This window comes from Stylophora pistillata, chromosome 1, assembly GCF_964205215.1.
Source record: "Stylophora pistillata chromosome 1, jaStyPist1.2, whole genome shotgun sequence".
Taxonomy (NCBI): Eukaryota; Metazoa; Cnidaria; class Anthozoa; order Scleractinia; family Pocilloporidae; genus Stylophora; species Stylophora pistillata.
In genome coordinates, this window is record NC_142519.1 from 10,909,985 (window position 1) to 10,981,058 (window position 71,074).

The 71,074-nt window shown below is 38.9% G+C and overlaps 6 protein-coding genes and 3 pseudogenes across 9 annotated transcripts in view; 4 read left to right on the forward strand and 5 right to left on the reverse strand.

The window, feature by feature from the left end:
• LOC111322011 (phospholipase D1) overlaps positions 1–24,108 on the reverse strand; it is a 27,576-nt gene extending 3,468 nt beyond the window's left edge. The window contains exons 1-25 of one of the 4 annotated variants that reach the window (XR_015992483.1): positions 23,946–24,108; positions 20,971–21,211; positions 20,109–20,283; positions 18,020–18,379; positions 15,568–15,663; positions 15,016–15,054; positions 14,202–14,315; positions 12,609–12,647; positions 11,217–11,327; positions 10,912–10,995; positions 10,216–10,297; positions 9,606–9,716; positions 8,707–8,806; positions 7,955–8,046; positions 7,658–7,859; positions 6,869–6,987; positions 6,227–6,340; positions 5,516–5,623; positions 5,140–5,228; positions 4,291–4,346; positions 3,519–3,626; positions 2,981–3,048; positions 2,827–2,896; positions 2,273–2,346; positions 787–860 (exon numbers count right to left, since the gene is read on the reverse strand). Coding sequence is in view for 3 of the 4 variants with exons in the window: in XM_088736074.1 (XP_088592200.1) it covers positions 787–860; positions 2,273–2,346; positions 2,827–2,896; positions 2,981–3,048; positions 3,519–3,626; positions 4,291–4,346; positions 5,140–5,228; positions 5,516–5,623; positions 6,227–6,340; positions 6,869–6,987; positions 7,658–7,859; positions 7,955–8,046; positions 8,707–8,806; positions 9,606–9,716; positions 10,216–10,297; positions 10,912–10,995; positions 11,217–11,327; positions 12,609–12,647; positions 14,202–14,315; positions 15,016–15,054; positions 15,568–15,663; positions 18,020–18,379; positions 20,109–20,283; positions 20,971–21,106 (2,621 nt within the window). In the remaining variant the exon portion in view is untranslated. The remainder of the gene's footprint in view (positions 1–786; positions 861–2,272; positions 2,347–2,826; positions 2,897–2,980; positions 3,049–3,518; positions 3,627–4,290; positions 4,347–5,139; positions 5,229–5,515; positions 5,624–6,226; positions 6,341–6,868; positions 6,988–7,657; positions 7,860–7,954; positions 8,047–8,706; positions 8,807–9,605; positions 9,717–10,215; positions 10,298–10,911; positions 10,996–11,216; positions 11,328–12,608; positions 12,648–14,201; positions 14,316–15,015; positions 15,055–15,567; positions 15,664–18,019; positions 18,380–20,108; positions 20,284–20,970; positions 21,212–23,945) is intronic. The other 3 variants (XM_088736074.1, XM_088736082.1, XM_022925043.2) reach the window with 3 other exon arrangements.
• LOC148741193 (uncharacterized) lies at positions 21,605–22,791 on the forward strand (annotated as a pseudogene).
• A 1,033-nt stretch (positions 24,109–25,141) lies between the features above and the next one.
• LOC148741194 (uncharacterized) lies at positions 25,142–30,920 on the reverse strand. Its single transcript, XM_088736073.1, has 2 exons — positions 30,588–30,920; positions 25,142–29,578 (listed from the first exon to the last, which is right to left on the reverse strand). The coding sequence occupies exons 1-2, from the start codon at positions 30,667–30,669 to the stop codon at positions 25,779–25,781; spliced, it is 3,882 nt and encodes a 1,293-aa protein (XP_088592199.1). The 5' UTR covers positions 30,670–30,920; the 3' UTR covers positions 25,142–25,778.
• Positions 30,921–32,092: 1,172 nt separating this feature from the next.
• Positions 32,093–33,952, reverse strand: LOC148741195 (uncharacterized; annotated as a pseudogene).
• Positions 33,953–39,328: 5,376 nt separating this feature from the next.
• On the forward strand, positions 39,329–43,866 carry LOC148741196 (uncharacterized; annotated as a pseudogene).
• Positions 43,867–47,048: 3,182 nt separating this feature from the next.
• Positions 47,049–58,842, forward strand: LOC148741197 (uncharacterized). The gene is made up of 2 exons (XM_088736289.1): positions 47,049–49,324; positions 58,704–58,842. The coding sequence occupies exon 1, from the start codon at positions 47,117–47,119 to the stop codon at positions 48,017–48,019; it is 903 nt and encodes a 300-aa protein (XP_088592415.1). The 5' UTR covers positions 47,049–47,116; the 3' UTR covers positions 48,020–49,324; positions 58,704–58,842.
• Positions 49,841–51,970, reverse strand: LOC111322072 (uncharacterized). The gene has a single exon (XM_022925112.2). It carries the CDS (start codon positions 51,308–51,310, stop codon positions 50,120–50,122), a length of 1,191 nt encoding a protein of 396 aa, XP_022780847.2. The 5' UTR covers positions 51,311–51,970; the 3' UTR covers positions 49,841–50,119.
• Positions 53,580–58,981, reverse strand: LOC111321944 (uncharacterized). The gene is made up of 4 exons (XM_022924963.2): positions 58,842–58,981; positions 56,677–56,760; positions 54,285–54,385; positions 53,580–53,943 (listed from the first exon to the last, which is right to left on the reverse strand). Exons 1-4 carry the CDS (start codon positions 58,909–58,911, stop codon positions 53,746–53,748), a joined length of 453 nt encoding a protein of 150 aa, XP_022780698.1. The 5' UTR covers positions 58,912–58,981; the 3' UTR covers positions 53,580–53,745.
• A 10,606-nt stretch (positions 58,982–69,587) lies between these two features.
• Positions 69,588–71,074, forward strand: part of LOC148741198 (GFP-like fluorescent chromoprotein amFP486) — a 3,439-nt gene continuing 1,952 nt past the window's right edge. The window contains exons 1-2 of the mRNA XM_088736326.1: positions 69,588–69,738; positions 71,012–71,074. The exon at positions 71,012–71,074 is cut by the window's right edge and continues 35 nt beyond it. Of these exons, the coding sequence (XP_088592452.1) occupies positions 69,721–69,738; positions 71,012–71,074 (81 nt within the window). The 5' untranslated portion in view covers positions 69,588–69,720. The remainder of the gene's footprint in view (positions 69,739–71,011) is intronic.

The following is a 71,074-nucleotide window of genomic DNA, read 5'->3' on the forward strand; positions in this document are numbered from 1 at the left end:
GGCCTGTACGGGATTCGAACCACTGACCTCTGCGATACTAGTGCAGCGCTCTACCAATTGAGCTAACAAGCCAACTGGGAGCAGGCCGTTAAGTTGATTCGTAATAAACCCGTGATGATAAACTACTGTAACTAACTAACGGTTAAGTTGATTCGTAATAAACCCGTGATGATAGACTACTGTAACTAACTAACGGTTGAGTTGATTCGTAATAAACCCGTGATGATAGACTACTGTAACTAACTAACGGTTGAGTTGATTCATAATAAACCCGTGATGATAGACTACTGTAACTAACTAACGGTTGAGTTGATTCGTAATAAACCCGTGATGATAGACTACTGTAACTAACTAACGGTTGAGTTGATTCGTAATAAACCCGTGATGATAGACTACTGTAACTAACTAACGGTTGAGTTGATTCATAATAAACCCGTGATGATAGACTACTGTAACTAACTAACGGTTTTACTGTTCAGATGAAGAAACTGCATGAATGGCTGTAATGGTAAAAGTCTTTTTTCCCGAGTTCCCAATTACGATAACTATTCTTCACTCATTTTATTCTATGATAGATATGAAAATTTGCAATCAATTTTTCATTCTGATCGTCCAAATGATAGGAGTCGCGAAAGGACTGCTGTCGCCAACGTCTACGGATGCATCGACAACATCAGTGGAAATCATCTTCAAAGTGAAAATCGGAAATACATTAAAGCCAGTAACTCAAAGTTGGTCGGATTCTCTGCTCTCTTTTAGGAAATATATATGATTTATCAGGATCACCTGAAGAGTCTCGATCTCAAGTTGAACGCAAACTTGCCAGCTAGGTATTCCTTGCCATCCATCACGGACGTAACCTGAAAAGCAAATCGCAAAAAGGGAATGCCGACAATATCACAAATTTCTTCCATTATGCTTACTCCCACGTCATTGGTAAAAGTGTCGTCAGTGCACGTTGAACAATCGAAAAATTATTTTTCAGATCTTTGTGTATAGGATGCGGCCATTAAGAGAGTGCATTAATAATGGTAATTGAACTGAGTGGAGTGCAATTTGGGCTGAAATTATACGCGTGATTTCAAAATCGAACGTGCGCGCAACGCGAGTTCGATTTGAAATCACAAGTATGATTTCAGAACAAAATTGCACGACACGAGGTTCAATTACCACTTTATTACATCCATTTTGAAATCGCCCAAATACGGGACTTGGGCAATTCAAATATTTTATTGATGCAGTACGAAGCCAGGTTTTAAATAAAAAGTAAAACTAGAAATGCTTTTACATCTTATTTTGTATACAAAACAGAATGACTTTGACGTCATGTGTCAAAAACTCAGTCAAGTGTAAAATGATGCGATTTAGAGGAAAAAATGGTGCGATTCGTGAATAAATCGCACCAATTAGAGCCAATCAGATTACAGGGACCACCAAAGATTTCAAAATGGATGTAATAAGCCCACAAATTGTTAACCCTTTCACTACCAGAAGTGACTAGAGAGGAAGTCCTCCTTACAACATCAATACACTCACAGGCACAAAGGTGACGAGACTGAGAAAGAGGAGTATCTCCTAAGGGATAATTGTTCAATCAAAGAACTAATCCAAATTCCAATTCGATCTGGAAACAGTGGACAAGAAGAGCCATCCAGTGGAAGTCCATTGCTAAATTATTATTTATTCATTAATCTAGTGGAGGCGCGGTGGTTTCATGGTTAGTGCGCTCGACTCCGGATCGAGTGCTCCGAGTTCGAGCCCCGGCCGGGACATTGTGTTGTGTTCTTAGGCAAGACACTCTTCACCCAGGTGTTTAAATGAGTACTAGCAAAATTAATGCTGGGGGATAACCCTGCGATGGACTGGCATCCCATCAAGGGGGGAGTAGAAATACTCCTAGTCGCTTCATGCTACAGAAACCGGAGTTAAGCACCGGCTCGTAAACTGACTTTACCTTTTTTTATTTATTTATTTACTAAGTCCCGGAACTAAAATCATAAGTAATATCTGGGAACAAGGAGGAGAATTAATATGAAGGGTGAGGGTTCGTATTGGAACAAATTCCTTTGTTATTACCTGGATGTTAGTCAGTCTTGCATATTCAGAAACAACATGTTTTTCTTTTTCGTTTTGTATGATCATTTTTGAGATTACGTGAGTGAAATATTTAGCCAAAATTCAGTCATAATATCCAGTCGTTGGTGGTTCGGAATGATTTTATAAACGGCAAGGGCTCTATTTACTCAATCACAGTTGCGAAAAAGTGGCTTACAAACTCCTTGTCCTTTATGATAGAGGCTATTTCTGAATCTCTCTTTCCCAGCATGCTGCGGTCATTGATGTTTGCTACAAACGAAAAGAGTGCAGAAGTGTCAAAGATTAACACAGATGCATAAAGCAAGAGAAAGTGACCGGAAATAAAACCCTCTGAATATATGACGAGTTGAGTACTGAAAAAATTAGCCTTGGTGTCTGTTTTCGAAAAAATTAGACAGTGAAGCGGGGGGGGGGGGGGGGGGGAAAGACAACTTGATAAAAAAAAAATCATCTCAAAAGTGTTGTCTTCGTTCCTACAAAGTTCATTCATGGTTGGAGTAAGGTTAAGACACAAACAAGGAATAATTAGTCACAAAGGAACACTTGGGATTTACAAAGTCAAAATGAAAACAGAACGTGGTTTCTATACGCAAGATTTAAGAAAGAAAAAAGGACGAATACTCAGATAGTCAACTTCAGCCTTTTTTTTTCAGTTGTATGATTACAACCACGCATCCTTTTTTTTCAGTTGTATGATTACAACCACGCATCCCAACCGTGTTAACATACCTGAGCCAATAATCACTGTGCTGTCATCCACAATCATCATCTTGCTATGCACATACAGGAGCTGTGTAACCTGCAAAAAACGGCCGACTAGTAAACAAGAAATTCGAAGATAAAATGGGATGTGCTCAACTGAATCAACTTTGTATTCACTTACGGGTTTTCCATGCATTTCTGAGTGAGTTCTCAGACCATAAAATGATATGAATTTGGAAGGATCACCGACTAAAAAGGAGGAAGGATAAGAACCATAACTACAACTGAATGCCTTCAGCCAAACACAATGAAACTTAACCGCCTCCCGGTTAGCTCAATGAATAGAGCGCTGGACTGTTGTGCGGGAGGTCGAGGGTTCGAGCCCCGGCCGGACCAACACTCAGGGTCTTAAAATAATTGAGAAGAATTTGCTGCCTTTCTATAACATCAAGAAATGGTTAGATATTCTAGTCTTCTCGGATAGGGACGAATAAATGGAGGTCCCGTCTCCTGCAGGGTTGGGGTAGGAGACGTTAATTTCCCACACACGAGATTACTGTGTGATGGATGTCCTCCACTGGGGTGGGATGGGTGGGATATTGGGCGCACTTAATTTGGAGCCTCGCTCTGTTGTGCGACCCTCACCATACTCTGGTGAAAGTGATTAAATAAACAAAATAGATTCTAAGGAGTATAGGCATGCAAAAACAAGTTTATACCAAGCTCTGTTAATCTTTGCAAGAGAGAATGCGATCCACGACAAATTGACCTGTAGTTCCAGTGAGTAATGGCGCCAATCGATCGACCAGTGGGTGTACCAATCTCCCCTGACAAAGAGAAAAACAACGAATGGAACAACAAGTAAGACTGCATGCCACCAGAATCTTACTTCCCCATTACTCCCCATTATTCCTGATTTGCGGTTAGGGTAATAATAGTTTTAGCGTGTACTTCATATAAATAACCCATAGTGTAATTACCCCGTTTTTGGCGCCAGAATGTTGTCCCAGGGAATCTGGAGACCAATTACCCTCCTTTTATTGAAACAGCACGCGACGAATTCAATACTTCTATAACGGTCAACCGAAGACGTCGAAGGAACACATAGAGATGTATGGATTCCCCCACGAATTGTAGGTAACATTTTCGTTACAACTTCAGCTCTCAAATGTCATTTCATATTTAGAACCATTAATCTATTTGTTTTGCAGTTTGAATGCTTCCTTTATCAACCAGTCCAGAAATAAATGGGTCTCTATACATCAGTGACCTTCCCACTTTAGTAACGCTTCACACCGTAAGCGCGAATCAATTCCACATATAAAACATGCGTTCCTTTCAGTTTCGTAGTTGGCTTCAGCTAAATCGGGATAAATTGAAAAACACTTTTTTGAGGGGAAATATATAGCGTAACCCTTTTAGCTGGGGGTTAAAAATTTCTGACAAAAATCGGCGACTCAGTAAGCTGGTTATGTTCTCTTACACTCTTACCTTCAAAGGCTGGTAGGAGTGGCATAACGACTATAACTTTGAAATTTTCACCCTCTCTGTTGAAAACGAGAAAAGTGTGATCCGCGATACTGACAGTCAGAACATATTTAAAACCATGTAAATTCAATCATTTACTTTGAGAATGATCGCTAATAATGGGGGAAACATTCTCAGCTTCTTTTGGCGCATCAATTAAATTAAACCATCACTCGCATGTCACTAAATTGGTTTATTTTTTGCGTAACGCAGACAAATTATCCGTGTTACGCGTGACCTTCGTATGCTGCTTCCCCGTGTTCTCCCAACATCCCGCACGGCTTTATCAAGTTACAGAGCTCGGAAAAAACGTCCTCTATTGCTTAATTAAAACAGATCAATAGATTGGCAGTTGCTAGTTACCTATTACAGATTACATGAAATCCTTGGGAGCTTTTGAGACTTCTCTCTTAAGGAGATGGGGGTCGTATACGAAGCTTAGATTTGACTAATTTTCAAAGAAAATATTCCACCGAATAGCATCACATGATCTACAGCAGTACAACAAAATAACAAAGTGAATAAAGATCTCTTACAAGCCTTATCAGAAGCATTTTGCTTTTGCCATCTCTAGGAAATAATTACCATGACAACATTAAAGAAAATGCATTAAGGGAAAAGCAAAACAGAGCAGAACAACTTTAACATTGTTGCAGTTTTTTCTCTTTTGCAAGAATGGAATGTCCTATGGGTATCACACGGCGGGAAAGGCGACGCCCAGTGTCCACTTTCATACTACAATGCTCAGACTTTATCGATCCCTTTAAGAATCAAATAGGCTTAGTGCTAAAGAAAAGAAAATATTCATCAAACCTGTGTGCTCTCTCTATTCTCCACAAAAGGTTCTGTCCAATCTCATTCTTGACATTGTCGATGAAAAGAGAAGTGATAAAGAATTGGTTCTGAAGACAAAAAGCAAAATAAAGGTTCCTTTTTAGTAGTTGTCTACTTCCATCAACATTTATTGTTACATTAGGATAACACATTCTAACTGACCAATAGAAAACTCATCTCGAATTCTTTTTAACCCGAAAACATTCACTGTCTAATCGAATGCTTTTTAATAGTGGGAAAAAAAAACCAACACACTTCTTTCAGGACAGAAGTACTTTTCAGATTTAATGTTTAATTTTTCAATATCATAGTCTCTGAACCAACCCTGTAATTCATCTCTGAGTTTTTTTATTACCTCGATGTAAACGAAATGTTGAGATGCTTCGATAGCCTTTATGTATGCCTCATGAATAGAGTTTTCTGGAGGAACACCACCTGACCACGAACAGAGGGAACGGAGTATCTAATAAAAATCAATATTTGTTGGTAGAAACACTTTCATTTCGCCCCCACCAACTCTGCCCATACACTCTAGGGCGCAGACTTAAGCAATCAGCTCGCCGAATAACCGGGGCAGACTGACTGACCGACAGACTGACCGACGGACCGACTGACTGACTGACTGACTAACGGATTGAATGACTGAACCGACTGAATGACTGATTCGCTGACTGAACGATTGACTGACTGAAGAATGAATGACTGACTGACTGACTAACTGACTAAAGACGGAATGACTGACTGACCGACTGACTGCCTGACTCTGCCTGACTGGAGATTGAATGACTGACTGACTGACTAACTGACTAAAGACGGAATTACTGACTGACCGACTGACTGCCTGACTAGAGACTGAATGACCGACTGACTGACCGACTGACTAGCTGATTTATAGATTGAATCAGAGTTTTCTCATGTCTTGTTTACTGGGGAAGGAGTAAAAAGGTCTGAAAAGCCAGACAGACAGCCTACTTTCTTTCATCCAATACGACCACATCCTTAAGCATTAATAGGAAATGATGAACTTTTCTTGAAAATGGAGAAAAGAAAGAAGTATTCTACTCACTTGGCAATCCACCACGTTATAGTCTTCTAATGCCGCTGGCTTTTCATTAGCAAGTTTGGTGTACGACTTTGGGAGAAGGTAAGGAATGTCATGATACATTTTAACCTTTTCGAGCTGGAAAGGAAGAAAAGATACATACATTTACAACGTCTGTGCTCATATGTACATCACTTGTGAATAACAGAACAGACTAGGGGGCAGTAAACTCCTCTGTGTTGTTGATAACAGCAGCTAAGAGGCTGAGATGCCCACAATCAACGTAATGAGGGAATATCCCCATTCGGTCTGGCTGTGTTTGTATTTCTTTCCATCTGGCCATTATTTTTAGGCTCAGAACCAGAAAAATACAGGAGTCGATTCTTCTAACAGACAAACATTAAAAAGAATGACACCGTCTATTCAACTTTCTGTGTGCGGTCCAAAGTTCAACTCCTTCACTCTGTTACTCAATAGGACTTGCTTTTCTGTAGTCCGGGGTTCCACTCTCCCACTGCGCGAGATACAATTAGTTTACCGCCCACCAGTTGGAATTTTCAACATTTTCCCTTAGAATTAACTTATTTTGGGGTCCAGTTAGCACAAAGGTGCTAAATCCTTGGAAGCTTAATAAACAATTTTGATCTTCAATCTTCTTATCATCACCTTGGTAACATTCCATCTCAGAATAAAATGCCGAGCGATGTCTCTTGCGGGAACACCAAACACGCGCATGCCCACATCATGCCAGGGCATCCGAGGAACACGGCCTCTGTCAACGGAATCTAAAACAAACCGATACGACAACAAAAAGGCTTACGATAAAGTATCGAATCAGTACAGAGGAGAGTCATTTGCTAGAATCCTGTTATACTGATTCCTATTTCAAAACGAAAAAAAAAAATGATGCAAAGTGCGATAAAACTTCCCCATACAGCATATTTACATTACGAAAGTTTACAGAAGGGCGGCACAACAGCTGTTTGATCAACAGCAACGACACGTAAGCGCAAAAATTCCAAACTGAGCACTAAACAGAGCGCTTGGAGTTCGAGTGATTCTTGTCAAACCAGTACCAAAGCGATCACAACAGCCGATCAAAACAAAGTTAAATATTACTAAGAGTCAACGAGAGCTCAGAAAAAGAACATGTCGAGCCAGAGTCTAGTCAAACCAGTACCAAAGCGATCACAACAGCCGATCAAAACAAAGTTAAATATTACTAAGAGTCAATGAGAGCTCAGAAAAAGAACATGTCGAGCCAGAGTCTAGTCAAACCAGTACCAAAGCGATCACAACAGCCGATCAAAACAAAGTTAAATATTACTAAGAGTCAATGGGAGCTCAGAAAAAGAACATGTCGAGCCAGAGTCTAGTCAAACCAGTACCAAAGCAATCAAAGATGCCAAACAAACTACTGACAGCCACTGAACACAGCTTTTAGATACAGCATACCGTCATATGGTCTGTGGACGTCAAAAAAATCTCTGGTGATTGGATTCGAGTAATCCTTTCCCAGCCAAAGTTTGTTTCCTCCTGATGTTCCGGGTTCTACCTCCACTGTGACTTTGTCGGTGAAGTCAGAACATCTCGGCACGTCAAACCCCTCCATTGTTCCTTCTACAATCAGAGCGCCAATTTTTCTGATCTCTTGTTCCTGTTGGCAAAAAAAAACAAAACAAACAATACCACACATGAAACGCCTTTAGATGCTTGCTAACGAGTTCATGAATGAAAAAGAGACGAGGTTACCGTTTTGTTTATTGTTGGAGGCCGAACCGCAGATCCAAAGTCGGTCAGACGGTGCAAATAATTGTCCCAGCGACCAAAACAAAGGTCGAGACCTAAAAACACAACCAACTGAGTTAACTATTTCGAAATTGCTGTTTCAGCAAATCGATGTCATTATCTTAGCAGCTGCGCACCCACCCGTCCCTAACCCAATAACAGTCAACTGATAACAAGTTAGGGTTAAGGTTGGGTTAGGGGAGGGGTGGGTGCAAAGTTGCTCAGATACTGACACTGAGCAACTATGCACCCACCCCTCCCTAACCCAACAACAGTCAACTGATAACAAGTTAGGGTTGAGGTTGGTTTAAGGGAGGGGTGGGTGGAAAGTTGTTCAGATACTAGCACTGATGCGTTAAATATTGTCAATAATAAAACTGGTCTAAGGTGAAACTCAGCACCAGGTCTCTACAGCTCGGATGTTGAACATCCGATGTTGAAGATTAGAATCTTAATCCCGGAGAAAAATCGTTTCTTGATTCCATGATCGTGAAAAAAAAAAAATCACAATCATTATTTTGTCCTATTCACTTTCCAAAACCACCAAGTGCAATATGGTAATTGACAAACACTTATTGGCAGGCTATTTTGAGTTGTCAATTTCCACTTTATAGTAATCGCTAATAAAGACTATCAGCGCCAATAAATTTTTTTTAAAGAGCGTCTGACAGTCATTAGCTGTTTTACGTATTACATTGACGCAAGGTTCCAGTTACCTCCAATAAAGGCCACCTTCTGGTCAATAGCCACCAATTTTTCATGGTGAGCCCAGTAGATTACACCTTTCCCTGGGAGGTGGTCTGGGTGCCGCAGAACCTGAATCAGAGACAATCAGTAAGAATAGCTCGCTTTCCATCAACATGTTCCTTAAATAAGATGCAACCTCTGATTTTTCTTCCTACGCCAACATGGCATAAGATGATAATAATAATAATGATAATAAATATGATTCTAGTGATAACAATGATAACAGTAATCCTATTAATAAGATCGTAACAAATGGTAGCCTCTGAACTTTGAATATCTAGGTCTAATTCTCAATTTAATGCACTTACACGTCAGAACTGAATGGCTACCGAAATAAAAAGTTATCTCAAGGAAAAATAATGCTCTTGGTAAGAAAGATTATTTTCCAAATAAGGGCTTAGTCTCCAGCCGAAGGTGCGGGCTCGCTGGTCACGTTCTGGAAATTGTTGGTTAATGCAACGCTTAGTGTCTAGGAAACGAGAAACTGAGTAAAATGTTCAGTCATTAATTTGATTTGCAACGTAGCACATACCGTCCACAAGCCATGTATCTTATCTGGTAAGTAAACTCCTGGTTAATAAAAGCTTTATGAATTATCAGTTGAAAATTTGGAAAAATTGTTTTATTGAGGTGCTGACAGGAGTTTCCTGTGTATCTAAATATTGAGCGAGTTTCAGTTTTCAACGGCGATTTGGAAGAACGGTCCATTCTACTAAACGAAAGTGAACAAAATTATGCGATGCATTCGTCAGTCCATTTTAAACTGTTTTTCGTATCCCAAGGCGTCCACAAATTTATAATGTCAACAAACAATATTCTTTCAACAACGATATGAATGGTTTTACAAGTGAATAACTAACGAATCTACCTTGATGTTTGGGTGTAAAGCCATAAGAGTAGTTTTAGTGTACGCACTGTTCAGCGTTAGAGCCAGCTCAACTTCTTTGTAGATTAAAACATAAACTTTCACGCCACTCTCCTAAAAGTATTAGAGATGCAAAATTTAAAATACACTTCAAAGTTGATAAACTTTGAGTTACAAATCTTAAAAATTGAACCTTCTAAAGTATTGTCACAATTTTCCCAGGAAGTTCATGTCAAATGATACATGATGAGAGAATCATTTCAAAACTAGGGGTCACAGTGGAAGTACAGAAAAATAAGCGTTTAGAGCAAGGAAATTTTTGTTCTAAGGAAGGATCTTGTTTTGGAAAAAATTCGTGAAAATGAACTCTCCTCAGTAAAGCCATACGCTGAACACTGAGCAGGTATGGTTCGAGTATGGCGCTTTCTTTCCCACGCACCAAATGAACCAACGACTTAACAAAATCTCGACCTGGAAACAGTAAACGGAGGGCCACTTAAACTCCAATTTCTTTATTTCAACTTTTACTTCAAGAGTTTCCTAGAAGAGCACAGTTGGGTAACAACCCGCTTTCATTACTGCTCAGAAGAACTTAACATTTCATGATAATTACCGCTTTTCTCTTTAGCGTAATGTCCAGTCGCCATTCATGGCCGGCAGTGACTGGCCGACGGAGGTATATTTCTGGGCTGACCCTGATAACGACAAAAGCCTCATCATAATTAAACTTATTTACCATTTCATGGGTCAATACTCAAGTTCAGTACATTAGCATTACTAACAATAAAGGGCAATTGAATTTCGGAGCCAACAAAACTGAAATAAACATAAGACAAATTATACATTATGTTTTCATCTTATGCCACTCTCTTAAAACAACATGAACACGCGGTCAGAAATGGCCAAGTTGTGTTGGGAATTGCCTCCAAAATTGAACCAACACACTCACATAAATCCCAATTTCTTCTCGTTTATTATCAATAACCGAACGCTAATAACGAAATCAACAACAACTCCCTTCGCTCTCACTGTTGAAAAGTCTCCTCTCCGCTCACGTGTTCTGCTACATCTTTTATCACTGTCAATCATTGGTTTTGGGTGTGTCATTTGACACTTTCTCAAGTCACATTGTTAATGATCAAACATAGCGAAAATCACGCTAAGGGTAACAAACGACTAATGATCACAATATTACGCACGATTTCCGACATCGACTGAGATGAGCGAGCATGGGCAATTCCCTCGCATTTCACCCTACTATAAAGTCTCTCACCTCAAAGTCATCAAGGAGATTAAAAAAAAAACTCACCACCAGCCTGTTATAAGGATTTCCTCTTCTGCAGACTCTAAAGCATCAGCAACAGCATCAAAATATGCCTCACCGTCAACAAACCTAAAAACGAAATCAGCAGACGCAAAAAGGTTAGATTCAATTTCATTTCATTCATTTTTTTTTTTGCCATATTTCTGCTGCTTTAACCGTCTCCCAAGAACTCGCGCGATGGACTTCGCCGGAAAGGAGAGACAGCTCGTAGTCTAGCCAAGCGACTGGTATCATGATGATGTGTACACCAGAGCCAAAAATACTGATGAAAAAGCTGACATCATACTCACCACTGAGCATAAGAATTTTCCCTGACAGGAGCATACGAGCCGTGAGGATGTTCCTTTATCCAGTCAGCACCAGTCGTTGCCATAACATGAACAAGCGATTTCATCCACTCACTGTTCAATTATTGAAAGAGAAAATGTCAAAGCAAGTTAAATAACGGAGAGAAAGTGGGTGCTAATCTCATCAGATGAACATCAAGTTTTCTAAGAAGTGAAATGCAGACTTTAACCAGGGATCTCAACCCCCGTGGCTGTCGATGGTGTTGTAGGCGGCTGTACCCGGAAAAGACGAAACTCAGACACGATAGCCTGCTTGCAGACAACCAGTAACCAGATTTTATTGAAACCCCTACTATAGCTAACACTGATCGCATCTGATCAGTCACGCTTGACGAACTTTGCATGACCCTTACAGTAGCCTAAATTTACCAGCGTTCTTTCCCAAATGCTCCAACTTGATTGGTCATGCAATTTGATTGGCCAGGCTACGTTTTCTATTCCGTGTCATACAATAAGCTGAATCCTACACGCATTTTGATTGGTTCTTTTTTATGATCTATTGGATGAGAGACGAATGGATAACGTCACCATTACAAACATTTTGCCTTTTTATCGTAGAAAACAAATGGATTCCATATTATCGTGAGTCTAACGCACGGCTACATGCAATTCTATTTGTTAACTGGATAGTGGGTAAAGCGAGAAACCTACCATGGTGAGGTCGTAAACAACTCGAAATTACTCAAAAATCTATCTTCTTTTAAAGTTTTGGACTAAAAGCAGATTTGAACACAAACCATTAGATTTTTGCTGTAGATTACTATGCATGATACTTGATTTGGGCTTCACCCTCATAAAATTCTCGATGTCACTCTCTAATTTTATTCTTTGTGACATCAATAATAATAATAATAATAATAATAATAATAATAATAATTTACATTTAAATAGCGCAGACCTCTATGTGGATATATTCAGTCGCGCTTCACAATATCTTAAGGTAAAATTATGTTAAAAGTAACTAAAAATATAAGAACTATAAAACCTACGAACCTATGCACTCGAAGGGAACAATTACCTAGTAAGAACTAGTTAAACCTAATCATCAAAAGCTAACTGATTAGTCTCGAGTCATGCAGAAAGAAATTCTTTTTCCTTCTTGGCCCACAATGTTGTTTGAGCTTAACTCTATATTCTTTTCACATTTTTCAAACAGTACTGTTTCACCTACAGATCTCTCAATCAAAATGCATACTAATGAATTTTTTTTAACAAAATATTTCTAAAGCGCCAATATCGAAAGAAAACTCCATTGGAAGAAAACAACACGAAAGTAGAAAAAGCTTAAGAAAAATGCAATGCAACCAAGTCTTTAAAAACTTTTTCTGGTCATACTTTGTCTTTCTTTCAGTCCAACAGGTTAAAAGAAGCTGCCTGCAACAGAATGAAAAAAATCGCTATTTTGGATGTTTCCATCATTGTGAATGAAAATGAATGAATGAATGAAAAACTTTATTTAAGTGTCTATGTTTTTAGCTATAAGCTAATGGGGGACACTAAAAAATTTAAAAGTCAAATACATTTACATATGTAGATAATAGCTATTTACGGTAGATAATTAAAAAGATTATAAAGTTATTTAGTTAAGTTTTAAATTTCAACGAGAGTTGAAAGGTCGACTTTTCTTATGTTCTTCTTGAACGAATTTAGAGTTTCTATCGTTCTTAGGTGTCTTGGTATCTTCGACCAGATAAGAGGTCCCATATATTTAATAGAATTCCTACCAAATCTTACAGTTTCGAATCTTGGCAGTTCGAAGTCACTGTTCCGTAAATTATACTGAGTGTTCTTTATATTAAATAAGTCAGAACTATTCTCGGGTACGAGACTGTGCTTTACTTTAAATATCAAAGTGGCAATGTCTTGTAGGCGCCGATTGTACAACGTCGGTAGTTTGGCGCGACTTAGCAGTTCTTGATAGGACGCTGATCTAGTATTGTACACCGCCCTAAGTGCTCGCTCCTGAATCCGCTCAAGCTTTCTCCGATCCGATGCATTACAAAAGTGCCATACTAGATGACAGTAGGTTAGATGGGGCAGAATTGAAGACCTGTAAAGTGATAGTTTAGCATTACAGGGTATCAAATTGCGTAGCCGCATTAGGACCCCTACTCTTTGACTGGCCTTAGAGCATAGATCACTGATATGACTAGTAACACTAAATTTTTCATCGATTTGAACTCCTAAAAGCCGTATTTCCCCCATTCTCTCAATAGTATGACCGTCAACAGAAAAATTTTGATTATCATTGTCTTTGTCATTACCACTGTCACTGGTTGTTATTAGAATTACTAACAGAAGACGTCCTTCTAATCCATGTTACTAACGGCGGCTTAGCGCATATCACTGATGCCACATTTTCGTCATTATCTTCATCCTTACAGAAATCAAAATCGAAATCGAAAGCCCCCTATGATTGGTAAAGGTAAATAATCCGATCCCCACCAACGGGTCGGTAAGATCAACCAACATGGGTTTCCTAAACCTCCAAGTTTAATTTTGACAGTCCACTTACATTCGGCTGACAGTTGGCCAACAGTCGGCCGACGCATTGGCCGACTGTGGGCCGACTGTGGGCCGACTGTTGGCCGAAGCGTTAGCGGGAACGGATTCCTTACCTTTACCCGGTTCTTACTGTAAGTCTGGTCATAAATCCCACTGGAACTTATGGACTGCAGACTGTGCTTGGGCCAATTAAATAAGAGTGGACGAAGCTTGGACCATAACTTACAGTACAGACCTCAAACTTGGTTAATAAGAGATATTTCACATCATCATTATCATTGTGACTTTCAATTTTGTCATCGTCACCTGCAACTTCTTAAAGTTCTATAATTACCCCTGTCAAGACAATTCTCAATTGAGAAAAATTGGAAGGTGTAGATATGAACTAGAACACAAGATTTCTTAACATAACAAATTCCACACCTTGCCTGGTTGTGGATCAGTAAGCCATTCCGCACACCAGTTTGTTTCCTTCCATACTTGAAGGTAAATTCTTTGTCCATTAACACCACCCCTCTTACTTGCTTATCCTTGGGACTATAATTGAAATGACAATATTCTCATTCCTAGGGTACACCAGACTCAGCATTATACATAAAAGCCACAGTGGAAATTATCACTTGTGATCACTGACTTGAGAGTAAATTAAATCTCATCCGATAGAGTGGCTTAAGATTTTAAAACACACGAACAGGACTTTGATGTATCGCTCAAAAAAAAATATGATAACCCATGAAGCCATGAAAATTTGGTTGACACAAAATGGTTGCTCAAAAATGCATGTAACTCTATTGGTCCATACCCATACACACAAATGTTCTATTTCGCATGCCTATGATAGCCGTTAAAATTCCCCAAATGAAGCTCTATCTACTCCTTAGTTAAACTAAGGGAGCAGGGTTGGCGTAGTGGTGAGAGCACTCGCCTTCCCCCAATGTGTCCCGGGTTTGATTCCCGGCCCCGGCATCATAAGTGGATTGAGTTTGTTGGTTCTCTACTCTGCTCCGAGAGGTTTTTCTCCAGGTACTCTGGTTTTCCCCTCTCCTCAAAAACCATCATCATTTGAATTTAATTAATTTAGAGTTTATTTGGATTTACACACAACCCCACAAGCTGTTCAGCTTTAAACATTATCGTGTCTAAATAAAGGTGTTATTATTATTATTATTATTATTATTATTATTACTAAATCTGTGTATCAAGCCATTAATTTCTTGATTTTTAAAGCTTTCCTTACCTGACATAGGCAATAAAACTATCTTTCACCAGAAGCCACCTGCCCCAAACACACAAACGAACAAAAAAGGGATAAATTGATGAATTGTTTGTTAAACCACTCACAACACACTCAGTGAACTGTGCACAATAACATTCCAGTCAAATGCTACCGAAAACATTTACATCACAACTGGGGTTTCCTCCAAGGACCTGGCCTTTAGTAAGTTACATGTGCATCCATAGGATTCCAGGAAGTAACAAATGGGAGGCTATATTAGGACATTATGCATATCATCCTGATCTAGAATGACTAAAACACTTAATGAAAAGTGTAATCATGGCAAAGTTATAAAGTAAAACTAAATTTGACCACACACTGTTTAGTTCACTCAAGAACAGGTTAACATAATATCAATGAACATAACTACAGATTATTCAGATCTTGTTTCCACTGGGCCATGAGCTGGACAGTTACATCTTGTTTCAGGCTACAAACCAAATGATAGTAGTTCATTTTTTTAAATACCGAAAAAACTTAACGTTGGGAAATTACCACAAAGAGACAACAGACCTTTTATCCCAAATTCCCCATGAAAGACCAGCACAACAACTGCAGCAGCTTGCAGGAAATCGATGACCCCCAGCTCGCTTTCTGAGAACACCTTCCCTAAAATATTAAATGAACAAATCAATCAATCCATTGTTATATAAATCACTTTCGGAAAAAAGATGGAGCTATAGTTACAAAACTACATAGAAAGGAGTCCTTACTGTAAATTGGAACTACAATCTTCATAACTTTGGACAAAATATTGTCGTTCTGTAATGTCTACTGCTTTCATTTGATGGCTTTAACTTCAAACTCTAATAAACCACATTCTTCATGATTTTTCTATGAATTTTGAAGCTGTTTCTTGGCATACCATTGGTTAATTTACTGTCCTCCTTGTTTGGTCAATTCCACGTTGCGGACGTGACATTTAGAGGCAAAATTTGGGTATTAAATGTCTCCTAAAGTCAGATCCACACTATTTGACATGAATTGAGTCATGTCATAAAATTACCCCTGAAGTACCTTTTATTTTGCCAGAAAACATTTCGACTATCTCTTAGAGATCCAGAGAAAATAATTTTTCAAAGTGTGTTGCGGATGTGACTCCTAAAACAACCATTGATTTGAATTGCTTTTGGTTACTTCAAATTTCCTGTGAATTGAAAACCTTTTAAAAAAACTGCATATACTAACTAAATGCAATAGTAATTGTGCTTCATAAATCTGAAAAGATATTATAGAAATTACTTGTTACCATGGATTTATTAACAAAAATGTTGTGTTGCGGACGTGACCAAAATTTGTTGCGGACGTGACATTTTGGGGATGTTCAGGAAAGAGCTTTTCATTCACCCCTAATAACGTTCAGAGTAATGTGCCACTGAAGTAAAAATGCTATTTTTATTACTTTTATCTGTAAATTGGGAAATAGATAACAAATAATATATATAAAGAATAAAAATGTTGTGTTGTGGACATGACCAAAATTTGTTGTGGAGGTGACATTTTGGGGATGTTAAAGAAAGAGCTTTTCATTCACCACTAATAACGTTCAGAGTAATGCCACTGAAGTAAAAATGCTGTTTTTATTGCTTTTATCTGTAAATTGGGAAATAAATAACAAATAAAATATAAAAACTTTGATGATCTAGGTCATTTTGTACGTCAAAGGGCATTTATATATTTTTGGAAAATTGTAAAAAAGTGATAGCCTTACATATATCATAATATGTCTTTAATTATCATTTGCTGTCATTAGATATCAACATATCTTCTGATGTTTGAAAATTTTATGAGGTTTTCTGGGTTTTTACAAATGTGTCATGTCCGCAACGGTCACGTCCGCAACCCGATATCTCTTAAATAGTTGACAAATTTGAGCAAGCTGGGGTGTCAAAATTATCATAATAATGAACAATAAGAGCAGCATAAATAAGACCTGAAACAGTTGAGAACCTACATAGAATTTAAATAAATGTTGCTCTGAATCATACCCTGAGGGTCACGTCCGCAACACTTTTTATGTCTTTGTACGTCTGAGACATTAAATGTTCGAGAATTTTTTTCTTTTGGCATTGAAAGGCTCATCCTAGTGGGTAGTTAAGATCTCAAAATCTGATTCATGGCAATCATTTTCTTTGAGATATAGCAATTTAAATATTGGTATGTAACATGGCTTATTCGGTTAATAAAAACCCTCAAAAACAATGGCATCACACAACCTGGGCATGGCCACTACTGCCAATCTAGTTTTGGATTCTTATAGAACTATGTATAAGCTTTCATTAAAAGTAAGTTTGGCTCTCATATTTTGAATTTGAAAATCTGTCAAATTTTCATGTCTCATGTGGAATAGCCCGTTTATTGTTTGAGTTGTTCCAAAGTTGTTTTTTTTTATATTATTGAAATTGTTCATTATCTACACACAAAGCCAAGCTTTTGATGTAAAGTCCAATTTGGACACAACTGAGCATGCTCCAGTTTTGCATCAATCAACATTTTGGCCAAGTTAAGCCTGGGGCCGATAATTAATGATATTGAAAAAAAATTAATTACTGGTGGACTAGTGGATAAGTAGGCAGACTCTAAATCTGGAAAACTTTAATTACTAGAGGAAACAAATACAGAGTTACATATAAATGATGTACATAGGGTTAGTCTGATAAAAGCAGCATGATAGGGGAGGCTGGAAAAGGAAATGTGGTTGGGGGGTACCAAAAGTGAAAAAGTGGGGGGGTCAGGAGGATGTGGGGTGGAAAGTGTGGGGTTTTTGAATCTCTTGTTCAAGAACCTTCTCCCCCCCTCCCCCCAAAAAAAAACATGCCCCTGTTTTTCACCACACCCCAAAGTTGATTGAAAATATAAACTAGTTAAAAATAATTTACCTGGTTAGAAATAAATCATCTTTAAAATTTTTTTACCTACAACATACTCATTCCCAATAAAAAGTGATGTTACTTAGTGCACTTACTTTCCCTTCTCTCCTAAATCGAAATGAAAGGAGAGATGGCTGACCTCTAAAAAATTCAGAGTCTCCTTGTGGTTACGATAGTTTGGACTGTCCAAAATCCTCTGAAGGTACTTCTCCAGAGACAGTATTCTTTTTTCCATATTGGGTGTTGTAGCAAACATATCTGGTCGCTTGGGCAAGTGACGACTTGGCAGATAAACATGACTCTCTCTTCTGTGATCTCCTCTTAGATCTCTTCTTAGGCTTTGTCGGCGAACATTGACTTTGTGAAGTAGTAATTCTGCATCAAGTTTTAGAAAGTGCTTGTAACGACGTCTGATGACCCAAGTGAAGTCACCGTGCCTTAGTTCTATAGTGTACCTTGGAGGAACCAATAGTAAGAGAAAGTTAATGATATTAACTCCTCACCAACCAAGGGTGAGGGTTGTATTGATGATTATTTGTCCACAGTTGTGGCAGTACCAACCAAGCAAAGGGAGATCCACACAATATATTCCCCTGTACAAAATATGTTCCCCTTTATGACTAGAGCAAACAAGTTTAGTACTAAGAAGTTTACTATAAAGCACTTGGACCAAACTTGTTTATTTTGAATTTGCCAGCTTCAGCAACCAAAAATTCATGACTTATTACTGTTTCCATGGAAATGGTCCATATAGCAAAATATGGACCAAGTAAGAACCCATCAGAAAGCTTAGATTTACCTTACCATATCATAATACTGAATAAATGTAGTAAATAATTTATTTCAACCTATGTTTAAAGTGACACACTTGATTGGGTTCTAGGATATAATCACGCTTTCTCAAAGGCAACAGGCTTTTAACTGACAGAGTTTTAAACTTTTTTTGCAGGTTGAGTGTGGCCCTCAGATCTAGTGCACTATCAAAAGTGCAAATGGTATTAAGCATGTTGAGGGCACCAGAGCTTATAGCTTTATTCAGGCTCTAAGCATACTCTCAAAGTACAAAAAATGGAGCTAAAGCTGTCACACTCTCTGCCAATTTGCACTTAGGAAGTGGCTAGAGCACTGAAGAACTAGGGAGAAACACTAATGACTACATCTTGTATTTCTCCCTACACACCTTTCATGCTCTAGCTGCTTCCTACGTACTTTACAACAGAACAGAGCACAGTTAAGGCTTCTCAATTTGTTGAATAAGACTTTTCATATCCATTATGACATATTGTAATGATTCAATCTAGCACCCTCATTTCAGTAAGCACTCAGTCTCTCAAGTTTGTTTTTGTTAATAGGAACCCCTATCCCAATAAGCACCCCTGTACCAATAAGTGCCCCTACACTGATAAGCACCCCTATCCCAATAAGCACCCCTATTTCAATAAGCACCCCTGTACCAATAAGTGCCCCTAAACTGATAAGCACCCCTATACCAATAAGCACCCCTATCCCAATAAGCACCCCTATCCCAATAAACACCCCTGTACCAATAAGTGCCCCTAAACTGATAAGCACCCCTATCCCAATAAGCACCCCTATCCCAATAAGCACCCCTGTACCAATAAGTGCCCCTACACTGATAAGCACCCCTATACCAATAAGCCCCCCTATTTCAATAAGCTTTAAATCCTATGGGTGCCACTGTTCTGTTTCAATGTTAGCACTGTTAGAATATATGTACACTGGGGTCAATAATGGTCCATCTTGCTTTAATTGCTCACTTAAAGCCTCAGTACAAAAACAGCAGTCTTCCCCTCAGTGTCTCTATTATGTCCATGTGAGTGCACAATTCCTTCAAACAAATGATCTCTTCTTCAAATTTACAGCGATTACTTAGCTGGTCATTCTAGCTAGGAAGGATCTAGGAACAACAAGTCTGTTTTCCAGTCTTCTTGACTCCTTCTAAATAGTCAATAAAGCTTTGTTTTGCACATTCTGCTGTTTCTTAACAAAGAAATAGGTGACCTGCCCCTAATAAATGCCCCATTTCAAAGAAGTGCCCGCCCTGTAGAAACGCTCTTAAGTAAATAAGTGCCCAGGGCACTAAATTGAATCATTACATTACATTTAGGGTGATGAAATTATTTCCATCCAAAGTAACAGTAAAAAACTGATTCAGAAACTTACAAGTTAGGATTAAAAGGATGAGCTCTTGGAGCACGTTGAACATCAATAATTTTGGCTGTAACTATAAGACCAGGAAGAAACACTCCCTTCTTGTCATCACAAAAATGAGAGGCAATGCTACCATCAAAGAGATCTTCTTCTTCATCCCCTACACTGATACACATGGAACCAGAGTCTAAGTTACAAGAAATGAGAAAAAAATACACAGTTACACAATAATTTTAATTTCTAACGATGGAACTGAGATTACTTGGTAGTACTTTTGACATGACAGTCTAGCTACTGATTTAGATGTTATTATACACTGAAGCCAGTTATCCATTTACTTTGAACTTTTTGAACTTTATTTTTTATTTAAACACGGTAAATCTATCAGATAAAATGATAATATTATTACAATCTATTATTACAGTTACAATCTATTTTAATCTATATAAACATGATCTAAAATTTAAAAGTGAAATAGAAAAAAAAAATAAAAAAATTCTGCTTTACATAGATGCCGTGTGTGTTTTGTCGATTCAGACGAAGACTTTAGGTAATTGTGTCTCTAATACCACCCTTTTGGTACTCTCCACAGTCACGTTCAGTCATTTGACGTACAGTGAGGTGGTTTCCAACCAACAGCTGGAGTTAGAGTTAATTTAGGAGTACTTAGAGAAGAAGCTCAAGACTATTTTTAAAACTAGCGATGTTAGTCTCTTTTAAGGTTTGTGAAATAAATGTCAGATAAAATGCCGAGAGTTGAGTGATCTTCAAAGAATAAAAAGGAGAAATATCCTTTATCGCCTAGAAATACTGAAGAGTAAAGCACTGCAGCAGGATAAGCTTTTCGAATTCATCTGCATTATGTTTATTGTACCTGCAAAATTATATTGGTTAGGTACTGCTAAAGTGTCATCATCAAACACCCTGACTGAGATGTCTTCTTCCACAGCCACATCACTATTTTCCCCTGAGACAGATGTCTTGTTGCTTTGATTTGCCATACTGGCCATTCTGGCTAAGAGTGTGTATCATTCACAGAACACTAACCAGGGTGTTCACGAAATGGAAGTGAGAGCTCAGTTAGAGTAACATCAATGGAATTGTGACTTCTGGATCTGCAGGAGAGAGATAAAGCAATCAAATCAATTAGAAACTAATCTAATATATCTTAAGCTTAAGACGTGCGGGTTCAAGATAAAAATGAGAACAGTGCTGCACAAAACAATTATTATTTATACAAACAGAAATCCTAACCTCATTCTTTCACTTGGTAGATCCTGTTATTTTTAGTTAGTTTTTCTCATGTGAAGGTGGCCCTTTGTGTGCCCGACATAACCTGGATCGCACAGGTCACACTTGAATAAATAAACAACGCATTGCTGGGTTACGATGTTAGGCTTAGATCTTGTTTAAGCTTGCGGCTAGTAAACACGGGTTGAATGGTCTTTTGCACCTTGCTGCTAAGATCTCCTGCTACATAAGATCTCTTGCTAAGATCTCTTGCTATGTGATGACATTCTAGTCAGGATGTTGGATCAGCAGTAGCTACAGAATTTTTGGATACCCTGAACCATGCACATAGTGCCATGAGCTTCACTATGGAGGTAGAGAAAAATGGGATGCTCCCTTTCCTTGGGGTGCAGTTTTTAAATCGCACATCATGTGTTGAAACAAAGGTTTACATTAAACCAAGAAACACAGGGCTACTCCTGCACTATCATAGCCATGTGGACAGCTGCTACAAGCATGGCTTGCTCATCACCATGCTTGATTGCATGCACCTGCTATCGTCATCTTGAGTGCATTTCTCAGAAGAATGTGAGCATTTGAGAGAATTAAGTTTTCCATAAGCCGAGGTATCCGAGTCACCTTAATGATTCCACCATCAAAAAAAAAAAAAAAAGTCTTTTTATAGGATTACACAATTACTGGTGAACCAGTAGTTTCAATTGTGGTCCTTACAAACAAATGAAACAAATGGTCTAAATTGAACATAACATCATTAAGAACCCCAACCGGCCGGAGGCAAACCAGTTGGCTATTTATAAGCGTGGCCAAGGATCTCAACACGGGGCTATTGGAAACAAATCTAGTGGTCAGGGTGGGACTCGAACCCGGGAGCGGCGGATTACAAGTCCGACACTCTAACCACTCGGCCACACTGCCTCCTAACAGTACTATCACCTCGAGAGTCGCAGTGGACCAGCCTAAACAGCATACCGATGATGCCATCCTGATAGTTGTCCCCTATAAAGATCAGGATGCTGCAGTGTCTGTCAAACAACAACTTGGAGATCTTAGCAGCAAGGTGCAAAAGACCATTCAACCTGTGTTTACTAGCCGCAAGCTTAAACAAGATCTAAGCCTGCGTGAGCCTAAGCCTAACATTGTAACCCAGCATTGCGTTGTTTATTTATTCAAGTGTGACCTGTGCGATGCAGGTTATGTTGGGTACACAAAGAGTGACCTTCATGCGCGCATTGTGGGATACCGTCAAAAGGTGTCATCTATTTACAGGCATTATTCCAAAGAACGTAACACTGCTGTTCCGAACAATTTCTTAGTACGCTTCAATGTAATCAAGAAATGCATGAACAAGTTTGACTGCCTTGTTAATGAAATGCTGTGTATTCAAGATCTAAAACCAGCATTGAATGTACAGTCGGATTCTCTTCATGCTAAAGTATTCGTGTAATTAGCTTGGCACTCTTATATGCAAATTTGCTTCAACTTAGCCTCTTCACAAACCCCATTTTATCATTAATTATGTAACCTTGATAATGGCACAAGATGCACCAAAACGTTGGTTTCTATCACTTATATTTCTTTTCTCATACTCAAAGTCATGCAGATTTTTGCCCCTATTCAGTGTCTCCTTTTCAAATCATACATTAGGATCAAATCATTTGATGTGACAATGATCTTTGACAGAGAATGAAAGAAAAGAAAATCTGGTTTCTTTATTTTAAAACGAAACACTTTTTTCTCACAAGGCAAGTGAGATGTTACATATTTCCTCTTTACTTCTTCCCACTGAACAATATTGGGATTGTACTCAATAATTCACATCACAAACTTTGTAACGGTATCATCTCACCTAGTGATCATGAAAAATTAAGGAAATACTTCTGTATAACCCCATAATATTCTTAAGCAAAGCTATAGTCCAAAAGGCAATCTATTTTCGTCATTATTTCTTTAAATCCAGAAGCTGTACGTATAATAAAGTATGTCAAATATAGGGCTGTGGGGAAATCTTGCCCAAATTATGTTTAGCAATTGAATAGCATCGAAATTAATTCCAAAAAGAGAGTGAGTACTGATGGTCTAATTCCCCCTAAATTTCGCAACTGGCAATGAATAAAATAAATATTTTGTTAATTAATATGCAAACCACCACGTAGCGGGATATATTTGTAATCACCAGTAGGTGTTCACTTTGGCGATTTATCGATAAAGCGCAAATGGAACCTTTGATCGATTGATTCCAGAGTGAGCTAAACTTCTTTTGTCCCTTCCGAAACTGACTTTAGAAATCCATCCAGAAGGAAAATTTAAATTGCACTTGAATATATCAACTCTTCGTTGCGCCCCATCACAACTGAAGAACTATAATATACTATATACTGTACCAGAGATAAGGCAAGCTTGTTTTATTTTTTTCTCCTTTACAGTAATAATGGTTAGAGTCGCACAGATTTCCTGGGATTGCCAAAAATTCGAGATCTTACGTGTTCTTCTTTTGGTTTCCTCAGTTTTACGCTTTTCCTGAGTTTTTCGGCTGTTAATTTTGTCACTATCAGTACCTGAAGGATGTGGCGCTAATGATAATTCATTTCACCAACTCACCTGCCTATTTCACTGCATCAATCCCCTTAAAAAAACGTCCTATCGCAACAGGAAATCTTGTGTTTTTGATTCACGTAAACCTACGTTGAAGTAATAAATATAATAAAAATATCCGGTGAGAACCACGAGACATGACCTGTTGGACTTATTGTTATTTACAAATCTGTTCACCGCAGTCTCGTTGGGACAGCGGGTAACATTGTGGTGCAAATCAACATTGATGTTATCTCATCCCGGAATGGGACCATAATCCAGCCATTCTATCACCCAGTGGAGAAGCTACCTACCACCGTCATTGAAGTACATGAGGCAACCTGCGGAGCTGTGAAAACTGCCTCTCTTTGGCGGTCCAGGGGAAAGCCCTCGAGTTCAGTACTCACATTCTCCCCGTCACGCAACACAGGCACAGGGCCACGACATTACTGAACAATTAAAGATATTCATAACGGTAGGAATAAATCACTGACTAGTGATTATTTCAACGCATTTTGACCTTGATATGTGAATAAGGTGAAATGGAGTGTTAATTGACTGATACGTGGTGTTTTTTCACCTGTGTGCTGTTTAAAACTTCCGCTTTCTGAATCATTATGACTTAATAGGGCGCAGGGAGGAAAAAACTACTTCGCTTCAGTCCTTCAGCTCTTCACTGAAATTTACTGAGCAACTCAGACCGAGATGCAGTATTGATTAGTGTACTATTCAGATTAGTGTTTCAGTTTGAGCTCTTTCGATAGAGATTGAGAGCGTTTTCTCCAGACGGCTAACAGTGCTTCAAACGACCTACAGCTGTGGATGAAGAGTTTACAAAGAAAATGGTTAAAAAAAAAGTTCATAAATACGGTAAACGGAAATGGGTCTATCACTCCCTTGATATTCTTTGACAGATATCAGGTCAAGAGAGATATTTTCCACCTATAAAAAAGGGAAATCTTCAGGGTCGTTTAACACAAGGTGAGTTCTGCTTCTACCGGAGACCTGTAAGGGCTGTTCGGGTCCGGACCCGCAGTGAGAGGATCTCACGCCCCCAGTGAGACTGGACTTATGACGGGACCACCCTACTGAGGACATTTTTTGTTGCGTTACTATTATGGTATATAAAAATATGTGCTTTTCGCTTGAAGTTAATTTAGTAGTCTGAACAGAATATTTTAGTAGTCGGAACAAAAACATTTTAGTAGTCTGAACAGAACAAGGGCAGTGGATATTATTTTAATCATTACTTTACATTACATACTATTTACGTTCGAACTTGTTGCCAACAAGAAGTTTAAGAGAATGGAACAATGGAATCATTAACAATCAGTACCCTTTTCTCTGTCATCATAGTTTCCATGATTAGTTTATCAAAGAATCACACTTATAACTGCTACAACAAAAAGTCTTTCTAGAACTCTAAGATGAAATTCATACAAATAACTGTTCACCAGTTAAGTCGCGAAATAGATCGTCTACTTAATGAAAGAAAGTTAGTCGGTTGCTCCAGGGAACTGCAACGGTCATGTCTGCGATGTTCACGAGAAGGTCAATAACAGAGCAAAGGGTTTAGTGAGCGATAATCTACTGTACAGGTGTTCTTGAAAATTCATACGCTTTCTATGTTTATTAACGAGGATACAATCACTAAATCAAATTACCAAAAATAAAATGTTCATTTTTTTTCTAGGATGTACATCGTGGAAATTGTATCTTCTTTGGTCCAGGAGCATATTCAGCTAAAGCTAATCTCTAGTAGATAATTTCAGAATTCGTAAAATGCATCCAAACACAGTTCTTTTTATTAGCAAGATCACTGGTGTAACCTTTAAGACTTCCTGAAGGGCGCGGGTTCCTTCAATGGGGATGCTGCCGAGACCTCACCCTCCGGATAATGAGAAGGGGAACCACACGACGGAAGACGAAGCGTACAAGTCCAAAGAGAAGGACTAAGATTCGAACCAACTGAGAGGCAATAGCGAAGATACAAAGGAATCCCAACAAAAGAGGCACGATTGCTAACAGGCAGATCTCGACCTGTTGCAAAATTATCACACGCCTTTTCACGGGTCCTTGGGGGGTCACACCGGCCGATAGAAAATTAGCTTGAATTAGATTTATGGTCGCTATGACAACCAAGAAAGCAAGAGAGATAGCTTCAATGACGTTAGCTTTTCTGTCACGAAACGGTTTCACTGTCAAGTGCCAGGCGAAGACGAACAGACACGTGATGTCCATAAAAAACAGACGGACGAGAGGATCTGGGAAGAAGACCTGGTATGAAAGGATCAGGAATCTGCGGCCAATCAGAACGCTCTCCCAATACAAAGAGCCTCTCTTGTGGCGGCGTGGTGGGCGAAATGAATCATGGAGGACTTTCAATACCTCAACACGCGTCTCGCTCAAGCTTACTTCCTGGCATTGTCGTTGGTTTCTCGGGAAAAATAGTTTTTGAATGATCCATAAAGAAATGAAACATAGCGGGAAAAAACACGCTCCAATGAAGTGTCCCACAGAAATTAAACCACTTTGCAGCTTCATCGCGCCCCAGTAGATAACTGCGATAAATGGGAGAAGAAATACAACGACGTAGAACAAAAATAAGTAATGCCACCATTGCCAGCACTTAATGTTGCCGTCATAGTACAATCTGCTCTCACCCAGGACAGGGACACATGTTAGTAGCCTCAAGGCTGTGTTGGCCAATGTTGCACAACCCAGCAACAATGTCTCCAAGGTCGCAGAAACGTAGGGCGCTAAGGGTGGGTCTGGTCGGCCCCTCAACTTGTTCCAAGTAAAGTGTAAAATCAGTATCGCCTGTACACTGATTAAAGTTGCAAATACTCCTGAGGAGAGGATCATCTCTTTCGTCATTACGTTCAGTCCTGGAAAAGGACAGCCATAGCCTCCACTGGAAACTCTTGGACTAAAATTAAAGATGCCGGAGAAAAAAGTAACTAGAGGTGTCGCCTCTTTGACTACACTAGCAGTTTGTTTGATCGCATCAGAGATTGGTTCCACATTCAAGTAACTGGAAATTTGATAGAAATGAAATACGATCTTTTTGTAGCCTTTGTTGTAATGGTCGGGCTCATCAAGGGATACATACTCCGTTCGATTTCTAGACGACTTCGCAAACCAGAGGATGTTTTTGATAAGGAATCGTATAATGGGTGGTTTGTGAATAAGTAACAATGCCATTACTACAGCGTAAATTGTAATCAGAGGCCAAATCCAGAGATCGTTACATTTTTCAACGCGCTGACATTTCTTGGAGAACAGAGTTTCTGTGTACCCTGGCTTGCACCTTCCACACATGACGCCATCTCGGTTGCCACGGCAACTATTATAGATGGACAAGTCAGTTTTGTCTCCTTTGCCAGCTCGTCTGCAATAATGTGCTGGACAATGAACAAACTTCAGCGACCTCGGGTTATCTAATTCGGGATATCCCCAAAAGTTCGGTTTGGCTTCAATGTTTCGAGAACAGTTCGCTCCATAAGGACATGGTGAACAAAATAGGTCAGAGTTCACCAACACTTCCTTTTTAGGAAGACCTCGTATTTCCCCTCGCTGGAGACTATAAAAACCTGCAAGGCACTGATGACATGATATCGTCATTACCGTTGTTTTTAACCTACACTCTGGGTTCTCAGACGAACTAGGTACGAACATGAAATGCGAAAAGTTGTCCACTCTCAAAAAACTTCCTATTTCGCATCGTATTTTGCTGAAATTATCAAACTTTACTAGACCGGCCCTTGTTACTGACAGTAACCGATAAGAGTCTTTGTCCAATTCTGCAACAATCGATGTTTTTCTAAGTTGAAGTGAACCAGCGCTCTCTGAATACACAGATGTATCGTGTGTAAAAGTTTCTCCGTTGAATACTGTTTCAGCTGAAGTCTGCCTCAAAATGGAATTTTCAATTTGAAGCATCGCGCGCTCTTCTGCAACGTGAATATGCCCGCCACTTTCTATCGCGTAGTTATTTTCAAAGTAACAGTTGCGAATGGTGCCGTTACCTGAAGAAAGAAAGAAACCACCCGTTGACCGTCCGATGTTATCCTTAAATGTTGTGTTAAAAATTGTAATTCTATTGATGTACGAGAAACGTAGATATGAACTGTTGCAGTCTTTGTCTTTTATAAGCGCATCCTTGGACATATAAATTGACAATGGACTTACTCTCGCCGGGTATCTGTCTGAGAAGACACTGCTTATATTACGAAAAACACCGTTAACGATTTCCACGTTGTTAGAATTATTTGAGCGAATCATAAACACGACTGATGTCGAACCAACAGCATTCGTGACCACGAAATCGCACAGCCGTATTGACGATCCCAATGCAGTTGTGTCTATTAGGACGTCTAACACAGAATTTGTTCCGCTTTTTTCCATTTGTTCACCGTTTATTTTTATATCTTTTAAAAGGAGGTGCAGAAAAGGAAGTGTCGATTCGATTCTTATATGCTTTTTCACGTTCAACCTAAATAGACAATGTTCAAGTTGTATCTTCATCTGAGAGACAGCGTCGTCATTTATTGACGCGTCACCAGATAAAATAGTTATCGCACTTTCTAAGGTCGAGCCGGTAATATTCACTTTGGAGAAATTAACATTGCAGGTACATTTCAGGTAAAAGCAAATTGCATTATTTTTCCACACTGTTTCAAACACGCGAACTTGACCTGAGACTGCAGTTATGAAAACACTGGGCCAATCCGAAATATCTGCATCGTGCTGATTATAAACGATGTTTCCACTCATATAAGAACGAAAAATTTCCAGCGAAACCACCTTGGAATTTATACAAATACATTGAGTATATATGTTATCGACGCAGACTAACTCATCAAATAAAGCTTTGTGGAACTTTGCTTTTGAAGTGTACAAACAGTTTGAAGGAGCTGAATTCTTTACGAACGTAATTCGGTGGTATAGTTCGTTTGTCTGTGATGAGTTAACAGCGTTTTCGAATAGAGGACCTGTGTTTTCTGAAAATATCGTATCACTGCAAAATATATCTATTCCAACCTGAAGAGGCATACATCTACCTCGGTTATCCTTTAGAAGGGACGGATTTTCGTGGTGTTTTGCAAAGTCTAGGGATTCATACTTCGTAAGTGTACCCAATTGTCGTAAACGAATTCCTCCTACGTTGTTGAAAAAAGAAGAATTTTTGACAACCACTGTCACATTAGCTCTGAGTGAAAGCCATATATTTAAAGGATGAATGCTTTGAGAAAAAGTGCAGTTGTCAAATTCTACAGAGATGTCGGTGAAAGTCATAGAGGTATTGTGGAACATGATGCCGGTGAACTTCACTTTAAACTTTTGTCTATTTAACGAAATGGCTGAAAACCTGAGCGAATCGTCGCAGTTTACAAGAGCATGAGAGCGATAGGCAACAAATTGCAATATTCCATTTACCGTTCTGTAAATCTCCCCTTTTTTAAAACGCTTATGATTGCGTACCCTTCCACAAGTAAGGTTGTCAAATGTTCCGTCCAAGAATATGTGAGCATTTCGGTCAGCGACCTCGACTCCGCGCGCAAGCGTCCTGCACGGTAAAATCTTCGGTCCGCATTTCACAGAATCGGTACCTTCAGAGCTTGACACATAAACAGTTTTCCTTCTAACCTTGATCGTCTCTGTTGAAAGAAATGAAAGAGGATTCCTTGGTAAATTCATGTTCATAGTATCTGGCTTTTAAATAATTACAAATTTTAGTTTCTTCGCCGAAAGCGAAACAAAAATAATAATTAGTTGTTTCTAACGCAGCATTGATCACTTTATGCCAAGGTAGGCTCTACCCTCACATTTATTTATAAGTATATATATTTATTGTGGGGGATTGCCGTAAATGCTGTTAGAAAGTCAGGTAGCACGAAAAGCCAGATAGCACGAAACTCAGAGTTACAGGGAATCATGTGTGTTTCATTTTAGCCAGTTTGAATTATATATATATTTATATATTATACTCTAACTCGTGTTCTGATGTTCTTCTTTAGGGCCCTAAGCGCTGAAGAACCACATAATTCGCTGGCGGGGAACCATATCACTAATTGCTAACTCGACTAAAAAATGTCGACTGATCGTTTAACTGAATAAAGCGGGAAACCATGATTATTTGTACCAGTTTAGTGACTTCCGATCCATGGCGACAACTTTTAACAGACTAAAGTATATTATCAATCACTTTAAACGGTTGTAGCTCAAAAAATAAGCTAAAAACTACTTAACAGATCCCTAAGTCAGTCGACAACACGGACCACGGCAGGTGCTCAGTCAATCTCTTCTATTTTAAAAATTTATCTATTTTCTTTCTCAAGAAGATAGACAATACCGACTTTGTAGCCGGCCTCGAGGCTGCCCGCCTCATTATCTGACGCCGTTCCACTCTAATGCGACTTCTTCCGCGTTCAACGCACTTGATGATTATATGTCAAAGTTCTTCAGTTTTAGACTGATTGACCAAAATTTCCTCCATGATCCCCGTTTTGACGTGTAACATGTGGTTAAGCCTCTCAGCTGATTCGGGAGAGAGACGATAAGTCGCCACGCTATGCTGTTCAGGGAGTAAACCTTATTACATCGCAGACTGAGAAACTATCTAAGGATTTTAAGTCAAGAATAACAATGAAGACAATGAAGACCCACCTGTGTTAATGATAAAGAACAAAGTAAACCAATGTCCGACTAGAAGTGCAAAGAGGTTCCTCGCACTCATTATGTGTGACATGTAACAAGTAGTCAGAGACGCCAGTACAAACTGTTTCAGGACCAGTTACACAATAATCGCTAAGTAAAGTTAACACTGGATCATACCATTACTTTTCAGATAATGACACTTTCAATCTATATTTCATTTTCCATAGGTTGATTTAGCGAAGTGAATTAATCAGTGGCAGCTTGTACAGCCAGACCCAGTCTTTCTGTTCTAGTATTATGGTTAAATAAAATAAAATCACTACTGAAGAACGGGCACTTTCATTGTCGTCAAAGCAACGGTTGTGAAATGTCACGCAACTCTCGAGCCATGAGCCTCCCAAAATAAGCTAATACCTAGCGCATGGTGTGACATCCTAAAACACGGACATTCCGCCTCCCAATAACAGTGAATATTGCAATTTCCACGGAGTTTTTAAAAGCATATCCACGTTATTTTCGACATCAGACTCGACCAGTAAACACTTATTCTAACATGAGAGAGTGGAGGATGTTCTTGATTGGATTAAGATCTTGACCAAAGTGCAACTCGTCTCAGTAGGATGGAAAATTTGTACAACTTTAAAATTCATTCCATTGAATAAGTGAAAATGTTCCCTCTATAGAACTTTCTCAGTTTAAAACTAACAATTTAGATCAGTTTTCTTACATATTGTCTATCTGTAAAAAAGAAATCGTACAGCGATCTTCACCACACTGTAACGCTGGAATGAAACAATGAAGTGCTTAAATAACAGCACTAAGGAATTTCCGCAGTTGAAAAACTTGAATTTTCAGAAGTAGCTATGGCTAAGAACAGGCTCAGTTCTCTCAATAGATGGGGCCTACAAGAGAAAGAATGCGTAGTCATTATTATTAATATAAATTAGTATAACCCCCATGTTCATAGGAGGAAGGGATTTGGATTAACCATTGAACCCTACCCTCCCCTCCCCCGGCTCAAGAAGTCAATCGTGCAATTTCCAATCGGTTGCCCTGGTTTTGCTTCACGATCGTTACGGATTGACTGAGAAAACTGGACCGCTTTTTTTCTATCAATCAGTTGGGAATGCAATTCAATCGCAACTTGGTTACTCCCGTTTTCCCGCGCTTAAAGGGGATCGGAAGATTTTACAATTAGTTCTCATAATTTCCTTATATCTGATTGGCCACTGTAATTCTCGTGGTTTTGGTTTGAAAAAAACTCAATAGAAACGCGCTCTGACTACTGGCGCCGTACGAAAGATCTATCCACGACATTAGCAAATTTATTAGCCCAACCGTAGCACCTCTGCAAAACAAAATAAGAAAAGAAACAAAAAAAATAATAATAAACAAAAGAAGCATTACAATGTATCTCTAAGAGTATGCTACAAGTTTCTAATCATGCTCATGGGGCTTGGTTGACAGAAGTTTAAGATCGACATCATGACTTTGGTCCCCTAACATTGCAAAGTAAAGTAAGTACAGTCTGTTTACGAGCCTAGTGGCCCATTAGGCCGGTGCTTAACTCCGGTTTCTGTAGCATGAAGCGACTAGGAGTATTTCTACTCCCCCCTGGATGGGATGCTAGTCCATCGCAGGGTTACCCCCAGCATTAAATTGCCGGTACCCATTTATACACCTGGGTGAAGAGAGGCACTGTGAGAGTAAAGTATCTTGCCTAAGAACACAACACAATGTCCCCGGCCGGGGCTCGAACCCGGACCACTCGATGCGGAGTCGAGCGCACTAACCATGAGACCACCGCGCCTCCCCTAACATTGCAAAGGGTTGTAGTTATTCTCAATGTAACACTGAGGACTATTTGGAAATGGGTTGATATTTCCCTTAACATTTGTTGACAAATATCGACTAAGTGCAGGTATATTCAATTTATCACAGGGGTGATCTCCAGGGTCATTCATTCTACCAAAGGCAGCGTTTATCGTTTCTTGGACATTCTTGCATTTATAAGTACAGCAGGCTACAGTCCATAGGTATTTTGGAAAGTTCACAGGGAAACCATTATTATCCTTGTTATTACTGAAACCTTCTTCGCCGAACCATCGTGCCTCGGAGGCTCCATATACTGTTGACGGAACTGCATCAACCACGATGTACATTTTCACATTCTGGGCTCCGTCAAACGCACAATTGTTTCTTCCCCACTCAATAAGTTTGGTTTCACACCCTTGCTATGGGCCAGAATTAAAACGTCCAAACTGAGAAATAACGTTTGTGCAGGTGAATGTTGCTAGCATTCTCTTCTTCTTACCTCTTCCGTAGTTTGACGCAACCAAGTGCGGCCCTTTGTCAATTTCTGATTGCAAGATTGGGGGGATGCAAACATCAACCCCCTCAGCCTTAGCCACAGACTCCTTAGCCACGTGCACAGACTTCTTAGCCACGCGCACAGACTTCTTAGCCACACGCACAGACTTCTTAGCCACGCGCACAGACTTCTTAGCCACGCGCACAGACTTCTTAGCCACACGCACAGACTTCTTAGCCACGCGCACAGACTTCTTAGCCACTCGCACAGACTTCTTAGCCACGCGCACAGACTTCTTAGCCACGCGCACAGACTTCTTAGCCACACGCACAGACTTCTTAGCCACGCGCACAGACTTCTTAGCCACTCGCACAGACTTCTTAGCCACGCGCACAGACTTCTTAGCCACACGCACAGACTTCTTAGCCACGCGCACAGACTTCTTAGCCACACGCACAGACTTCTTAGCCACGCGCACAGACTTCTTAGCCACGCGCCCAGACTTCTTAGCCACGCGCACAGACTTCTTAGCCACGCGCACAGATTTCTTAGCCACTCGCACAGACTTCTTAGCCACGCGCACAGACTTCTTAGCCCATTTCCTATCAACGACAAGAGTTTTCTCGCCATTCATTTTAACGCGAAGTTTTCGATGAAGAGCTCGGTTGTAATCTTTCTTTTTCTGTTGATACTTTCTCGTTATTGCCTTGCTTGACCGGAAATAGTTAGTGGGTCGACCACCGGAGCTTTCTGCCGATAGCTGTTGCCCTGTCATTCTAGTAGCTGAGTAAAGTGGAATTTCGGCGTTAAGATCAAACAGGATCGCTACCACACCATCTTCACAAGCATGAGCCAGGTTTATCGTCGACTGAACTTTATAGCCGAACTGTTCCAAACCTTTTGGCAAGAGCTCTGCCAAGTTGTTATGCGGTTTTCCTTGTGAACCACAAGCGTTGGCAATATTACACTCGCAGCCAACCAATGAACCATCTATAGAGCTACATTCTGATATACTGCCGAAGATAATAAGGAAGAATATTCCAAAAGAGAGCTTCCTTTCCATAGTCTTCATGTAAAATATGTCTCGTGCAAGGCCTGAATACAAAAGGATAATCATAAGTATTCTTGTCTCAACATTGGCAAAAGTGGTGGCTTGATCGTTACCGCATCATCCTCGTTTCCATGGTCTCTTCATTTTTTCTTACCCATGAAAACCTCGGGAATCCAGGCGACGTTGTCAAATACGGTGGAATTCTTATCATATTTATTTCAGTAGGAATGCATATTGTCAGGTCTGCACGCTTTTGGCTGTTAGTTCATAATTTTTAAAATACATCTTTTTCATCATTGCCTTTCGAAAGAGTGCATGACGCAAATCTCGTTTAAACATGTTTATAATATAACTATGAATTAATCCGGCATTGGCTCATCAAGAACGAGATATTTTGATGCTCTTATGAAATTTCATGTTATCCACTAGCTTGGTATATGATTAAGCTCCCTTCTACGGTCTTCACAGTTAAGTGTTAGAGCATATGCATTTATCCAAATATCAGAAAGGTGAATTCCGAAAGCCCAGGCTGGTGCTCATCGTTGCATTTAAAAATTTTGTTTGTGGAATGTGAATAGGCCATTTTACAGTTGTGTACTTAGTTCCCAAGCCTTTGATTCAGAGTGAGGCTGAAGGTGACCTTGTTGTGATAGAGACCTGTATCTGCTTAGCATGATAACAAAGTGATTTACATTTGAAAGGCAGCAAGGTTTGTATCCGTAACAAGGTCAACCCTAGCCTCACTCCCATTCAAAGGCTTGGCAACCAAGCACACAAATATAAAATAGACTATTGGCGTGACCAGTAACGGAAGAATGCCTCTGTATCCTTCCCTTAAAAAGTTGGAGCATAAATCAGTAGTGAAATTGTAGATCCAAAGGCTATTGAAAACACCTTCTTATAATCTAATATATGCTCAGGAATGCCTGTGATGAATTGGAAATATCTCTTAATTCAGTAGTTGTTTGCCTTAGTAACAGGCATGTACTACTTCTTTTCCTCAAAGGAAATATCTCAGTCACAATTTAAGAGACATGTATAATATTTCTGGCATTACGTACAGTTTAAATATCTATGATTATGATTAAGTGACTATGATATTTTATGATATCATGGGCAAAAAATGCCTCGACAATAACATTGTTATCACAAGTCATCTCGGCCACATAAACACTTCAATTTGGCCACGCTTTTTTCCCAGGAAATAGACTACGAATAATCATTGTTGTAAAAAAGACATTGTTATAAAAAACACCTCAGGGGAAAACGTGTTACCAGCTCAGTAACGTCAGCAAAATAAAAGAAAAAAATGAGGTAAATCTTTTTTATATTTCTGGCAGTGAGTACAGCTTAAACATTTTTAGTTATGATTGAGTACTTATGATAGTTTATGATATCGGGAGCAAAAACTGCCTCGACAAGAAAATTGTTATCACAGGTCATTTCAGCCACATAAACACTTCAATTTGGCCATGATATTATTTTCCCAGGAAATAAACTACGAATAATCATTACATTGATATAAAAGAACACCTCGAGGGTAAACGTGTTACCAACTCAGTAATGTCAGCAAAATAAAAGAAAGAAATGAGGTAAATCTTTTTTATATTTCTGACAGTGACTACAGTTTAAATATTTTTAGTTATGATTGCATGCTTATGATAGTTTATGATATCGTGAGCAAAAACTGCCTCGACAAGAGCATTGTTATCACAGGTCATTTCGGCCACATAAACACTTCAATTGGGCCATATTTTTTCTCCAGGAAATAAACTACGAATAATTATTACATCGTTATAAAAAAAACACCGCGAGGGTAAACGTGTTACCAACTCAGTCATGTCAGCAAAATAAAAGAAGAAACTGATGTAAAACTTTTTTATATTTCTGGCAGTGAGTACTGTTTAAATATTTATCGTTATGATTGCATGCTTATGATAGTTTGTGATATCGTGAGCAAAAACTGCCTCGACAAGAACATTGTTATCACAGGTCATTTTGGCCACATAAACACTTCAATTTGGCCATATATTTTTCCCAGGAAATAAACTACGAATAATTATTACATTGTTATAAAAAAAACACCTCGCGGGTAAACGTGTTATTTTCAGTCGAGTTGGACACTTGGTCCGTAAAGGAATGTTCTCGGAGTGAAGTAAGCTTTTTGTAAGAATATCTGGTGGTGGGTAGATCAAGACGCACAGAGTCGAGAACAATATGGTAAAGAAGTTAGCCCTTAATTACTAAACAAGGATGTTAAATTTTGAGCTTGATCGTAAAATATACACAGAACACAAGTTTGCCGATATCAATCGGAGGGGCATATTGAGCATATGTTATAAGAAAGATGTCAACGTACTTTATCTTTCGTCTTAATAAGTATTTAATACGCGTGCAGGCGAGCTTGATTCCGTGGCTTTGCGGACCCCATTCTAGTAATAGTAATAGTAATCAAAGTTTAATGTCTTTACGTGGGGCATGGTTATCCATATTGCCCGAGCCAGAGGCTCATGTATGAAACGCAAGACAACAACACACATCCCACCCCAGGGGAGGACATCCATCACACAGTAATCTCGTGCGTGGGAAATTAACGTCTTCTACCCCTAACCCTGCAGGAGACGGGACCTCCATTTATTCGTCCCTATCCGAGAAGACTAGAATATCTAAATCATTTCTTGATGTTATAGAAAGGCAGCATATTCTTCTCAATTATTTTTGAGACCTTGAGTGTTGGTCCGGCCGGGGCTCGAACCCCCAACCTCCCGCACATCAGTACAGAGCTCTATCCATTGAGCTAACCGGGAGGCGGTTTCTTCACAGAGATTTTACACAAAAAGCGACTTTACACAAAAAGAGACTTTACACAAAAAGCCAAATATCAACTATTTACTTTCAGAACATGATTCAGGCGTGGTTCTTCCTACCTATCCAATCCGCTCAGTTTAGTTTATTTGGCACAATTATTTCCAGTGTTCACGATATGCCTAGATTATTTAAAAACTATTTTTAAATTTAGTTTACATCTTAATTGACAACTGTGACCCGGCTAATTCTTTCAATGATTTGGATTTATTTTAGGCAAAAACTGACAAAACAAGTACGGAATTTGGAAAACTGGGTTCTTCCAGAGGCACAGACGGCCATACCACGGAAGATCAAGGTCATGACAGCGTTCCTGGGGCCAAACAAAGCAAAGTAGGAGATTTGATATGCACAGTCGAGCTTGTATTTAGCGCTCACCTTCTGGAATGGCGCTTAATACAGGTCGACCGTTAATACGCGCTCCACAGATAAGGGATATTAAAAAAAACCATAAACAACGCCACTTTATGCTATAATTGACCCCTTAATGTACAGAATCTTGCTCAAAAATATACTTTAAACTTACTTACTTATTTATTTAAACTTACTTAACTTACTTTGAATTTGGTAGAGAACATGAATTTAAAAAAATCACCTGAAAAGATTATTCATAGTTTCATTTGAGCTTTCAGTGACCGTTCAATGCAGATGGAAGACAATAAAAGCAAGCCGTTAGGACTTAGTAAAGGGCGACCGCTTAATCTGAGAGGTGAAAATTACAGTGAGTAAGCCGGGGAAAACAAATTAAGGATTTGGACAACCGACCACAGGCTCGTAGCGTCCTATACGCATATACGCACGTGCGTACTAGAAGTGACCAGGAAATTTTGAAAACAATGTTGTGTTTGCGCCAAGTTTCCTCAAAATAAGGGCAAGACGCTTTGTTCTTTTGCTTGTATTCACACAACTATTTCGAACAAGAAATAAAGAACGCAGTATTTTTCGCTCAGTTTACTTAGGTTCCTAGATCATGTGTACTTGTGCGTACTTGAACATAATGACCACGCTACGCGCCTGGACCACCTATTGCAGGGTAACCGCTTAATACGGTGCCGCTTGGTACAGGTTCGACTGTATTTCTCGATTAGCTTGAGAAAGTTGATTTGTATGAATGTTTGCTTATCATGATACGTTAAACCTGCTGAGATTACTCAATACAGTTTCATTGTTTGATAAACTTTAAAATGTAGAGTTCATAATAATCATCAAGGAAATGATTACCAATATAAGACTTGAAGGTTCTTATTATCAAACAAAGTATCCTTATCGGTACCATGGGACACGTAAAGACAACTGTGTGGAGAACATAAATGCTTATTCTAAAGTGGAAAGGGTCAAGCGGACTACAGCTTCAGGAAAGTCTAATTTTCCCTTCCCCCCCCCCCCCCCGTCCTCTATGAAAAAGACTACACCGAGTGTATCGAATGACAGCTATGCTCCATAAACTATATAACGGTCACCTAGTCCATTAAAAAGTATAGACCTCGCGTTTTAAAATTCCAAAGAGGGGCCTGAACTTTTAGAAATTTGCCTGCACAAAATGCTTTGAAAAACTATAAAATTTTTGCTAACGACTCCGACACCTGTCACACACGCATTGCAATTTAGATTTCAACTCAAGATACGGGAAGCAAAACCCGTACTTCTTTAACAGCTGTCGCTTATCGGCCTCTCTCGTTTTGAATCTCTTAGTGTGCTTAGTGTGACAATTTCATATATACCATTTTATTAGCGGAAATTGGTAGAAATGATGTGGTATTTTAACACCATTTGAAATATTCTTTCCTCTTTAATACGTTGCATTATATTTACATGATGAATGAATTCTAATGAATCCTGAAAAGAACATAAATTGCATTTTCCAGAACTCATGGTTCCACATTGGTTTAATCTCCTTTGCAACAGTGGCAGTAATAGTAGTTGTGGTTTCCCAAGTTGTGACAGGCTAGTTGCTTTCTAGGTCAGTATTGAGATTTAACACATTTATTTTCACTGAATTTAGCAATATCGAGGAAATACTTTCTGTGTCCAAACATAAAGGCAATGTCAAATTCAAAAACTTTCATTTTACTGAGTATTCCAGAAGATAACGATGATGGAGATTGGTAACTATGTACGTATATACTAAATTCATTTTTAGGTCTGCCGTGGGTTCACTTCCAACGCCATTCCAGATAGGACTCACGTATTATGACTTTGGTAAGGTTCATGGGACAACGCACTTTCAGTAACTTCTGAATGATACCCTAAAGTATGCAAGGTCTGCGAAGAATAAGTCAGGCATAAAAAATAGACATAGGTATAGAAAAGAAATCTATATGAAGTGCCACAGGAACTAGTTTCTATCTGCTAAATTTTTGGGCCTGAGATGCCGTGGCCTATTGGTAAATGAGTGCCAGTTGCCTTTCTTCGGTGTAAGCTCGCTTCCAATGGGCTTCATTCTAGAAGGAACAATAACGCTTCAGCTAGCGAAACCAAATAAAGGTCCAGAAATACTGAAAATTTTTTCCTGTTTGTGTTATTGGAAATTGTACGCCATCACTTTCTCTTACCACCACATCATATTCCATCGAATATGACAACTGTTTATTTGTGAATTTCAGCGGTTGCGAATGGATGTTCAAGTCCAAGACTGTACCAGTGACACACACTGGAAGAAGACATTTCCTGACCTAGACTACAGTCTGTCCTCTGGCCAACGGGCGCGATCCTGGGTTTAGACATCCAATATTTAGAGCTGACTACTCCAAAGCGAGGAAAACCTCCGACTGTCGGTTCGTTGTTCTCGTTGGTTTCGTTGTTGTCCCAAGTGAATCTTGTGTGGTGCCATTTCAGTCTAAATTAGTTCGGAACAAGCAAGAAATGTCTAAACACCTCAGCGCTCAAGCCAAAGTCGAAGGTAAACGAGATTCCATTTTTTTCGACTTAAATAGCAAGTTGGGTCAGGAATATAATATTTCAGAGTGATTTATTTATTTATTTATTTATTTATTTATCAACTATATTTTAGCAGAGATGCCCAGTTCAGCATATGCTGGTTTAAATGGGGCTCTGCAAACCCACCCATCCCACCCCAGGGGAGGACATCCATCACACAGTAATCTCGTGTGTGGGAAATTAACGTCTCCTACCCCTAACCCTGCAGGAGACGGGACCTCCATTTATTCGTCCCTATCCGAGAAGACTAGAATATCTAACCATTTCTTGATGTTAAAGAAAGGCAGCATATTCTTCTCAATTATTTTTAAGACCTTGAGTGCTGGTCCGGCCGGGGCTCGAACCCTCGACCTCCCGCACAACAGTCCGGCGCTCTATCCATTGAGCTAACCGGTAGCCTTAACATTCAGTTCTCCAGTCAGTTATTTCCAGGACAATGTAACAAAGTCCAGCCTTTTGTCCTTTCCCACCTTGGCATTTATTAGGAATGGCAAAAAAGCTTGTGTTTAGGTCAATAGCTGACTTGGCGTCTCTTTTAGTCTTATCGTTTCCGTATCACGTGCTCACCAACCCACCCAACCCATTCGTAATTAAAACATAGGGGAAAACTTTGCAGCCGAAGTAGTCTGGAAACTCTCAAGTGTACTAGCCCCAGTCCGAGATTTCCCCATTTGTTATCTTGCCTTAATTCTACTTGAAAACCAAAAGTAAAATAGTGAAAGAAGACAATCAAATCAAAGTTGATGACTGAAACAATTAATGACCAATCAAATGGAATACCTTTTTTTCCCTCAAACGCAGGAGCGAAGAGATGGAGGTAATTATTAACATCCTGGCGTGATTTAGAAGGCCTGGTTTCTCTGGCTTATTCCACCCTTGCGACATGTCTCTCATGGTATTGTCTTTCGTATCAATGAAAGTTTTATCTGCCTGTATGTCTACTCAGACTCCTAGCCTAGTAGTACTAACTAGCTAATGACACGATTTACTTTATCTAGGCGGCGGCTGGGGCTTTCAGTTCTCTACTAGTGCCGGCTATACCAAAGATGTCTCCGGACATGTCAACAGGAGAGTTCTTGTTTGTCTTGTCGCAAGCTGAGTGTCACCACTATTACAGCATGATTGATTTTACGAATCCACCACCTTTTGATCCCGGTTTCATTGCTCGGGTCAAAAAATTGGCTGATCCGCTGGTCCCTTTAGACGAAATCCATAAATTCATTGAACATTATGGAACCCATTTCTTCACTGATGTTACGTTTGGTGCAAAATCTGCGCAGAAGCACAGACTAAGTGAAACTACTTATCAGTCGCTCAAGAAGAGCAAGATAAGTGTAGAAGCCCAGGCGAGTTATTCGGGATTGTTTAGAATCGGAGGAGGATTTTCTATGGACAAAGAGCAAAGTCAGGCTGCATCCAACTTTGCGAAGTCTGTAGAGACGACCACGTATACCAGGGGATCCACACCCCCTGCCAACGGTGATGCGATGACTTGGGCATCCTCCGTACAACAGAATCCTGTTGCTATGCCGTATTCTCTCTCTGGAATTGAAGAGCTTTTCACTGGACAGTTTATTAACAACCTTCCGCCAGGACTTGATTACACAGCAATAAGACTAAAACTTTCAAACGTTTCTCAACTGTATTGCCAACCGCTGACAATCAAGGGAACCGTGCATTCGTGCGAGGCTTCATGCCATCTTGAAGTTCAAGGTGTCAGCCCTGTGTATAGAGGTAGTTATACCTTCATTTGTTAACAGTTATATTTTCTTGTCTCCAGACCATGACATGATAATACACTCCAAAGAAACCTTACAACTTAGGCGATTGTTTTGATAAATTAATTTTTGCAGGGGGTACTTCAAAATGAAATTTAATGGAGAAATTCTATTATGTATATGTGCACGATCCTTCGCAGTAAAGCACTATTTAAGCAATAGTGAAAATCAGACCTGAAAAAAATTCAGGCCCGTACGGGATTCGAACCACTGACCTCTGCGATACTAGTGCAGCGCTCTACCAATTGAGCTAACAAGCCAACTGGGAGCAGGCCATCAAATTAATTCGACATAAACCCGTAAGATGATAAATCAAACAACAAACATATGAAATACATATATATGAACTGCGGTATGAAACGTATATGTGCACGATCCTTCGCAGTAAAGCACTATTTAAGCAATAGTGAAAATCAGACCTGAAAAAAATTCAGGCCTGTACGGGATTCGAACCACTGACCTCTGCGATACTAGTGCAGCGGTCTGGTCAGGTCTGATTTTCACTATTGCTTAAATAGTGCTTTACTGCGAAGGATCGTGCACATATACGTTTCGTAACCGCAGTTCATATATATGTATTTCATATGTTTGTTGTTTAAATTCTATTATGTTACCCCGTCTGGGAGGGAAATGTATCTGCCGAAGATATGCGATCAAAACAACATACTAGGCCCGTTTTGAAGTTCTTGCAAAATATCCGACAGTCACAGCAATTTTGAGGAATCGGGCCAAAATCTAAAAGTGAAACTGAGTTATGTGGTAAGCTCTGAGAATATAGGGATTTTTTACCCCTTTTCTCAAATGTACAATGTGGTTTTAATGCCCAATGATTTCTCCTTTCAAGTTTGAGTGCCACTATACGAACATAGCCAACGATGCTTTAGTCCAATATACGAATTAACCGGTGCCGAATCATACTTTTCCCTAGCAATGGCGGCTTTTCCGCTTGAATGATAATGGAACATTATGTTGAATTGACGGATATTTATTTTTTGTTTGCGCAGTCAATTGGCTCCCCTAGTGCCGGTGAGATATGATACAACCACGCCTATGTTCTTAGGATGACTGATTTATTATAAGGGGAAAACTGAAAAAAGATCGAGTTTGTAAGATATATACTGCCTTAGGAATTTTGAAAAGCAGAAAAGTAGTCATCTACTCATTGTCTTTTCTATTTATATAAATCTGCTGTACAACTTGACTTACTCAATTTCTGGTTGCTTGGCAGGTTACATTGTTATGAGATCTGTTAAAGAGTCTCAATGTCTCTCGTCTTGTCTTCAGGACCCTAACTGCACTGCAGCCGTATTTTATGATAATTATGGCCAAACTATATGCGAATTTTGTGGACAAAACAATGAAAAAAGCTTTGAGATCATTTTAACGCCAGATAAGGATGTAGTCACTTTTATGGTACACATAAACGCCTCTAAACTCCAGGATGTAACCCTTTATGATGCGAAATTGGGCGGTACCGCCTACTCTGTCCTAAACACAACAAATGAACTTTGTCTTTCCATCTGTAAGGACGATCTCTTTTGCGACGCTTTTAGTTTCTTGAAAAGAACTTGCTCTTTGTATTCAAAACCAGGAATTGCTAATGTCATCTTCGAAGAACAGTCACAAGCAGCATTCATAGGGTTTCATTCGATTGATTAATAGTTAAAAATACTTGTATTTACGCTGTGCATGCCGAATATGACAAAGTTCTTGCTTGTTAAATCAGGTTTATGACCCAACTTGACAAATTTTGAAACAGTATTTCCGCCGGACAGACTTTAGCCTCCTCAGGTTTAGATCTTACTACTTGATTTAGTTGAGTGATTAATGAGATAAGTGCAGTTATTCTCACCACATCTTGACGTCATCTGTGATCTATTTTACAAATAAATTCCATGTTGCCGTGGGTCTATTCAGTAATAGACCACAGATGACGTCAAGATGTAGTAAAAACAAAACATTGGCGCACGAGGTGCAGTTTACTACTTGTTATAGATGCTAGCAAAGTAAAATGTTGTTAATGATGACGTCATCTATTTGTGTGTCCTCCATATAGACCATGATTAATAACCAATTAAAAATGTGTATATCATTCAGCTTATTGTATAATACCTGTTGAATTCGAGCCTTAAATAGGCTTTACTTCACTAAGAACCTAACTAAAGACTAAATACAAGATGGGGGTCACGGTAATAAGTAGCCATAAAGTGAAACCGCTGGTCATCCAAAAATGTGGGCAAGGCACAGGAAGCCCAACCCCAATAAAACAGAACGGCAATATTACAACAATACCAAACAGACACACGTCAAAATGTAATCCTGCAATCAATTTTGACAATCAATAAACACAAAGAAATGGTTTAGTCCATTTTTAATGCCTGCAGTTCAGTTGCATGCTGCATGTGCTCATCAGCAATTCTCTTTGTCGTCTTTGCCGCACCATTGTCACCCACCAAAGGAGAAAAAACCGTGTTTTTTAACATTTCAATCTGCAAACCCCAGATGACATCTCATTACTGATGAAAGAAAAATTTGGGGTTTGTCCTAAAGAGCAAGATTTACCCCAAAATCCGCGATCTGTCCCTCAACAACATGCGACGGAAATCCTCTTTATCTTGCTATCCCAAAGCCGCTGGAAAAACATTCCAAAAATTTAGCTTGATACCTCTCCGAAACTAGATTAAACCAGTGGATCATTGCTTAATGAATTTAGTACTATTAAGAGAGACGGGACTGCTCAACCATCCCTTCGTGGGACTGTTATCCCTTCTTATGAACCCATAAACTCTGAAAAGACCATAGAATAGGATATTTCGACTTCGTCTGCTAAAAAGCTAGAGAGAAGAGTCATCGATTGAAACAAGACTTTTTGTTTGAATGCAGTTAGGTGCTGCTGCGAAGACAGCAAACGTTATTTTTACCAAAGCAGTCCACTGAATTATCTTGTATACAAAGGAGAAAATCAGATTGGATGCCATACTCGATTAACTCTTTTCCCTCTTTAGTTCCCTTGCAAAGAGTAAGATAGAGTATCTCTTATCGAGAACCAAGGGATAGCCAAAAAAAGTTACTTAGATAGGTTATCATTCTTGTCAAACAGCCACGATGAAATCTTGCTTTTGCTGAGTCAGTTATCAGCCAACTAACCGAGTTTTGCACAAGAAAAAAGTAATGATATTTACAACAAAACATGAATGTGCATTTGAAACACTATCGTCAACATCTGCAAGACTGAAACAAATCCTTAGCCTTCCGCAGAAAGAAGGTCAAGATCGTAAATTGAATATCACAATAAATATGCAGTATTATACGATCCAGTTTTCCATCACTAACACGAACTTTCCCATCAAAAAATGTGTTTATTGTTTGCATCATTAACTCTAATTGAAGATAATACATTAGCCCACAGATGATCAAGGTGTTAGTGATGACTTTACTGGCACTTGCCGCCGCCCAAATTACACGTCGAGGGATACTCAGAGGCGCTTTTTGATTTGTTATCTCATGACATGATAAGAGTATATCACAGATAGAGACAAGAGTAGCTTTCGGCAACACTCGCGTGGAGACACGCAGTTTTTCCTGCCCCACGCGCGAAACCTATCTACAGCGCAGATCCAATTGCTTTGTCTATTGATATGTACATCCCTAGTAAGTAGTAACGATAGTTGAACAGAGTGAAGTAGAATTTGGTCTGAAATCATATGCGTGACTCGGAATAACAAGAGTTTGATTTTCGACCGAACTTGCAAAATACGAAGTTCAATTACCACTTTGTTGCATCTTTTTTGAAATCGCAAAATTCAGTCGCTCAAGACATTTTTTCTTAGTCAGTGCAAATGTTGAACTGATCCGGTATAATAAGCTGGTTTGTAAAAAGTTGCAAATCTGACTTACATCTTCCTGCAGTTTGATTGATTTCCTTAAGTCAGCCTTCCGATTGCAGGCCATATAGATTAACACTGCTATCGAATTTGATGAAGCTTCATTCACTTCAATGAATTTTATGAGAAAATTACCAAATAGAGTAAAATTCTACCACTGGTCGGAGACAGTAGGGATGATTGGTATATGCCGAAGAAGGTGAGGGAATATTACTGGCTAACTATTTATCGCTTGGGGGGGAGGGTTGGAGGATTTTCGGAAGATCTTATGGTTTTCAGGGGGGAAAAGAGGGGGATTAGTCGGTGTCAACAGAGTAAAAAGGGGGGGACAACTTACAACCAATAGCCCATTTCCGAATTACCCTTGGCCTCATGCATTTTCAAAACGAGTCCTGGTGCTCATCCTTTCATATGATTATAAGTTTTCATTCACATGCAAACTAAACTCGTTTTCACAAGAATGGTTGAGCACCAGGCCTCGTTTTGAAAAAGAGGCCAAAAGTAATTGGAAATTGCCTATTAACTACCAATGAGGGGAGGATTGTAAGAATATTAAAGAAACCTAGAGGGAGATCGGGTATATATTATCGTGGCATAACCAAATTCTCCGCCCCTTCCCCCCTTCCCCCTTCCCCCTTCCCCCTTCCCCCCTTCCCCTTCCCCCCTTCCCCCCTTCCCCCTTCCCCCTTCCCCCTTCCCCTTCCCCTTCCCCCCTTCCCCCTTCCCCCTTCCCCCCTTCCCCCTTCCCCTTCCCCTTCCCCCCTTCCCCCCTTCCCCCTTCCCCCCTTTCCCCTTCTCTTACTTTCTTAAGCTGTCTTAATGTATTAATGTCTTCTTCAAACTTCAGAAACTATCTACAGCTGTTCAAAGGATTTTTAAAAAAACTTGAATAAAATTGTGCAAAAAATTGGTAAATACAGTGATACCTAAAGATGCAATATCAAAACAGAGGGACAATTTCTTCCCGTCACGGAAAACAGAAAACAAAACATATATATTCGTTTGCTTTAAATGGCACCTTGGCTTAAATGTTATTTGTCTTTATCGCCACATTCCAAACGCTAGTTTCTTTTACTCTAATGAAATAAATAAGTGAAACTAGTCAGTGTAAACTCACCAAACAGAGCAAAATAGAATGAAAACAAACCTTTATTAATTATTTTTTACTTTAACTCATAACAGTATCCCGTGGATTACGCACAAAAACCGTTTTAACAGATAGTATTTCAACAAAATCGCTCAGTGTTTCTTTCGCCTTAATAAAGAGGATACCAAAACCTGCTATGCTTATGCATACGATGTGCCGATGTAATGTTTTTCCAATGTTGTTTTGCGTCAAACATAGCCTGCTAAAAGAAGAGTAACTTTATATTCTTTTTACTTTCCAAGTTACGGGGTCAAACGTCCTGAAAAACAGACGTGCAACATCTACTTTTCCCAGACTGAGAGCGGCTTCACCCGGCATAATGTTGGGCATGTGAAGAAAGAAAGCCGTAAAATGAAAAATAGAACGCAGAGCATTTGGACTTCATTCCTAGTGGACAAATTATATGTCACAAAAAGTAAATATTGCAAGATTGCCACAAGAGACATGAAAACTTTAATTAAACTTTTAAATGAAATAATTAAAAAAGTGCAGTTAAATCTGAAAGAGTATCAGTCAGATTTAAAACGGAGTTGAGTAGTCGTCCAAAGTAGGAACTTTCTTTTTTATGGCACGTGTTTATAGTTCAACAGAGGTGAAATATTCTACCATAAGGAACAACGGAAGTCCGACATTTTGTAGCTTGCGTCGGCAAGACATTGGAGATATTGATAAGGAAACAAGATATCCGCGATGGAAAAGCAGCATTCTGAAACCCAAATTAGTTCCTTTCGAGGAAGCAGTAACACAACAAGAATTTCCGTCCGATCCATCGTTTGACAATGAACAAATATTGTATCGAAGACCAAGACTTGTTCGAGGTTGGTATCTTGGAAAAGAGCCGCTCGTGTATCGCCAACAATCAACACCTTTCCGATTTAGTTTTAATACAAGGAACAACAAAGAGGCGACTAGGGAAGGAGGCAATGAAACAAAACTTATTCATAAGAGGGCAACCCTCGTATATCCTGAAAGCATGAATGTGGCAATCTGCAATTTACAAACAAGGCCTGTTAAACAGGAGAAAAAATTGCCTACGGGAACAGTTAACATGCCATCTGCTGTATCGAAAGGAAAGAGCACGAAAGTCCATTCTAACCGAAGATTGAACAAAAATAAAGCCTCTACAAGCAGCATATTAACCTCTGAGAAAGGAACGTCCGTACATAACGATAAAGATTGGAAAGACTCTGATCAAATCAGTAGGTTGACGAAGAAAGTACATCGACAAAATGACAGACCATGCACGGCAAAATTCCGAGAGAAAAAGCAAATTAAAGGTAAAAATCTTCGAGCGCCAGTCATAGAGTTCCTGAGCGAAGGACATGAAAGTATTTTGAGGTGTGAGAGTGAAAATGAACAAGACAAAGTAGTCGAAGTTTACACGAAGAAATTCCCAGATTGCTGCATGGAGTGCTTCACGTTTAAAGAAAGTGATTATGACATATGGTCACGCACGAACTACTACTGACGTCCCTTCCTCGACAAATTAATAACAAATTTGTGGTTTAATATCTCTCATTGGTCCAAAATTATGAAAGAGCGTTCAAATTGGTTCTGTAGCCCAGTTCCAAGTTTTTCCCTGAAAAAGCTTTTTTACAATCTAGTCTAGCCTTGTTAGTCGATGAATAGCATGGTTGTGTGTACGTCGAAAACTGCGTCTTTGACACTTCCTCTCTTGGAAGTGCTTTTGAATGAGTAATTCCGCCGTAAATTATCAATACATCACCAAAGAGAGAGGTGATAAAAAAAAAAGGGGAGGAAAGTATCAGCTAAGAGATTATTGTTTGATTTGCATAAGTGATCAGCCGATTACGATTACAGTCTGGAATAAAATGGAACGAGTAAAGTTTTTAAGGAAGAGTTCGCTTGGAAGAATTTGTTTGGAAAAAAATATACCAAAACAATGGTGAAGGTGAAGTATTGAGAAAATTTTAGTAAAAGGAAAGAATGCCAGATTCATATTACTGGTCCTACAAGAATCGATGATCAACTTTATTTAGATCATTTCATACATGGGACTGTGATCATGAAAGTGTCAAACAATTTGAAAATTTGTTCCCTTTTTTATAGAGCAAAATAAATGTAACAGTCCCTGTCACTGGTGCTTAACAGTAACGGCTATCAGAATAGACTTTCTCTTTACATTATATAAAACAACTGTTCGTGAGAAAGGCAAGTTAAAAGAACTTAAGAGATGATCAACTGGTTCTGAGTGTCTTCGCGTCGTACAGCAAATGTTCATTTTCATATTTTCCCCACGGGGTAACCAGCACGCTGTTGAGTATGAAAATGCCAAACTAAAAACGAAAACTGCATAACAGCCATAACAGGGTGAGCTGAATGCAGCTAAGTTCAATATTCAATGAATAAATCCTGTTTATCAAGATATAACGGTAATTTTTTCTTAGCTATACGAATTTTCAAAGTAGCGGCAGGAGGAGGAAAAGGAAAAAGAGCCGCATTCGAGAAAGTAAACAAGGAGTTCTCCTTCAAATTTGGGAATCTCTGAATCCCAGATCCTTGCCCTGTTGAACATTTTCTAAAGGAGTGTTGGAGTTATTTTTCAGTAACCTAACGCCAATTACACTGTCTGATGAAAAATTAAAACCGCCGCGAATTGCGGTTATTCAAGTTGGGCGTTATTTACAAAGTTTTTTATGTTAAACTCTGGTTGGTTCCTTGTGAGTCTTGTGATCCTCGATTAACTATGTTGTGATGTGAACGTTTTTTCTCACTGGTTGAAGTATGTATTTACATTCGACGGAACTAAACTGTAAGTAGCAGTGCTAAAAGAATGTAAATATTTTCTTATTGGTATGTTAGCACGTGGGCCGCTATGGCGTTAACTGAGTCTTCTGTTGTATAGCGTATTTAAGCTTTGACATTTCTAATGTATTCATCTCAGCTCTCGAACTTTTCACTTTCTACGTTAAATTTTATCTCACATGTAATTAAGCTGTTTTACCTCTAACCTCCCGAGGTTGGTGCGCCTGCATTTGGATGGGGAATACGTTCCCATTTTTCCCCGTTGGGTTTTTCGGGTTTTCGTATCGAGCGGCGGAACAAGAACGTTTTAGCCCGAGAAGTGATGACTAGTTGTTTATTATGCTGTGTAAATTTGTCGGACGGCATTAAATACTCGGGCTCCTAGTTCGAGTTGCACACCTACGAAGTTACTAAGACAAAGCGCTCTGAAATGAAACTCTTCTCAGCCGTGCTAAGCCGTTAAAAGAAATCAGGTAGCCTAAAATCGACTAGAATCGTAAAAACAGCAAAGGTGAAACAAATATACAACTCATTGAAATTATTAGTGTATTTTTCTGACCTACGCAGCGTAAACAATTACGGTAATATTATTCCTCTGCAGAAAACATTTATCGACCACTTATGCAAATTCATCTTTAACTTCTAATGACATCTGTTTTGGCCAAAATTAGACCTTTGTGCCATGCAAATTCGAAACAAAGTTGTTTTTTTATATTGTTATATACTTTGTTGCTATCATAAGAAAAATATAATAACTATCAATTTAGCTCGCTTAGGACCGACAAAGTGTTCACTTTAACGACTATTTTTTGGCAATCAAAGGGAAAGAAAAAGATGTCATTTTCGTATTTTCTAGTTTTGTTTGCTGTCGCCTCCGCGACCATTTATTATAGTCACTCTGTTCGAAAGCAATTGCTTCTAGGGACAGGTGAACCTCTCCAGTTGTTTTGTCTACAACTGTCGGAAGCTTAACGATGGACTTTAAATTATGCTTTTGTGCCTCGCTGGTTTTAACATTGATATTCAAAGGAAAGAGTTTATTATTTCCACGCTTGTAAATGTTATTCTCCTCAACCACTTCTCCGCTTGAGCTGCTATTCCTGTCGACTTTCTGTGAATTTTTCGCAGATTCACAATTTTCCGACTTCCGCGCTATTTGTGGTAAGCACCTGATGTTGCTAGGTTTCGAATATTGAAGGTGTCCTTTGGAATAAAATATTCTTTTCAGATAGCATTTGCCAGGTTTATCGAGCTTTTCATCTTGGAAAGTGCAATCTTTATAAAATGGGCTAGAGTTTTCAGAATCATTTTCCAGTTGAGAGGAACCAGTAGTCTTCAGATCCTCAAAGGGTTCGAATGTCTGTTCGCTCTTCAGTGAATCCACATCATGACTGCAAGGAGGCTCGTTTTTCTCAAAAACTCTCTCCCCTTTCCTGTTTTGGGCTTTGCTTATTTTCTGTCGTTTAGGCTTTTTTTCTGCAGTACTTTTCTCAAAAGTATCTACAGAATCATCACAGATTTTGCTCAAGCGAGTGATGAATAAATTTTCTTCGTGTATATACTGTTTTTTCATATTAACTTTTGACGCATAACAACACAACTTCGTTCGATTTGGATTCTCCCCAAAGCTTTCAGTACCTGCGAAATATCGAGTTTTCTCAGGGAAACCAAGTGTTTTTATCTTATCATTGACGGCAAGCTCATTCAAATTCAAAATTCGTAGTTCTTTGTCTTGCTTGGAAGACTTAGCAACTTCTTTCCAACTGAAATCGACTGATCTGGTGTGAGAAAAGTTCACTTTCTTTCCAGAAAAAACAGCCTTGTCCAAAAATATTTGGTCCTCGGTGGCTTTGGTGGGGATAGAAGATTCTGTTTGTAGACCTCCCTCAGAAATCACATACATCGTAGCTTTCCCAAACTCCAATGCATTTTTACCTCGTGTATTTCGATCGGTGGCCATGTTGCTACGTATATGTCTCGCAGGGTTATTCATCCCCTGCCTTTTCACCGTCCACTAACGAATTCTGGTCGTAAAAATTCTTAAATTCTCGATCCGTGGTTTTTCCTTGTTTGGTTTTTTAAAGATCTGTGTTTGAGGACAGCTGAAATGTATCTGTGATCTCAAGCCGCTCCTTCCTGAAGTCTTTGTTAAGGAAATGAAGACGATTAAAAGCTTGTACGTCAATCTGGTAGGAAATGAAGCTTTTCACAGAGAGCTAACGCGAAGTCTTGCATTAATGAAAGTAACATCCATCAAAAAGACTCTCTTTCACGTGTCGAATGAGCCACATTCCCTTTCTTAAATATTTGGTTTAAACTGCGCCTACTCAAATATTCATCACGACGTAAATGTACACAAACAGCCTTGAAAGCAAGAGAGCGAGAGAAAATTGACCTCTTCTTACAGTATCTTTTCTTTCCTTCTCATGCAGTGACACAATCGGTGATTAACAGCTTTGTTTTGCACTGATCCCAAACAAAAGAAAAGCAGAATTGATTCAGACTGTCAATTAAGCGTGAAATATTTGCAATTACTAAGCCAGTAAGTAAAAGAATACAACTGATTTGGTACGTACTTGAACAGTTCTATATTGTTAACGAGGTATTAAGAACACTGTTTTTAAAGGTGGTTCATACTTAAACAAAACAAAAATTATTAACTAGAGGTCACACCACTTCAAGACGTCATTTCCGGTAGATCTCGTGATTTCACTCTGCCATAGTAAGATGACTAGAGTTTTTCAGCCTGTGCGCTGACGTCGTTCAAATCATAGCTGTTGTGATGCTTTAATCGGGTAATTATATAATGCAATTGAGCGAAACGAAAACCAGTAATGAGCAATCCATCATACAGTTAAAAAAGACTCCATTGGGAGTCTTCGGCAAAATTAAGAGGTGGACCGTTAAATTGGAAAGGAGCACCAGGAGCTAATTGTTTAAAAGGCAGATAACTCTGTCCAGCGGTTAAATAACTGTCCAGTTGATAAGTGTTGACAAAACGTACTGCGCTCTCCATCGAATAGAGATGTGCACTATGGATAGCGGCGTTATACACCTTTCGGATAACCGGGCTCTGAATAATTGGTACGTGTATGATCAGGTTATTACAGCGTGCGCTTGGTATGCATTTTTGTTTTCTGAATTACGAAGTAAAAAAATTCCTTGCCCGGATTTCATTCAGTGTGCCCCTAGAAAAATCTCTAAAATGACTTTTACGCTTTTTTTAAGTCATTCTTTTGTTCACCATAGAGTCTCCAGTAGCTCAGTGGTTAGAGCATCCGACTAGATCCCGAAGGGTCGTGGGTTCAAGTCCCATCTGGGGCTCATATTTTCTATTACACTAAAAATTCTTTTGTTTGAATAAGATTAGTAAAAAAGAAAAAAAGAAAAGAACTTCTAGCGCTCATTCTATTTATACACCTCGAAGGACACAGCCGTCAAAAGAAAAATTAAAATGCTTAGTGCTATTTTGTTCGAGGATAAAAAAAAGTTAAGAGAGCGCGAAAATCGTTTTCTCCATCCAACAATGTGCATGCATTGAAGTTTTGACAGACTGCGGCCTTCAATCATTGTCTAACTTCTGTCCCAAGTCACTTAGGCTAGATATTATATGGGCGTCTGATTAGGGTGAGTCAACATAAAGAAGCTTGCGATCGTTTATCTTTGATGTGGAGTTAGAGTCGACAATAGGGGAAGGCGTTGCACGTGCACATGTAATTCACAGTAAATTAGCATTCGTAACCTGTTGCACGTGCTTTTGCAATGTAGAGTAAAATCAGCATATCTAGTTTGTTAATGACGACTTTGACTTTACGGAATAAAATAATCACTTCATCGAGAGCACCACGTTATCAACAAAGGGGGGCGGGGAAAGGTTCCTCTCCTTCTTTTTGAACGTCGCTCACCCCCTTGGTACAAACGATTTATAAAGGACGCTGTACACGAGTTATCCGGTTAACCTTTCTTTAGCAGTCAGCCTCATTGTTTTTTCGCCTGCCTAAAAAAGTCCTCTAGGTCTTATTATCCAGGGGACAGGAAGGGCAACATTTTTCAGGCGTAGAGTACTTTATTTTTTTCATTGGTACCATAAACGGCAGTAGTGTTCCCTGCTTTCCAAATCCACTGTCATCATCAAAATGCGCAATTGGAATCTCTCTACATTGGTACCAAGTGGTGGTCAAACAAGGATTTATATCAACGGCCCGGAGAATGAGGAATATTATAATCAACAGTGACATGATATGAGTTAGAAAATGACAGACTTTTAACTTGCACGTTGTCTGTGAACATTTTAATCTACCTCAAAGTGTAAAATTCAAATTACAACAAAGTGTACATTTCCACTAATTTAACGCATTTCACCTTCTGGTGGGAATAAGACAACGATACATGAAGCAGCAGAATAATTTGTTCCCAAGCCTCCGTCATTCAGTGCAGACCCGGTATAAAGATAACAGGGATCTGAGTGTGCTTGATGACGTAATCACTGACTCCACCTAACAATGTGCGCCGCAGTGTTGACATCCCGCGGCCTCCCATCACAATGCAAGTCACCTTCTCTTGACCAGCTATTCTGTGAATGGTCTCGCCCGGTTTTCCAAACTCTACCTTGATTTTCGCCTTAAACTGGAACATAAAACGAAAAGAAAAGCAAAACTAGTATACATGTAGTTACCTTTTAAAAAAAATGTGAAAATACGGCCATGATATCTTACAATATCAAAATGAATACCATTCATGATTCCCCACAGATGAATAGTATTTTTCGCACGCGTTGATTGGCTAGTTCGGAAGTGCTACGAGCAGCCGATGAGACAAATTCGCTCCTCGAGAGTTTCATTTCCGACAATTTTGGTATATTGAAAGAAATAAACCAATTTTTTGGTTTTTATGTGGTATGTCCTCAAACAATTATTCACCTCAATATCGGTGAAAATGAATAATTGTGAACTATAATTAGGTTTTACCCTCCTCTCTTCGCACTTGTGTTTGTACTTCTCGATAACCTTGTCCTTTTTCTCGTCGTGTTCTTTTAAAGTTTGTTTCCATTCTTCTGAATGTGCTGAATCTGCAAGTAAATATATGGGAAGGAATTTATGCGAGAGGTTTAGGGAAAGTACGTTTTTTTTATTGGGGGGGGGGGGTGGGCCGGGGTATTTTAGACATTTTTTGCCAAAAAAGTCGTGGCCCTCCCACTTTCCAGATTGGATTAATGCATGACCCTTCATAAATGCCTAAACAAAAAGGATCTGACCCTCCCCCCACCTCCTCCGGGACAAAAATAACCGGAAGTGAAAATAACTGAACAGAAGTGTTGCTCACATAACCGTGTCTGCGCACATAGCAGTCAATTGCGTGGCGTTGCACTGTGAAAACTTGAAAATGGGCAAAGATGTGCGAAGAATAGAAAGAGGGAAATGCGCTTCTGGAGAATTCCAGGATTTCATGAGGTCAGATGGAGCAACTTGTGGCTATTGTGGCTGTTTGCCGACTCTCCATTCTAAAAAGGATGCCCGCTACTCCTCTGATTCTGTTGTTAGCATATCGGGTGCGGGAACAAGTGAAAGTACAAGTCCAGAGAAGTGGAAAGATGAAGATCTGGGGTGCTTCCCCGGAACCCAAAGGGCGAATATACTGAGTTCTCAAATAGCATTTTGTGAGAAAGGTGAGCTTTATATGGAGTATAAGCGAATGTCGCGTAAAGAGAGAAGTGGCAAACTATGTAAATTTTGCGAGAAGGATGAGACTACCAGCGCTCCACTTCCAACTCGACGACCATATCCCGACTATGGCAAGCCACCAAACTTCCATTATCTCTCTTGGAGTGCAACTCTCACCGATGGCCGTGAGACGGATGACTTCCAGCCTCGAGCTCAGATTATGCGATTGTTTGAGGAAAGTGAACTAGTCAGTGGGGACAGTGAGGCTATTAGAAGGTTTTCATATAAATACATTGTCCCCGAAAAGCTTGTAGCAGAGTATGTTGAGCACCTTGCCCAGATAAAAGTGCGCAAGGAGAAGAAGAAAGAGGAGACTGAAACTGGAGCGAATGGAACGGCTGAACCGGGAGTACAATGACATGGACTGGGTTGGACTGTACACCTCCGATAAGGTGTCGTCGTTGAGGGTGGATGAACTATCCTTGTACTTTTCCCACCTTCAACGGGAAGAAAGCTGAAAAAGTCGCAATGATAAAAGCGCACATTGGTAGCTTGCTGTACAATTTAATGGGGCGTCAACAACCTCGGAAGCCCCCACTCAGAAATGTACAGCAACAAGTGACCTCGTCACTTTCCGAGGTGGAAACTGACTCGCAAAGTGATGTAGTAGATCGAGTTGTCGGTTCAAGCCCGAGTAGCTCAAGTAACGAATCGTCACCGGACACTAATTTTAAACCAGAGCCCCGCGCGGAAACATTACCGGCATCAAAATATGGACGAAAGCGGGCACGGGTCGAGAGAGACAATTACGTTAGTTGGGACAAGATAGTTTTTTGACATGATATTTGGACATCTGTTTAAAATGATGTAGATTGATTTAGACTGGTAGCTTTGCTTGTATATATAAGTTTTAGGTTTCTATACACTTCGCGTGTTTGGTAACAAATAATTAAAAGTCAACTAACCGACATGGAGTAGTTTTTTCCTTGCCAAAAAAAAACACTATGACCCTCCCCCGGCTGCGTATCAAACAGGTTTGACCCTCCCCAATTTGTAAAATATTTACTAATGACCCTCCCCTCCGAAGCCCCGGCCCATCCCCCCCCAAAATAAAAAACGTACCTTCCCTTAGGAAAACAAAACCCCATTGTCACAGATTATTCCCGCAGTTTTAGGAAACTAAGAACCTGTCCCATGAAAAAAAAGAACAGATTGCGCACCAGATGATAATGCTACAAATAAAACGGTTTAGTGATAGCCCTTAAAAAATGTCTAGCATTAATCTCAAAAAAGATACGATCTGTATCTTATTTGTATGAACAAACTACTTCGCCTTAATAATTATCAGAATACCGACGGAGAGATCATCGAACGTGAATTTAAGCTAAATGGAACCCGTATGCTTCTCTTGAAACAACTGAATTTTACAACTGAATAGAAAAAAATGGTTCGTTTTTTTTTTTTACCAAACGTGGAAAAATAAAAATCTGATTCTCTCGTGAGAAATCAAACATCAGACTCCCTTTTCTAAGGTCATGCAGTTCCAGATCTTTCAAGGGGACATTTTTCTATCACAGACGATTAAGCTCAAAAAAAGTTTCCTCTTTAAATCACATCTATTGGAATTAGAATTGGAAGGTAGAACGTAACTGAGTCAAATACTAAGGTGAAAAACTTTTAAGGCAGTACAAACACTTACGTAACAATGCTGGAGGATCAAGCTTCTCGTGACAGTACAGCACGATCAGAGAGTTCTCTTCTCGATGAATATGATTCAAGTACCCTACAAACATGAACAAAGCTACACCTCTGAAACTGAATGTAACGGTGGTGAGCGAGAAACTTAAAGAGTGAATATAGTCTGAGTGAAAACCAGCCCTAAAAACAAATAAAAAGTCAGCTATAAACAAATCATGGACAGCAACAACAGAAATTTAGCTTTAACCAACTTTAGTGATAAGCACCATTGCAATTCCAACATCTTAAAAATTTGAAGATGTAATGCTTTCCATCAAAAAGTTCTTTTCCTTTTTTCAAGTCCGCCTGCGATGGTGGCTGTATCTCTAGCTTACACTAACGGAGATGGTTTGCAGCTATTGCGTCACGCCATCGTGACCTGACAGAAGAAATAGTTCTTCAAAGGAGAGGAATCAATAGCCAACAGCGTATTTTTATTTCACCGAAAGGAGAGAGGAAATGACCACCGCCTGATAGAAAACGTCAAGGCTCGTACCCAGGCCTCATGGCCATCTCTTCCAGTTGTATATTTCAAGAAAGTATGCCAGAGGTGAAAAAAAAAAAAACGTCATGTCTTGTTTAAGTCTGTCTTCTTCACAACATACCACAAATTGTCTCCCAAATAGATATGAATAATGAAATCCGGCAAAGGCCTGATGAGATTTTGTAAACCTAAACATGTTCACTGAATCATTTGAACTGACCCTGCTTTCCTACGGGTGATATGCCTTTTTTTAATTTTCTACAACCTTCTTCCTTAATACGGCTTTAAAACTGATTGCCGACTTTGACCATAGGACGGTAACAGACGCTAAGCTTGCCCTACATTTCTATTTTTAGCCAAAGCGGATTGATATGAAATAACAAAAAATTAAAAATTAAAAAACAGAGAACCAGAAGAGAAACAAACCGCAATCCATTGCCATTTCAGCTGAAATCTGCCTTGTAAATTATTCACCGTTGTGAATTATTCATCGTGTACGAAGACTGATTTCACATGACAGTTGTCGCCTCGAGGAATTCAACACTATCACTTATTTCGTGCATTATTGTTTACGATTAAGTCGCCTAAAACATTTAATTTGGACGTTATTCCGGTAAAAACCTTTGAAAAAATCATACGTATACATATTTTCATGCTAAGGCTTCATTATAAGCAACGTGAAGAGGATGTTGACCAAACAAGAAAGCTAAGATGCGATGAAACACAATCAGGAAACATCCTCTTACAAGCTTGTTATCAAACAGAGGGTTGGAGAAAATGATAAATCGATTTCGATTAAGTTTTTCTTTTTCTTTTTTAAAGGAGGTAGTAGTCACACAAAGCCAAGATTACTCTCCCTAAACGCTAGATGCCCACAGCAAAAGTGCGATTCCATAAAGGAACATGACATAATGTAAAACTGATGATTTCAATTTTCATTTGAATATAATGATCTTCAGTCTTTTTCCGCAACACAGATCATGACTATGATATTGGGCCCGAATTTGTCTTTCTTTTAAGCAATGCCAAAAAAAAATGTTTTGACTAAATCAGATTTAAATCCGCCCAATCTTAATTCAGTTTCTTCTCAGTAAACCGAAAAAAAACTGATTGTATAATTTTCGGCATTTTCCTAACAGAGTCCGAAATTTGCGACATCTTATGTTATCAGTGTGTACTTACGACAAACAAATCTACCAGTGAAATCTGCTAAAAAATTATTCAATTAAAAAATTATTATGCGGTATTGTACACGGGAGCTCTTTCTCAACGTCTAGAACGATACTTAAGTCATTCTTGAAATCATGTTTGTTTCAATTTTAAATTGAAAGCTATAGTAAGCCATATGCATTGCTGAAAAAATAAACGCTATACAGTGGATAGTGCTATTACTGCAAAACTGACGCCGCAGTCAAATGCGAAGCAGTCTCCTGTCGTCTCTACATCGTGTTTCGATAAAACTTTTCCTATTTTAATCTATTCTCTTTCCTTCGCTTTTTCTCTAGGCAGGCGGGCGCGAATCTACTGACAACCAGAGAAGAAGATGAAATCACTTACCCTCCACCAAAACAGCTAAACTTTCATTTCTTTGGAGAAAACTTGTTTCCATCTGAATAAATTAGCACACAATATTTCTTACTCACATTCAAACGCTCTCTCGCTGTGCTCACACTCGTCGACTGCGATCAAGACTGTTCTTGAGTTTTCCGCCATTCCACCGTGCTCGCCCAAGCCTTTAGTTCAACAATTAACCTGCGTCCGCTCCTTGCAAATTAGCAATAATGTAGTGCTAAACATTTATTCGCCCTATAGAAACCTTAACCCCGAGCGTCCAACTGTCTACGGCATATGTAACAACTCACTCATCGGTAGGAGCTCTTAGCGTACTGCCAAAAAACAAAGCGACTACTGCAGGTGCGAGATGCAATTATTTTCTTATCGCTTTCTCTAAGTTTGTGAATTATTAATGGTTTCAGCATTCATTTGACTTGCTAAGGGCTTGAAATCGGCCTTGCAGGCTTTCTGTCAGACAAGTAGCATTAATTTTAGAATAAAATTTACCCCTTAGTGCCTTTAATTACATTTACATTTTAAATGTAAAAATGTAATATTCGGAAACTAGTACTAAAGAATAAGGATGTAAAGGAACCTTTGGTGTCCACACTTAATAACACCGGACTGGAAGGAATTTCATTTGTCTTGCTCTTCTCACTAAGTCCCGCTCAACGAAAAATTGAACGTTTAATTTCTTGGCGTAACCTGATTTAAAAAAAAAAGACCTTTTTAACGTCGCTCCCGGGCTTATAACAATTAAAAATAAATCAAAAACAAAAACAGAAGATAAATCAGTATTAAACTTGTTTTGATCCCAAAAAGCCCTATCAAAGGTTGCGTCGAAAAGTTTTTTACCACAGTTGGCAGTAACGCCACAATCTGATTGGCTAATCTTCCGTTCTCGATAAGAGTACAGCCGACAGACAACGCTGCTTGGGTCAACGGATCACTCGATTTATTGGACGTCAACATTGTGGAAAAAAACAAATCGACAGTGATCTAGCATAGTCTTTACTCGGCAGGATCGACAACGAAATTCGTCATCCCAGTGGACATATTTAGTTAAAGACTCACTCGGCGCACAACATTTTTACAACCGGGATGACGAATATCGTTGTCGATAAGAGTAAAGATCACGTTTTTTAAAGTGCCTGTCGTTATGATTGAGGGCCAAACTACCAAGTTGTTTTCCATCGGTTCTTGTAGCAAAGCAGACATACCGTCGACGAAAAACAATAACTTTGCCACGGTTTTGTTGACCCACTAATCTTGATGACAATCAATTTTAACAGTTTTTAATAAGTTGTGTTTTAGAGCTGTTTACATTGCCTCAACTGGCGGTAACAACTTTTTGCATAGATAGGTCATGTATGGGGAATTATTATGTCCCCAATACATACAATGTCCTAAACTTTACATACTTATAATATCCTAACCTTACATACGACAGACATATACACCTATACAGAGCTACATACAGTTATATATTACTATACACAGCTATACAGGGCTATATACAGCTCTACACGGCTATATATGGCTATACACGGCTATACAGGGCTATACACAGCTCTACACAGCTATACACAGCTATACAGGGATATACACAGCTATACAGGGCTATACACAGCTTTATTACACGACTCGGGCAGTCAGAGGGCCAATAACTAAAATCAACCAATCAAATTGCTCTATAGCCGGTCCAATATTCTCTAAGTATTGGACCGGGCACTGTCCCGAATGGTCCCGAATGATACCGCACCTGTGTCCCTTTGAACTTCAGTCGTATAATAAATCTCTTATTAACCAAGCTTGCTCGGGACCGTACTGGAAGAATATCGGCCCTCGGTCTTTTTTGTACGGACCGAGCTGCGCTCGGTCCGTACAAAAAAGTACGGACAGTACTACAAAAAAGTACTTGACAGTACGGACCGAGCGCAGCTCGGTCCGTACTGTCAAGACCTCGGGCCGATATTCTCCCAGTACGGCCCTCGCGCTGTTAATAAGATATATATACACAGCTATACAGGGCTATACACAGCTATACACAGCTATACAGGGCTATACACAGCTATACACAGCTATACACAGCTATACAGGGCTATACACAGCTATACACAGCTATACAGGGCTATACACAGCTCTACAGTGCTATACAGGGCTATACACAGCTATACAGGGCAATACAAAGCTATACAGGGCTATAAACAGCTATACAGGGCTATAAACAGCTATACAGGGCTAAACACAGCTATATAGGGCAATACACAGCTGTTCACGGCTATACACAGCTATGCACAGTCCGAAAAAAACCATTTCATTTTTAACCAGTGGTGCACAGCGTAAACTTTTTGTTATATAATAGCAAGATAGTAAAGAACCAAAAAAAATTCTTAGTCCAACTTCGATATGTAAGGAGGTATGTAATATGATAAGAATTCACTATTGCTAACTTAACCTGGGGTTATTGAACAATTATTGAGTACCTTTTGTGGTTTCACAGTAACTGGGCCCAGAATGATCATATGCAATGTAAATAGATGTGATTGTTGGGAATAAGTGTACAAAGAATGACACCTTCGGCCTTCAAGAGAGAGCGGTTATAATCACAATTGGAATTTTCAAGAGTTTAACTATTGCTTTCACGCACAAATTACCAAATTTATTTGCAAAAAATCCGTCTTGTCTAAATTTGTAAACTTCCTCTAACCCTAACCCTAACCCTAAACCTAATCTAACACTAACCCCAACCCTAACCCTAACTAACACTAACCCTAACCCTAACATAACTCTAACCCCAACTATAACCAAAACTCTAATATAACATTAGCAATTTAACCCTAAACCCTAAATGCTTCGCCCCCTCTTTCTAATAGTTACTCTTATATAATATTTTAACTTCATTATATTTTATTTTATTTGGATTTTATTTACTTATTTATTTTTTTATTTTAATAATATATAACATATATTTTTTACAATTTTAAATTGAGTTTAGGAGCGTGCTGTTGTTACAGAAGTCGCTCCCTCAATTTTAACATCTAACTTTTATGTTCATTTTACACACTCATTCCCACCCTTGCATACGCTTGGTTCCTTTTTTACCCACTGATCACGAGTTTGCTGATCGGTGGAGTGGGAACCCATTTTCATGGGATCCCATACATCAACACCAAGGGAAGCCACAAAGGTTGCTAGTGAAACTACTGATTAATATATTTAATACTATACAAACAACCCACTAATCAGCGAGCTAACACAAGGTATCATCATGGTTAGTCTTTGGACAGTGCTACTTGAATTTACTGCGGAAACTATCGGTCCTAACACAAATAGAATAAGGCCTTTTTGTGATCAACCAACAAGGTTGATCTTAACGATTAAAAAAAATGATATAGTTCGTCTGCCCTTTTACAGAACGCCATGCAGTGAAAGCGCCTAGTTCTTCAAGAGAAGAGTTCATCATGTAGCTTCCATGAAGCGCCAATTTCAGATAAAGTCAAATCTACATAATTCATATATATAATTGTAAGTATATACAAAAGCCCGAAAAAAAAGTGGGGGAGAAGGTCCGCACTTAAAAATGCGGTTCTCAGACCTTATCGATTAAAACATTTACAAAGTTCCTCTGTCTCGTTGCTGAACATCATTTAGTGAAATAAAGCATCAACAATATATCGCTCTCACAAAATCAGATGGCAATTTGCGTTTGATTCTCAAAAGTGAATGAACGAACACTTTGCTTTTACAAAAAAAAGAAGTCTTCACATTTTGAACAATAAGGGCCGCTAGGATTTAAAGAGAAGAAAAATACACAGACACCTAGTTGTGTTGATAATCAGTACTGGTCGGTCTAAGCCACACACCCCCACCCCCCCCCCCTCCACCCTCGGCCGAAAAATTCAATACAAAAGCCCAAAAACTAATCCTTACCAAACCCTGCCAAGCAGCTCGAAGGGGTTCTCTATATTTAGCCGTCACCACTACAATAGACCGCTCCAGAAAGTTGACAGGTGTTGCCACAGTTAGCTAGATAAGCATGCCGAGTCATAACATGTTTGAACCTTCAATGAGATAAGTTGTTAAACAGAGCGACGCTTACAAAAGAAGATTTAATTGTCTGATATTGTTTGAATTCCGCTCAAATACCTCTTTAATACCCTTTTTATTTTTGCTGAATGCTGATTGAAAATCGCACAACCTCGCATACCGGGCAACATTATCAAATTACAAATGATGCACGATCCTCGCAGTAGATAGCGCTATTTAAGCAATAGCGAAAATCAGACCTGAAAAAAATATATGAACTTCATATATTTCATTGTATCTCATTTATCACTTTCACGGGTTTATTACGAATCAACTTAACGGCCTGCTCCCAGTTGCCTTGTTAGCTCAATTGGTAGAGTGCTGCACTAGTATCGCAGAGGTCAGTGGTTCGAATCCCGTACAGGCCTGATTTTTTTCAGGTCTGATTTTCGCTATTGCTTAAATAGCGCTATCTACTGCGAGGATCGTGCATCATTTGTATCTAATACCGCAGTACAAAATATATGAGCTTCATATATTTCATTGTATCTCATTATCAAATTACTTTGCCAAGCCCCGACGTTTTCATTTTTCTTTTTGGATCTACGATTGATCCCTGCTGATTAAATTATCAGTTGTATCTGTGCTCGGCCTCAGAAGATGCCGCTTTAGGCAAAGCATCGATTAATTGAATTTTGCAAACATATGGGCGGCTGATTAAAATTCCACACTATTAAATGCTAAGAAAAAAAGTATGAAAGGTGCAGTCTTCATTTATTTCAAATTGTTGTGTCCTAGTTTTTTTTTTTTTTTTTTTTTTTTTTTTTTTGAAAAAGCAACAAAGCACACTCGGGCTCTGACACGCAAACCTTCCATTCATCTGAGGTCACCGGTCACAGAGCCTGTTTTTTTGATCGACGAAAAACGGGTCACTGAGGGCCTATCCGCACTTGCGACAAAATTGTTTATTTAGACAAATTTCTGTCATCACCAGTACTTTACAAGTGCAGTTCGTTTGTCGCGACTTAACAAACTTTGGCCAAAGCGGACAAATTTTTGAACGCACCGCCGACAAAATTTGTCCCGGGTAAAACTTTGGCCAAATCGACTTAATAAACAAAACCGCGATAAACTTGACGATCGTTTGTCGTAAACGCCACCCCAGAGTAATAATTGAACTGAGTTTAGTTTACCAAAAAGATTGCGGTAATTGTCTTTCGTTGCAAAACTCGCGGATTTTACAACTACAAACAACTTAAGATGAATCCTGGTAATTGGAGTTTGAATCCATAGGCAAATTAACGCGGCCAGTCTTATAAGCAGGTCAGGCGCTGGAATGTAGCCGCGGCAAGATACGAGTGATACTAGTGACTTTCCATGCAGTCGCCACTTTGTCAGTCCAACAATGAAGCAGTAGATGTTGCACAGGATCCATAAGTGCCCAGTCAAAGCAAAGGGAAGGGAAAAGCTAAATTGAATAAAATTATAGTGATATATAATGTAACGGTGTTTGGCTGTTAAAAGAATTTGACAGATTTGACAGTAACGACATTTTAATTTTGGTGCGGACGCAATTGCAACAGAGAAGACAAAAATTTGTCTAGACAAAATTTGTCCTTTGATTTTTTTCGGGACAATTCTAGTTTTGTCTACTGTAGCGGATAGGCTCTAAGCAACAAACTGCGTACGCTATAACTGAACAGTCTCTAATCCAACGGCAAGGAATCGAATGATTTTGTGAATTTTATCGAACAGTGATTCTATAGGTAGAATTTCGAGCGTAAGCCCTTCGTCGTTCAACCTGACGCTCAAAAAGCCATCTTTGGAATTATGTGCACTAAGGTGGCCACTTCACAATATCTACTCAGTCGATAAAACAAAATCGTTGAATAGGTTATCAGTTGTGTCAGTGTGCCACCTTTAAAGGCACTGTTTTCTTTTTTGTTGTATTTTTTTTCTTAATGCACACTTTTGAATGCTAAGAAAAAAGGATGAAAGTCGCAGCATGTAATAGTGTCAACAGCGCCACTTCATTGAAAATCAAAATGTAGCTTTTGAAAGTAATGGACCCATACCGTGATGAAGGAAGATGGGACAAGAGACAAGATGATGTGAATTCTTTAATTTAAGTAATTAAATTTATCCACATACCCCAAAAGCTCTTATCAAAGTGATCCAACATGGTTCACTAAGTATAGCGTGCATTCGAGTAACAGACATGGTATCATTGAAAATCACTTTCATTCAATGGCTCAGTACGTTAATAGCGTCATGTATCGGTTTTGATTTAGCGGCAGTTAGATTACTGAATGCACAGCAACATTGATAGAAAACCGTTTTGCTCGGCTTTTTCGACAAAAAAGAAAAATACGACGTTTATGCAACAAGTTATATTTATATATGTGCTTCGATTAAGAAGAACATAAATTGCGTTTGTTTCCGAAAAATAGGTGACAAAGAGGGTTAGGCAACTTCTCTACGTTTACCTAGGCTGGATGTGCGTCAAAACTGAAAAATTAAAACACGTGCTTTAAAAAGTCATTCGTTTCGCTCACACGTGATGTTTAAGTTATTGCTCCTTATTTATTTTGGAAAACGGAAGAAAGCATACGTGGCGAAAAGAAAAAATTAAATAAATGTACCCTTTTAAAACAAGAAGTGTTGCTGTAATGTGAAGTCACAGTCTTTATTCCACGTGGCAAAAATCATTATGCCAAACTTTTGACGTTTAAATAAATAGTTTCAACCATTTACTTTGCAGATAATATTTTTTTAACGAGCTATCCAGTGTAACACAAAGTTGAAGTTCACTGATAAGGATCGAAATAGACGAACAGTTTCGAAATAAAAGAAAACTGAACACAGCTTACCACAAAGCGGTGAGCCCTGTCAAAGTAACCTTTCATGATGTATGCCTTGCCGTATTAGAATTAAGAAAAACTATCCCAGGTTTTGATGCATTTGTTGATAAGGCTCTGACGCTCGTGAATATGTAAAATCTACACTACAATATTATTTTTTCAGCAAAACTATTCACATATCCAAGTGTTTTCTGGTTCGCAACCCTCTATTAAGGATATGAAATCAAACGTACCGAGGGAATGCGTTGCTGCAAGAACTAGAGCTGACTGTATCATTCCACTGCAAAAGAGCAGATAATGGCTTGAACAAATCAGCAGTAATATTCCTTGCCCGAGGGTCTCAATGGGGTTAACCGATAGCCGTTAAACGGCCAAAAATTTAACCGCTAGGCGTCAAAATTATCTCATTTTAACCGTTAGTGGTGAAAAAGATAACCGTAAAATAAGTTAAGTACACAATGATGGAATGATGTTAAGCGTTAGTTGTAACATAGCCAAGATTTTAACCTTTAGCCGTAAAAGCCATCAACCCATTGAGACCCACTTGCCTGTAGTCGGGCTCTGAGACGCCAACTTCTCATTTATTAGAGGTCACTGAAGGCGACAACGCTGAACAAGTAAATTGAAACTTTATGTTTCGCCTGTGAAGTAGTTTCTGCTGCCTTCGCCGCCTTTGGAACAACCTTAAATTATCTTCTGCGGGTTATAAACTAACTCTAACGACAAAGTTCAAAGAGCATTTGATCAGCATACACGAATATTATCCTTAGACACAAAACCATTTTCTACATCAATGAAACAGTGATCGGTTGCACGTCATTTCAAGAGTTAATTAAAAACAATCGACTTTTCTTCCCTTACGTGGAATAAGGTTTCTTTCATGATCAACCAAAAATGATGAATAGTTCACAAAAAAATTATGCAAAGAAATAGCCAAAACTACGCATCGTAAATCTAAGGCGTCAGCACCGGTAACAGAATCATCGATTCAAAAGTACTTAAAGCGATCGGTCATTTCGTTTAGGTAATCACATGATGGGATAAGTATTTTTTCAAGACTAAAACAAGATTGCTCGAGCCCATACGGCGAGTGCAATCGGTGGTCTTTAAAAACATCAGCAAGTGCTTATTTACAGAAAATTGCACGAGAAAAACATGTGATTACTTAATATCCATGAAAAGAAAATTGCAAGACAGCTTATGCAGAAGGAGCACGCACGAATGACGTTCAAAAATGATTTATTTAAACCATGCAAAAGTCATAATGCGTTTAGAGAAAAAAAAAAGGTTCTCAATGTTTTGAAAGTTCTTTAAGTTGCAAAAAAACGGCTAAACATTTCAAGCGTCTGAATCTAACGCTTTTTTTTTATAAAACATTTAGAATTTTATTACTGAGTTTCTTATTCGACCAGATAATTTATTTTTACTCATCTTGCGCTTGTTGCACTTTTGGGCTCTTTCCACGGCCAGCCAAACCAAGCTCTTTCACTTTCCCATCCAACACTGACCTTCTGAGCAAACTAACTTTTCTTTCGTGTACAATGGAATAGCTATAGCCATTCTTTTCAAGTATGTCTGGCGATGTTATTGCAATTGTTTACTGAGGCTTTCCAGATCCTAATATACTCACACGCTTTTTTTCAGCTCGGCGTAAACTCGCTCCAACAAAGCATTAAAGTCAGCCGGCTTGTAGTTTTCGATTTAGTCGGTAATTTCCTTCTCGCGACAGCAATTTTTCTCAACAATCAACCAGACTTCAGTGCTTTTGTTAGAATATTTTCTAACTTTCTTGTAGAGTTGGTACTTCTTTATTCCCTGCTTTGATCTTTTAATACAATTTACTACTATCGGGACAAGCTCAACTCTGAGTGAAATGTTGTTCACCTTCAACTTATAAAGTTGACACTTACTAAGCCGTCTATGTACCTTCGAGTATTTTACACAGTCAAAAATCATTTTCTACCTTAAATTTCTTACATTTCCAGTTTAGTTCTGGTAAAACAAAAACACGATTGGCAATATAAAAATTGTAAAGAAACCGCTGTGTAAATTAGAATTCCACTTAAAAAAGATAGCTAAAATGAAAACAGTGATTGAAGTTTGTTACGTAAGAACAGAATAGACAGAGGCTTTGAGGAAGAAGGGGCGTACACAAGTATCGCCCCAAAGCTACGTGTTCTTAGAACGAGTTATGTAATTAAAACTTCAGTGCAGAGAGCGGAAAGTAAAAGTTATTTACCTTTAAGGTCACCTTAAAGAAAGAGGTGTTAAAGGTGTCAAATTAAAATTTGAGAAATATATTCTTGATCGTGAATTTGACATACAATTTCATCTAAAAAGCGAGCCTAAAAATATTTGAAAGTATAAGAAGAAGGAATTTTCAGGACTTACTGTGCGAGATTAACTTATACCAGAGCCATTTACTCTCTCCTTTATCAAGCAGATCAACGTGATTGAAATATAGCTTACCGCGAGATAACCGTAATTTTATATCACAAGTTCTAACCACCGTAGAAACTGAACATCTGCTTTCATGTCAAATTCAGGACCACAATAGAAAAAAGGTGACAGAAATTCAACCTGTAATAAGATTAGACCGCCAAAAAGTTTTAAAATAGGAAATAATCCATTTCCTTATCATAATTTTTTTACCAATATATCTTATTTCCATTCATGTTCTTAACACGTAAATAAGTTTAAAAATGCACTTAATGAAAATTCTTGCTATATGCCAATTTTGTCTTTTAACACTTTTCACGGTATTGTTATTTTCAGAACCGCTTTTCAGCCTCTCAATTGTTTTATCCGGTTACGCAAGAAGACCTGCTAAAGACGCCCGCCAATGCCTACGCTTGCTACTCGAAGAGGATCCAAACTTTGCGCCATTCAAAGAAGCTCTTTGTGAGCGCCTTTATTTATCAACCAAATCAGATTGCTCATTTCCACTATGATAATATTTTTTTCCTTTAGATTTTATTATTTTTGCATCATATTTCCTGAAAAACTGCGTATCTCTTGGCCTATCAGAACCGAGAAATTGTTTCAAGCACATCATGTCTTCATTAATAAGTTCAAATATCAACTTCTGAAAAAAAAAACCCAACACTCGAGGTCAAAATTTAAAAACATAAAGTTAACGGTGATAATGTTATCAGTTGCCAGGGTCTGTCTGTCACCTTTGAAGAAGCCGTTTTTTATTAGTTTTTGTCGTTAACTTGCTTATAGCAAAGAATTGATTAATCAAATAGTACATTACGTAAACGGCAACTTAATCAAAAGAAGAAATGACTCTTCCATAAGCCAGCCTTCGATCAACGAAAAAGCTTACTAACCAACAAATTACAAAGGCTATAAACAGTCTCATATCCAACAAAAAGGAATCGAAAGAGGTCAAAATTTAAAAAAAATTAGGGAAGTGTCAAAGGATGCACTAGAAAAGTCAGTGTGTATTTTCATCTCTCATGATTATATAATCATTCATCTTAATTAATAAGGACTGCAGGAATTAAGTTTTTGCCGCGTCACAACGCAGTACGCGCGTGCAAATCCTTTCTGATTTCTTAAAAGCCACCACGATAGCTGCGCCTGAGTAAGAGGATCAGTGGACTATTTGTTGCAAAGTTCCTGTAGAGTTTAATCGCGAGGTTTCAAAACTTTATATTTTGTTTTTCTGGTCCAATCCGATTGAGGCAGATCTTTTGGCGCCCAAAATGAAAAAAAATATATACTCAATGGAAATCGATTGAAAAAAAAAACAAAACAAAACAATGAATGCATGAAGCTCTTTGGCCTTGGAATTCTTAGCTTTGGATACTTAAAGGATACCCGCGCGTTAAGCATGAACCAATTGTGAAATTTCACATGATGGTTCACGTGGAATCATCATCATTAAAAATCACATGATGGCTCACGTGGGATCATCATCATTAAAGAGTGTTTCTTTGTTTGTTCTATATAGCTTTAACATCAATCCACCCTAACACTGCAGTCAGTTCAGCTTGGTCGGCGACGGAGTGAACTACAACAGATTATCTTAACTCGTAATCAAGTTTTGAAAATCAAGCCATTTATCCTCAACATGTCTCATTCAAAGCAAGTAAGTGAATTCTACTAATTGACTTAGCAAAGAGAGTTTCCATTAAATCGACCCTGCTAACAAGGAATAACATAAAATCGTCCTAGCGCAAACCGCTATGCCACACCTAAAACATGCTCTGCAAACGTTATGACCTGACATCAGGTAAAGCAATGATCCTGGCAGGTGAGCTGCAGTTTTGGCAATTACAGAAAAGAGGCTTTGAAAAATTTAGGCTTCGACAGGATTCAAACCTGTATCTCTCAGATTCTAGTTGGGCGCTGCTACTAACTAACTAGAAGTCCACACGTTGGAGGAATCTGAGCTTAATCTTTAATGAAATGAATTTCATTTGACCTGTGGATGAAAATCAAGTAAATCAATAATATTCGCGGGTGACCTGCAATTTTCCTGAGTCTAGCCTGTTCTCAAGTAAGATCCGCAATTGTAAAAAGCACAAACTTAATCCTTGCTACTGGTCATTAATTATCGCTAAGGGGAGGAAACGGGGGTGTTTGAAAGAGTTTGGTTCTTGCGCGATGAAACTGACCTGACCCCCCTAAGGTTCTGAAATATTCTTATGAATCCCCCCTCCCGTAAACGCCAGTTAATTGGCAGTCAATTTGTAGAGTCCCTTCATATTTTGTTGACGACCACTAATTCTCCCTTGGTTCCCTCTTAAAACTATGTGGTCTCCCCCCAAAAAATATCCAACCCCCTCCCTTGTGATAGATAAATACTTATCCCTTAGAATAACGAGCCAATCTCAGTAGTGACACAACGTTGACAAAAAATTCTGCAAGGCAAAAGAAAAAGGATAGTCTGAACTTGATGGCATTCTCTTCCAAAGTTAACTTGCCAGTTTGAAAAGTTATTGATACAGATTTATGCCCCACAAACTACAAACAGAAACATGCCGCATTGATCCCATTGTTTACCTTTACTAATTTAATAATTACCCGTCAGTCATGGCTCCTTTGATTCATTTCGCATATCTTCAAGCTCCCAACTCAGTGTTTTTCTCTGATGAAATGAAATATTACAGCTAAAGGAAATGATCAAAGAGTAAGATAATCAGTTGTTCAGAAAACAGACACAAATGGTGTGAGGAGCACAGTGTTATTTTGAAATGGCGTGAGATGTATCTAATAACAGAAACCAGTAATTAATATCGTTTTGTTTGAGATAGTGTGTATGAACTGAATACAAGTAATCCGCTGGAAAACCAAATTAGGTCTCTGAATTATTCATTTCAGTAGCAAATAATTTTCTTTGTCTTCTTATTTACCGTCAGGGCATTACCGACAAAATGGAGTTGAAATTTGAGATGAATGGCTGTGTCAATGGACACCACTTT

Excerpts from the sequence above, each read along its gene's own strand:
- LOC148741194 (XM_088736073.1), bottom strand. The coding sequence starts at position 30,669 with ATGTCACACATAATGAGTGCGAGGAACCTCTTTGCACTTCTAGTCGGA. Across the intron at positions 29,579-30,587 it reads GTTCTTTATCATTAACACAG|AGACGATCAAGGTTAGAAGG; the intron begins GTGGGTCTTCAT and ends TTCTTTCAACAG.
- LOC148741197 (XM_088736289.1), top strand. The coding sequence starts at position 47,117 with ATGGCACGTGTTTATAGTTCAACAGAGGTGAAATATTCTACCATAAGG.
- LOC111322072 (XM_022925112.2), bottom strand. The coding sequence starts at position 51,310 with ATGAATAACCCTGCGAGACATATACGTAGCAACATGGCCACCGATCGA.
- LOC111321944 (XM_022924963.2), bottom strand. The coding sequence starts at position 58,911 with ATGGCGGAAAACTCAAGAACAGTCTTGATCGCAGTCGACGAGTGTGAG. Across the intron at positions 56,761-58,841 it reads CAGCGAGAGAGCGTTTGAAT|GGTACTTGAATCATATTCAT; the intron begins GTGAGTAAGAAA and ends TCATGTTTGTAG. Across the intron at positions 54,386-56,676 it reads TGATCCTCCAGCATTGTTAC|ATTCAGCACATTCAGAAGAA; the intron begins GTAAGTGTTTGT and ends ATTTACTTGCAG.